The 72,089-nt window shown below is 34.5% G+C and overlaps 5 protein-coding genes across 5 annotated transcripts; all 5 read left to right on the forward strand.

Moving 5' to 3' along the window:
* Positions 1–30,033: 30,033 nt before the first annotated feature.
* On the forward strand, positions 30,034–34,525 carry LOC143589473 (proline-rich receptor-like protein kinase PERK8). Its single transcript, XM_077070225.1, has 4 exons — positions 30,034–30,394; positions 31,756–32,016; positions 32,585–33,409; positions 33,966–34,525. Exons 1-4 carry the CDS (start codon positions 30,058–30,060, stop codon positions 34,439–34,441), a joined length of 1,899 nt encoding a protein of 632 aa, XP_076926340.1. The 5' UTR covers positions 30,034–30,057; the 3' UTR covers positions 34,442–34,525.
* Positions 34,526–40,220: 5,695 nt separating this feature from the next.
* Positions 40,221–43,229, forward strand: LOC143589481 (receptor-like protein EIX2). The gene has a single exon (XM_077070232.1). It carries the CDS (start codon positions 40,221–40,223, stop codon positions 43,227–43,229), a length of 3,009 nt encoding a protein of 1,002 aa, XP_076926347.1.
* Positions 43,230–44,339: 1,110 nt separating this feature from the next.
* Positions 44,340–47,278, forward strand: LOC143589474 (cold-responsive protein kinase 1-like). The gene is made up of 3 exons (XM_077070226.1): positions 44,340–44,784; positions 45,353–46,150; positions 46,719–47,278. The coding sequence occupies exons 1-3, from the start codon at positions 44,511–44,513 to the stop codon at positions 47,192–47,194; spliced, it is 1,548 nt and encodes a 515-aa protein (XP_076926341.1). The 5' UTR covers positions 44,340–44,510; the 3' UTR covers positions 47,195–47,278.
* A 5,607-nt stretch (positions 47,279–52,885) lies between these two features.
* Positions 52,886–55,798, forward strand: LOC143589465 (receptor-like protein EIX2). The gene has a single exon (XM_077070219.1). The coding sequence runs from the start codon at positions 52,886–52,888 to the stop codon at positions 55,796–55,798; it is 2,913 nt and encodes a 970-aa protein (XP_076926334.1).
* Positions 55,799–58,820: 3,022 nt separating this feature from the next.
* On the forward strand, positions 58,821–61,611 carry LOC143589466 (cold-responsive protein kinase 1-like). Its single transcript, XM_077070220.1, has 3 exons — positions 58,821–59,186; positions 59,755–60,627; positions 61,136–61,611. Exons 1-3 carry the CDS (start codon positions 58,913–58,915, stop codon positions 61,609–61,611), a joined length of 1,623 nt encoding a protein of 540 aa, XP_076926335.1. The 5' UTR covers positions 58,821–58,912.
* The last annotated feature ends 10,478 nt before the right edge of the window (positions 61,612–72,089 follow it).

The raw sequence follows: 72,089 nt of genomic DNA on the forward strand, positions 1-72,089 counted from the left end.
TATATGTGACCCATAGAAAGCATCTGATTTTGATCTCCTACAGTAATTTATTGATCGATATCTGTTTGTACATTGTTAGAAAATGCCGTCGTCGGCCCTTCTATAAACACAAACAAGCTATGAGAATTACTGGGTGGGGTGTCTTTGATTTAACCGAGTTTGTAGGAAGACTTTTTCTTCGCCTTTTAGAGATCACGGACTTAGAAAGCAAAAATGGGAGGATTTTCACACTGCTATCTATTAATTTGCACAAGTAACTGTCACATGACATGAAATTAAGATGTGCCCTAACAATTCTAAACATTCGTTACACAACCGCCACCACCTCGAATTGGACAAAAGCATCAACAGTTGGAAAGTGACCCGTTTCCGCTCGTTAAGTGAAAATGTCTGCTTTGAGAGGCACCCATTTACACTGGTGCTTCTATCATTTTACAAATCTTTGGTTTTATTTTTATAAGTACACATAGAAATCCTAAAAAGGTGTAAAAGAGTACGAAATTTAGGAGTGTGGATCTATAAAACGTAAACATGACACAAAAATAATATGAAATTTATCAATTTTGTTATTATCTAAACTGGCTCATATTGGTTTAGGGTTGAACCCGCGAACACATTTTGACAAAAAAAAAAACGAGTTCGGATTAGCGTACTGTGTCATGGGTGACCTAGTTACTTTTTAAATATGTGTGTGGAACTGTAGATGTCATAACTCAAAAATAATAATGGTCTTATAATAATTTTTTTTAAATCAAAAGAGAAATTAAACATAGAATATAGAAAAGTTAGGTTAATTAAGTAACTTGTCATGTGTGTCATGTTTGATGCTTAGGCTCAAGTATAGGACACTATTTTCAGGTCCGTGTCAGATTTGACTATTCGAGTTGATGTTAATTTTATGAGTTTATAAATATGACCCATTCATCACCCTCTTAATTACTATGATTGATTGTCATATAAAATGATAATAATAAGTAAAAGATAACTAAAACTTATTATACAATATATAATTATGAAAAAATAAAAAATAAAAAGAGGAAAAAAATAGAAAATGGTTCCATGCGTGGAGAAATTAGTAGGCAGTCAATCACGGAGTGGATTGCTCGGTGCTTTAAATAGGAGGACAATTAAAATACACTGCCAACATTAATAACATTTGACTTTTGTCATAACTGTACAAAAGTTTCTATATTTATAATTATGTGTGTCACGTTGAATTTCATATGTGAACTTTAGATACATTCTAGTAAAAGTAATAATGGTTTCTGAAACCGTGTGAATTGACTTTCACAAATTAAAATGGTTGATATATTTATGGGTTAAGTTTCGATGAACATGATAAAGGGAGATATTATACGACTTGTCGTTTTTATAGGTCAAGAATAGAGGTAAATGGTGGAATTAGAATGGGATACATGGTACTCGTTCTCGTTGTGAGATCATTCAATTTGGTGTTTGTTGTAGTCGTTTGGTGTATGTATCCGGCGAGAATATCTACATGCTAGTTTCTGTCTTTAATAAGTGATATTGGATTTTAATAATCGTAACTAAATGCTATGGATCGATAATAATCTCAACTGAATTTATTGTCATTGGTGGTTCTAAATTTAAAAAATAAAAAAATCTGGCTCTCAGTGGTCTCCCGATTAAAAAAATTTAACAGCGTCAATTTTTTTTAGAAATTCAAACAGGTTTTTAAGGCTTTTAATCGGAAGGAGAATACAAGTCGATTGATATAAAACTTAGTTTGAAACGATACTCAAAATGGCTTGATTAGTGTTTCAAATTGGGTGTTTGAACTTCCAATTAGCAAAAATTAAGTCATTTGTAGCATCGTTTCGAGCTAAGTTTTGCATGTGTCTACTTGCATCATCCTTCTAATCAAAACTCCTAAAGAATCAAATTGAAATTCGGAAATAATTTAACACCGTTAAGTTGTTTTTAACAGAGGACCACCGACAGCCAATTTTTTAAAATTTGGGACCTTTAGTGGTGACAAACTCAGTTGGGATTATTAATTTATTATCGACCAATAACCTTTAATTGAGATTATTAAAATTCAATATCATTTTTAATAAAAATCTGGCGATTCAAAAAAATTTAAAACCGTTTTTTTCTTAAATCATCAAAACTGTATTAAAATGTAATGAAAATAAATAACTTGATGCAATATGAAGAATGAAATGTATGAATCGTTTACTAAACAAGCAAACCCACCAACATCAAGTACAAGAATCCTCGTATCATTAGTTGACATAATTTGCTAATCTAGGTAGCAACCTTATTATTTATATAATATAATTACCTTTTATTTTGTTCAAAATCGATTATTATGTTATTTTAGTATCAATAGTAACTCCTCATTTTATTTAATGGAGACACTTATTCTTAAGTTATTAGGATCTCTAGGGTGTTGTCGGAGGGTTGGTTGGTTCGGGTTGCTCGGCAATACCGCTGCCACCATATCCATCTCTGTTTCAGCTTGTAGCTTCAGTCTCATGAAACCGAGTGGAAGAAGGCTTGTTGTGGCACTCGGGTATTATTGTGTATGCCGGAAACCACCTCTAACAATCGGTTTGTTGTGAAACCGAAGGTGAATGCTAATGTGTCACGCTTTTTGCTCAGTTTTCATGTATGTGTTACACTCCTACCACCCTTATATAGAAATTTGTATCTATAAGGCATTATGGAGTATTGGAGTTGGACACTTATTTCGTGACAAACAAAAATAATAAGGTGTTACAACAATCGTTCGTAAGGTCTTTGGCATAGTGATATCTGATAGTTGTAATGGTTATGAGACACTCTCTTTAAACAAGATGTACAAAAGTGAGACACAACTCACAAGAGAGAATAATTGCATGATTAGAAACATGTCTAGTAAAAAGATGTAAACTCTTGTTTCTTACTTTTTACCAAAGAAAACATATACTTTTTACATCGATAGTAGCCAAAGTGAGTTTAACATTGTTTGAATGTGTTTTATGTGTGACAATAGATAAAACAAAAAACTATTAAAATGTGTGAGAAATACAAGTTTAGTCCTAAAGACTTTGTCATATCAAACCCTGAAAAGATACTACGTCTTATGTATACGTTTTGAGTAATCCAATAAAGTAGAGGTGAGCAAATAATCGAACTAAACAAACCCAGGCGATTTAATCGAGTTAAATGAACCACACTATTAATCGATGGTTTGTCGGGCCATTATCGATTAACCTAAGATATGATTCGGTTTCGGTTTTTGACATAACCTGTAACCGAACTTATATGGCAATGAAACACTATTATCCACTTCAACTTTAACAGCTTTTGACTACACTTTATATAATGTGTTTGCATCTTTATTGGCAGCTATACATGAAACAAGAACAAGACACTGGCGACTCCGACAAGGATTGATATTGGTACCGAAAATATTGGTATTGAATCTGAACAAAAGTGGGTACCGAGTACGGTACCGAATATATTGGTACGGGACCGATATCAGTACTGATTTTTTGTTTGGTATCGCTTTTGTTTTTCTCTCTCTTTAAATCTCTGTATATTGAGCTTGGTAAAAGAAAAGAGTCGTGGGTTGTGTTTTCGAACAAAATATCATGTTTTTGATCCAATTATTCAAGAAACCATACATCCTTGAAAATCGAATAGAAGAGTGATCGATTAAAACTCTTAAATTCTGAAAATATTAATTGGTACTCAGAAAATAGAAGGAAATTTCACATTTAAATTCAATACCAATACTGCTTTTTACCCAAAAAAGCAACAGTACTTTTGTACTGAATAGACTAATCGCTACAAGTATGGGTACCGGTATTGATATGGATGCAGATGCAGATAAAGCACCGATATTCTGGGGAAAATAATCACATCTGTAACCCGTACCAATGCAAGACAAAAATCGGCTCCGTCCAAAACTGTGGCAAATATTAACAATGTATTCACGTTTAACAAAAGCAAACTTATCATAATAAAACATAAAAGTATGAGAAATAGATTAAAGTGTTTTATTCCATCAACTCTATGATTATCAAATATTCAGCTGCTTACTACAATGCTCTCCAAAGAGGAGGAATACACAAATTTAGACTTCAACAGTTAACCAATTTTAACCGAACCATATACCATCAATTAAACAAGTAACCGAAATCAAATTAATCGAACCCAATCTGTATTAGAAAATTTTGGTTTCAGTTTGATTGGGGGCTCAAAACGGAACAGGGCACACTTGTAGTCCAAATATATTAGTTTCAATATTTATTTACAAGATTGTAACATACCAAATAAGTTTATATCAGATGGCAAATTCCAATTTTGCATGTTTTTGAAGTTACATGCTAGTGACACGCAAATATTTGAAAATAATATTTATTCGGAAATGTGTCTAAATACTTGGGTTCATGTTGTATAGCCTTGCATGGTCATAGGAAACATATATATGATAAAAGTTCACATAATGTGTCAAAAGGAAGTGAATAATATGTTAATGTTGTGTAAATTCGATATTTAGGGGTGAGCATGAACTTACCAGTCAAACCAAACCAATCATACCCGCTTAGTATACAATAGGGTCGGTTGCGGAGTCCCACAAGTACCAAAAAATTGGGTTCGTATTGGGCTTGGGTCGGGTCTAGATTTGCAAGAATGAGTTAGAAACTGCAAAAATGATTCTAACACTAATAAAGTAATAATTGGTTTTAGGATCCGAGTGACCTACCTAAGAGCCAAACCTAGGGTCGGTTCTCGAATATAATCGTTACCATCAATCAGGTATGGGTCGGTTGTGATTAGGGGTGCAAACGAGAGCTCCAGCTTAAGCACGGCCCGTTTTGATCTTTATTTCTAAAACTCGAACTTAGCTCGTGATTAGTTTTTGAAGCTTGAGCTTGGCTCGTTTACTATTCCTAATTACTTTTTATATGCTTATATTCATTTTCACATATGTTTTTTTCAATTGTAATTTTTATGTATGACATGATGTATATTATTTAGTTATTTTTTATAATATTATATAGATTAATTCATAGTTATTAGATATATATATATATATATATTAAAAAAAATTATATTATTGACAGACTTGTTTAGGCTTGCGAGTCAGTTTGAGCTCGATAAGTGAAGTTTGGGCTCGGACTCATTTATTAAGCGAGCTTAGTTTAGGCCCATGCTCGTTTAATCACGTCTCGATCAAGCTTTTTTACAAACCCATGACACAATATGGTAATAAAAAGTGACAGTCACGCGCTGTCCTGACACAGTAGTGATGGATGAAACAAGTTGCGGGAATATTGGGGTCCATGGTGTACCAATTTCCAAACAGGTTACGGCGCGTGGATATCACCTTCCGAGCTAAATGACACCAACACTACGGAGCAGGTATTTACTGGGCCCAACTAACCTTTTCCGTGGGAGATATTATTATTATTATTATAAAAGGACAGGCCCATGGGCCCACTTCATGTGGGCCATAAATCACACCTACACTGGATTGACTCCTTGTCAAATTTCGTCCCCTTATATTTTTATAAAACTTATCTTAAAGTTATTAAAAAAATCAGTCAATGTATATATGTTGAAGATGGTAGGTTGTATATTGTTGACTTCTTTTTAGTTAGATATAGTTTTATAAATGTTTTTAAAGCTGTAAACTATGTATTCATTTAAAAAAATATTGTTTTTAAAGCATTTTGCAAGTTAGTCAAAGAAAGTCTCAAAAGTGAAAGGTAAAAGATTCTACTTTAACATGTCACTTATTGTCTATTAACTTTTTCTTTATCCTTATTTATCTAATTTATTTGTCTTTTTAACTATAATAATAATAATAATAATACAGTTGTTACTCTTAACATTATTTAGACATAAAAATTATTCAACCAAGGGTAAGAAGAGACGCTATTATGTTATTAAGATGCAAATTATGATTTTCATAACTTGATGATTAAAGTAAAAGGTAAATGTAATAATCATCTCCAACATCCAAAATTTTAAATTATCCTGAATAATAACGGACTAACATCATCTTTATAATTTCTAAATTTCAATCAGAACGTTAAACCATGATTATTTCCCAAATATGAAGTCAATGAAGCATGTTTAGCTACATTTTTTTATATTAACCATCCTTGCTTGATTTAAACAAAACATTTTATAAAAATAATAGAATCATGAAAAACATAGGCAAAACATAGTTCAAAAGACCCATGAAAAATACATTATCAACAATGTCATGCTTCATTATCCATTTTACAAATCAAGACATAGTCTTCACTTTTTGTCTCATGATGCACATGACGTATCCAACAAACGTATAGTAATTCAATGTTGGTTATAACTTATAAGTACACATGTTTGAAACCAAGAACAGCTGACAAAAATTTGGTGGAATCATGTTTAAAACAATTATATAACAAATTAGAAAGTTATAAGACCACTTTATGCCTGTGATAAACCGACCGAAGATTATATGGTCGCCACAGAACATACAAGTGTTGCATGTTATTATAGACCAATAACGAACCGCTGCCATTTTGAGATGAACTCACAAAATCTATGTACAACTCCTTCGCGATGCCCATAAACCAATTTCTAAATTCTTTAAATTTCACTTCATATTCATTTTCATGTGCATTTGTATAATAGTATGTAATGGTATAAACTATCATGTAAATATTTAATGTAATGCACTTATTCCACATATTAACCATAAATTTCACAAATACATTACCTTTATTATATCTTTTAATAGCCTTAACTCCCTTAAGTCTTATGTTACTACATTGTTTCTCAATAACACAATCCACAATGTTCCTATTACCACAATGGGTTCCCGAACCAAAACGGCTTTAAGAGAGGCATGTTTGAAACCGAAATCGAACCGCCAGTTTTATAACAATTTGAGAACCTCTCCGTTGAAACCAGGTTTTAAACCGGATCAAGTTTCAAACAAAACCAATCCCTTGTAACTTCGGGGCCGGTTTTAAAATCCAGCTGGTATGGGCTAAAAAAGGGTTGGTGTGCCTCTAGGCTTATACTTAGAGGTGCACAGACCGGGTATTTTCATAATCAGAACCGAGTAGTAACCAGTTCCGGTATGGTCAACAAAAATCAAACCCGGGTCGGGTAGGAACCGGTTCCAAGTATAGTCGGGTATTTGATATGGTCTTTTTGGGGATTTTTTGGGTTTTGGGTAGGTTCCGGTCGGGTTGGGTTTTTACCGGGTAAAGTTGGAACCGGTTCCGGCGGACTCGGGTCGGGTTTTTACCGGGTAAAGTTGGAACCGGTTCCGGGGGACTCGGGTCGCGTCCAGTTCCGGGTACATGTCCGCGGAAAAATCTAGTACCAGGTCGTGCCCGCGAGTCAGATACTGATAGAAACCGATTCGGGTCCGAAATCGGGTATTCTGTGCACCTCAATAATACTAAATCTCAATCAGTAAATAGGTGGCGTTTTTTCACCTTTTTTTGTTTTACCAAAATAGTAAATTTGGGCTTTTGTTGGGCCCAAAGATTAAAAGCAGCGAATTTACATGATGGGTAAAAGGACATAAAAGCTAAACCTCAATTATATCAACTCATGATGAAGTTGATATTTATAGGCATCAATGATGGGGGTAATTCACATTTATTTCAACTGGATATGTCTCATAATAGTTTTTATCTTTTTGTTTTTTTGTTTGTTTGGACTGCAAAAATCCCTATTTATTAGGGTTATTTACATATTTCTCCTTCCTAAACTTTGAAATTACATATTTTCTCAAATCATGTTTAAAGAGCATTGTACATTTTGTATTAAAAACTTGTATTTTTGGGAAATATGTAATTTTCCTTGTTTAGGAAGGAGAAATATGCAAAAATCCCTATTTATAAAAGCCACAAACAAGGTGCTATTAGCAAACAGCCAAAATACATGAACACCAATAACACCAATTTACATCTTAACATAGGAGGAAAAATGGAAAAATGGAAAAATAAAATCAATCTTGTGACTTAAGTTTGATTAGGGATAAAAGTTTTGGGCTGTTAAAAGGCCAAGCCCAATGGGATTCATATCGGGCCCAAGATGATATCGTTAGTAGCTAAGTAGCTTTGGGACTTTGTCCGTTATACACCATCACAAATACTTATTGTGTCGGGTAGGGTTGTAAACGAGCTGAGCTGAGCCAGATCTCGACTAGGATTGAGCTCGAGCTCTGGTTACAAGTCGCTTTTTCAAGCTAGAGCTTGATTCGGGCTAGGTTCGTTTATTAGTTATTAATTAATTTATATACGTTTTCAATTATTTTTACATCTTTTGAGGAAAACATTAACAGGACTAAGCTTGGCGCAAGCTCATGTGCAATATCTTCAACCAGTCAAAGCTCGGCTCGAGCTTATTGAAAGGTTAAATATGGTTAAAACTTAAAAGGCACTAGGCTTGTGAAGGCTTGACGAACCTAAACGATCTTGTCATGCAACGTTTGAGCTTGGGTTCAATGACTAAACAACCTCTATTTGAGGCTTGGAGTCAGTAAGGCTTGGCTCATTTCGAGCCTTTTATTATTTCATGGAAGAGATTTGATCCGTGTTGAGATCGGCCACCGTTGTTGATGGTGGTTGGAAATTGTTTGGTGTTTGGTTTGGCTTAGCTTGTGTAGTTGTGTGGTTTGGTGATGTCTGTTGGTGGTGTTTAACGTGATTAACACTTAACATTGCCGTTTAATGGGTTTTAAGTACAATGTTTTTGGCCCATTAGTAAGAGTCCATAGCCCAAAGAGAACCACATCGGGCATTCGGGCCCAAGCTGATATTGTTAATTGTTAATGTTAGTAGCTTGGTATTATAGAGTATAGACTATAGACCATAGCTAGGTTTCTCGTTGATCCCTCAACTGCATCGGCCAGGGGTGTAAACGAGACGAGCCCAAGCCCAAGCTCAACTCGTTTTGACTTACGGGAGCTCTAGCTCGGCTCGTGACTCGTGAGTCATTTTTTCAAGCTCGAGTTCGACCGGGGCTCAGCTTGTTTGTTAGTTATTAATTAGTTTATAAACATTTTTAATTATTTTATAAATGTTTTGTGAAAACTTAGCTTGCCTAAGCTTGGCTTAAGATCGTGTGTAATACCTTAAACGAGTCAAAGCTCTGCTTGAGCTCATTAAAAGGTTAACATTGTTAAAACTTAAAAGGCATAGGCATGTGAAGGCTCGACGAACCTAAACGATATTATCTTACAACATTCGAGCTTGGGCTCCATAACTAACAAGCTTTATTTGAAGCTCAGGCTCGATAAGGCTCACCTCGTTTCAAGATTTTCATCGTTCCAATCTTGAGTGGTTCGCAAGGGGCTCAACTTGTTTACACCCGTAGTTTTTCGAGTTAGTGTGTTCATAGTTTCAGTTTCTTGGGTTGGTTTATTGATTTGAACATGATCTATACAGTTATGCGTGTAAAGATGTCAATCTTAATTGTACATGTAACTCAAACACAACCCGTAAAAGTAATCAAGATGTAAGCTGGTAAAATCATTCACAATTGAATGAAAATGCGATAGTGTTGATTCAATACTACTTGGGTTGCCTAGCCACAAACCGACACCCTCAACTGTCTTAAACAACTACAAAGTTCGTGTTATTAGGGATCGTTCTATTAGGAATCTGGTTTTGATACACTAACGGGAAAAAGAAAAGTAAAAATGCGTTGTAAATCGACGTTTAACAATGTATAACATTGCACTTATTACTTGTAGGTCATCATGTTACGTATGAAACCACTTAACCACGACCCCTTGTATTATTCCCGCACAACGTTCACGTTATGATGAGTTGTATTATAGTTTTCACGTGTTATACTTTGTATGTGTGAATGAAATAAACGGTATAGAAAGCATCTTCTCAAATAGACACTTAATATTATGTATTTTTAGCATCACTATACCTATATCAATCTTTAAAATATGTTATATCAATGTTTAAACTATGCTTACATAGTGATTAATGTTATTAAATTCATTGTATACAAAGTTAAAAAAGAGAATGTGAGTTACTTTTTCAGTGGTGCCTACTGCCTTTTGTGTTCTTGTGATACCCACTCATGCTTTGTCCTGCTTTATCAAACTTTCAAAATTCCTTTTCATTACAAAGCAAAGATGCCAACTGTGGGGCTGCTTGTCTTATCTTATTACTTAATAAAAAGTTTCAGTATAAAAACTATACATAAATTAATAGTCATTAGAAGCTTACATAAATAACACTTGTATAAGATATAAGTAGTCTAAGTAACGTCGTTGATTTTTATTTTGAAGTATTTGTTTCCTTACAACTTACATAAATAATATGTGTTACATTATAGTTTGTATTCCATTGTGTAATAAAATGGAGATATTAAGAAAACACAAATGTAAAATCGGGGTCAAGTTATTTTACAATTGGGACAAAAATGAGAATGATGAAAAGGATTTGTAACAAAACAAAACTCCTCAAAAAAATAATGATAAATTAATAAAAAAATCATAACTCAAACTTTAATACAAAAACGAAAAATGTAAAAACATAAAAATGTTTCTACCGTATTTCTCGTTCTTAAAAAAAACCTTGAAAAAGACACAATTTTGAGTGAAAAAAATCATTATGTCTTTTTGTTTATAAATGTGGTTTGTTTAATTTCGTCATTGATCGTGTCTTTTTTTCTTGATATTGTATTATATTACTCAAAATTGTGTCATATTTTGTTCGGCATTTATTATATTTTGTGATCTATTGTGTCTCTTTTTGTTTATCGTTGTGTTGTTTGTTCATTTTTGGCATTGTGTCATTTTTCTCAACATTGTGTTTGTTTGTCGTTTTTTTTGGAACGGGAATGATAAGGGAAACATTTGGTTTTTTAATTTTTTTCGTTTTTTATTTATATATTGAGTTATGATATTATTATTTTTGTTTTTTAATTTTTTTCGTTTTTTATATAGTTTTTTGTGTGATCACAAATTTTTCTCACACTTTTTATTTTTGTTTCCCTTTTTATTTTAACTTTACCCTGTAAAATCGGCTTGCTAATCAAATTGAAAGAATCAAATTTCATTAAAACAAAAAAATAATATTTGTTTTTAACATATGAGGTAAAACAATAAAACAAAGTTTTAATTTTGAATTAACCATAAGTCATACTTCTTTATTGTTATTAAAATTACCCATCTCCTTACCGTATTACATCATCGATATATATAATCAAGTAAAATGACGATGAGTATAGGACCACGAAGTTAGGGTCTTAGGGACAAGGGCATGGTTGATTTGAACGCATTAAACATATTAGACTTTTGTAATGTCTTTTTAACAAGTCGTGAGCTTGATATTAAAAGTAAATAAGAAATCAAAGAAAATGAGATTGTTACTCCCACACAATCAACAATATCACTCACCGGTTATATGATATCTCAACTTACTAAGAAAATCAGTGTTAATTAACAAACGGGAAAATTAATATATAAAGGAAGTAAGCATTTTTTTTTCTTTAGATAAAGAAGCAAAGATAAGTGGTGGTACCATAAAATAGCGAAATGCAAAGGTGTCCATGTGAAACCTTTTATATGTGATAAAAGATAACTTTTATGTTATTATTTCTAACTTTTTATTCATAAGATTAGGTTTCAAAAGTTAGCAACTTTGCGAATTTCTTTTATATTTTGTTATGGTATTTTAAGAGCGATCTAAAAATCCTTTTGATCATTTTCTTATTTATACACATGCATATTAAGATAACAAGCAAGTTCGGTTTTAATGGCGGTATTAATTTTCATTTTTGTTGTTAAAGGTAATCCCAAACTAACCGGAGAAAAAACTCCGTACAACCCTAATGATTAATTGGCAGACTTTATCATAATCAGATAGTTGTAAACTATTCTAAAACAAAATAAATGTAAGTTTAAGATAGATAAAATTATTTATATATTAGAGTATCATTATCATCGTCTACGAAAGTAAAAGTTAAGAGTGTTTTTAGTACAACTGCTTCAATCATGTACCAAGACCCTTTAATCGACTTTTTTTTATTTAAGATTATTAAAAATTTTAAATCCTGTTGGTAAATAAGACAATTGCCTTTGGTAAAATTATTATTATGAAAATAGAAGTATTATCAAAGCCAGATATGCAACACTTTATTTTAGGGGATTTTTGGAACGTATGCAACAAATTTTTATTCTAGTTTTTTTTTTATTTTTTTTATTTTTTAGATAAAAAAGCGTGTGATCATTTATATTGTTATCCTAAAATCTAAAAAGCACACATAATTATGAAACTATTATTCACAAACAGATCAATAAAGAAAAATCTATGTTTCAGTTGTTAAACATGTGTTTTAAAAGCAACAATCTATAAACAATTCACAACAAAACTTCTCTTTTTTATTGGTATAAGTTTTTTAATCTTACAACATCGTTTCACGTGTAAAGCAAATCCACATTCGATAAATAGCTTTCTAGCTATTGTATTCATGTATTTCTTTGGTATTATTAACTATTGTATTAGTTTTCATAAATAAAAACTTAACTCATATACCTTATGAGGCCTGCTAATTACATATTTAACATAGTGTATGGAAGATAAATTGCATGTCACGTGGGAGAGAAAAGGAAAGAAACAAACGTATATATTATACAACTAGATTTTATCCCCCGTATTACGGGGGTTGTTTTATATTATTCGTTATTAATATTTATATATGTATATTTGAATTTTAATTTTATTTATTGTAAGAAAGTTATTAATTAATATACTTGAGTTTTGATTATGAAATAGTTTCACAAATAAATGATATGTTATAATCCGGTTTAAAAGCTATCTGGGTTTGGTGATTTTCTTTATTATAATACCCATTACCCGTTTATTTTCTTCATTATAAAATTGTTTCTTAATTATAAATAATATCTTTTTTTAAAATAAAATAGGATATTTATTTTTAGTATATTCCTATTTTATAGGATTTTCATATCAAATATTTGATGAGATTATTTTTTAATATAATGAGATGTTATAACCTGTTTAAGAGCTATCTGGGTTTGGTGAGACCTTTACCCGTGAATTCGGGTCAAATGCGTGAGAAGCCTTCATTTACAAATAAAGTAATCTGATGGCTTGAGAGAGTGGTTGTTTTACATTTTTCGTTTTTTAATATTTATTTTTTGGATTTTAATTTTCTTTATTGTAAGAAAGTTAATAATATACTTAAGGTTTGATGATGAAAGGGTTTCATAAATAAATGATATGTTATAACCCGTCTAAAAGCTATATGAAGTTGGCGACTAATGACCCACTTATGTTTTTTACTATAAAATTGTTTATTAATTATAAATAATATATTTTTCTTTTTAAATTGGATATTAAATTTTAGTATATTCCTATTTTGTAGGATTTTTATATCAAATAATTGGTAAGATTAATTTTTAATTTAATGAGATGTTATAATCCATTTAAAAGCTATCTGCTTTTGGTAACACCCATACCCATGAATTTGGGTTAAATAAATGAGAGGCCTCCATTTAAAAATCAAGAAATCTGGTGGCTTCCATAAAAGGGAGAAACGACCACATCTCGACACATAGGATTTTTGGGTTTTCGTTTATATATATTATAAATAGATAAGCATGTCATGATACAAAATCTAAATAAGATTACTAAAAAGAAAAATAAACTTGCAATAAGGCCACTACAGAATTCTTTATTTGCTAACACCAAGAGGCAACATATTAACTGTCCAAGTGACTTCTTCTACAATCTTGGCATACTTAGGCTGAGGGGTGTGGGGGGCTCTAACGGGGGGCGCGAGTGGGGGCTCCAGCCAATAATATTGTAACGTGTGGCAGAGAGAGAAACTGGATAAGATGGGTGTTGGAGCCCCCGCTGGAGCCCCTGGCCCTGGTGTGGAGGGGCTCCAGCATGGGCTCCAGCGGATTTTTTTTTTATTTTTTTATAAATATATTCAAAAAACGTATTATTAAAAAAACTCATAAATTATTAAAAAAAACACACATTAAAAAAAACACATTAATATCTTAAAATAAAATAAAAATTAAAGTACTAAAAAAACATTATTCTTCGGCTTGGTCTTCTTCGATCAACCTCTTTCGGATACGTTCCTTTTGCTTTTCCATCAGCATTTGATCGACCGGATTTAGGTTACTGAAGTCTCTTGTAAGGAAGTCCAAATCTCTCATTCGACTTTTTTCCTTTTTGTCATTAGAGACCACATCCATGGTTTTGTTGAATTTATTGAGGGATTCAACAAGATCGACGATGTTTACGGCTCCCCCCTCAGCCGGTTTTTTCCCCTTGGCGTCCCGTCCCAATGGCCGCCTCCTCGGCGGTGAAGACGTTTCCTCCCCCGCAATGTTTAGGTCGAATCCAACGCGGCAATCCGACCCGGCAGAAGTGCTATACGCTCCAGACGAACTAGTTTTAGTCCGTTTCGGCCCTACTTCCGCATCATGGTCCGGCGCCACAAGCTCAACCCACTTGGAACACCTTTTCAACCTCTCCCACAACTTTAAATCGTCCCACGTCTTCACCGTCCCATACCTCCGCAAACACTCCTGCCTCCACTCTTCGACAGTGAAATTGTAAACCGCCAAATCATCACTGCCACTTGGTCTCATACGACCGGCGTTCCTGTTGAAAAGATTAGTAAACAAGCCGACAAATTTTCTGATTTCGGACCACCGACCCGAAATCATATCGGCGTTTCGCTCTGTACTCTCAACGAGCGTATAGAACGTCTCCCTAACCTTTGTCCAAAAAACCTTCCTTTTTTGGTAGTCGGCTGCAAAATGAATAATTAAAATAGATTTCCAGTTAACTTTTTTATTTAAAATCATTTTTAAAAACGTTAAAACAATTACCGCAACGCCGATCCTCAGAAATGACTATCCAAGCCCGACACAAGGCTTCCTTCTCATCCGATGACCACGGAGTGGTTTTCCGTTTCATCCTCGGAGTCGAAGCCGGTCCCGGCCCGTCCGTTGCAAGTTGTTTTTTCCGGTGAACGCGTCTTCTTGCTCCCGTAGCATCACCGTGTGATTCTTGTGTCTCTGGAACAACAAAGTTAGGAGACGGTTGTATGTTGGATGGTTGAAAGCCGGATGTTTCTTGCGGCCCCGTATAAAACATCGATTGGTCTGGTGACGACCATAAATCGTCGTAACTATAATCTGAATCTAGGTTTGGGTACCAATTTCCAGACATTTTTGGGTATTATATAGGAGATTGGGATATTATATATGAGTTTGGAGATTGAAGTTGTGTTTGATATGGTTGAAATGGGTTGATTTTGGGGTATTATATAGGAGTTTTTAAAGGTTTTTTAAAAAAAAAACCGAGCTCAACGGCTCTTTTGGGCGGGCCCACCAGCTTTTCCTCTCTCTTCTCCCGCGACCACACTCACGCCTGCCTGGATTTCCGCGCTCGCGCCCCGCTCGCGCCCGCGCTCGCGCCCCGGTGGTGTGGGGTTAGCGCCTGGGGGCGCGAGCGGAGGGGCTCACGCGCCCAGGTTAGCGCCCCACACCCCTCAGCCTTATGTTCACAATATATATTTAGCAAATATAAACCTATGCTCCACATATATGACTTGTCTCAGCCTGGTATAACCCGTACGAAATCCGTAATCAATTGAAACTGTCCAAGACTGTTTGAACCCATATGTTAAAACCCTAGGAGAAGAGAATGTAATATCAGTTATTGATTTTAAAAATTAATCATTACAAACCCTATGATCAAATAGATATTCATTACCTGACGACCACTTTCATTCTTCCCACGAGTGAGTTTTAACAGAAATTGCCCTCAAAACATCTTCTTATTGGTATGGTGTCTTTAGGCCACACACCATTCACGTGCCATGGTTGGTGGATGTTTTCTCTTTGTTTGGATTCAGTAGCCATAAAATCTTGAATCTTGAAGGTGTTAAAGAAGCCTGGATTTTATGGTATTTGAGAAATGGGTGATCAAAACAAAAGTAGGTTAGTGAGAGATGTGTACGCACTACACCATGTTACCCTTCTTTCTTTTTTCCATCCATTTGATTCCAACTGAAGGTATATCTGTTTCAATAACAAAATAATTGAACCCGGAACCGATAAAATCAACTCTCCTGGCCACTACCCGAATTAGTCATTCAGAGTAAGAACCCCTCAATAATCTTCTACTCTTCGTTTTGCAGATGCAAGCTCCTCCTTAAAGTTTGCATAATCACAAAAATACGTTGTTAAATTTTAGGATATTGAGCAATCAAACAAAAATTATAAACCCTAACAGATTAGAATTAAAAGATTTGGTCTGAAACCCTAACACGAGACGGAGAGATATCCGAGAAGAGAATAAAAAGAGAGAACATACAAAGCAAGATCCATTTAAAGAATATGGATCAGACCCGTTTCCGAGGAATGACCCGGTTCAAATGGGCGGGATTTTGTAGCTGAGAGGCTTTCTCCAGCCGCCACATGTCCAAAACATTTTATTTTATTTATTAGAATACTAGTTTTAGAGCCCGTGTAGCACACGGGATGATCTAAATTATAAAATTACAAGTAAAGCAAATAATTATAGAACGTTTATGAAAAAAATGTATTACATCTATACTTATATTTATACTATGTGTACATAAATTGATTAATGATTTTTAAATAAACTTAATAAAAAAATGCAGGTGCAAATACTTACTCGAGAACGCTCCTTCTATTGAAAATCTCATTCTCAACTTCATATATGTATAACTGAAAGAATTTTGGTTATGAACCAATTTCGGGAAAAAGACTTATCATATAATAGTAGTTCTGACTACTCAGTCTAAATATATATGTATCGTTACATTTATTCATTATATATTTATCAGTTTACCTGTGACATTTGAGCCAAAACAAGGTACACCTCAGTACGTATTTACCGATTAAGTAAATAAACGCCTTTTGCGTAACAAACGAACGATTAATCGAACGGGTCGGGTTATGACCCAGATATCTCGGGGGGGGGCATCTATAAGTGATATACGATCTATACAAGCCAAAATATTAGTAATATAGCCTTAGTTTGATAGCAAACAAGTTAAACGAAAACATGCTCGTTTAACTACGAGCTATAGATTTAAACGCGAAAGATAGTTACAAACCAAGCATTGTATCATCCGTTAAGCCGAAAAAGACTTACCAAACACTTACTTGAAATGTTTTTAAGCGATCCGTGAAAATATTTTTGATTTTTACAAACATATAGTATGTTTTTATAATTTTACACAAAACTAGCCGAAAAACACTCGTTTTCGAGTTGTTTAACGCACCCGGTAAGTTTTTCGCGCCAAAAACCGAACCCGAACTAAATTTGGACTGGGCTTTTCGTATTTGGGCTTGAGAAATCAGAAACTTGGGCCAAAATGGGCCCATGGATTTCCGGCCGCAGCCGCCACCCCACCCCTTTTTTTTTCCCTTTCACATATAAACTAGATTTGAGATATTTTTACACATATTTTCAAACACAACTTCTGGAACTCTTCTTCTACAGCCGAAACCAGCAAGAAACTAGGTAAAAACCTTATGATCAATCGATTTTTGATTCGTTTAAACTCGTTTAACAACATATAAACATGTCTTGATTGTTAAAAATCATAGTTAACAATGTAAAACTCTCAAAAATCATTCAAAAACATAATTTGATGTTAAACCTAGTTTCAAATCAGAAACATTATCTTTTTGGCCATAAACACGGATTAAAAGGTTGAAACAACGTTTTTACGGTTCAAAAGTTCGTTTTTGTGCACTAGCCGAAACCCTAAGTTAAAGGGCTGTTCTATTGATGAAACCTGCTTGGTTTGTGATATAGGACTTTTATATAGCTTTCATAGAAGCACAAGAACCTGAAAACTTGATTAGAAAGTCGGAAACGAGCCAAACCCGCTAAGGTAATGCCGAAACACTCGCTTACGGGATGTTTAGGTTAAGGTTGTGATGTGCATATTTTTAGGCCTTGAAAATTTTCAGGAACGTCAGGGACCATGTCAATAATTCCCTGTTTAAATTTGGTAATTTTTCGACCATCCGAGAATATTTGGCGAATTTATTACCGAATTGGGACGTTTATTTGGGAAAAATAGCTAAAATACTTCAAAAATTATGAAATTTTTCTGGGAACTCATATTTGATGTCTTTTAATCACATGTGAATTTTGGGATCATTTGGAGAAGTTTAAAGGTGTTTTGTGTATATGCGTTCGTGTGAATTTTTATAGCCGAATTTGGGTCGAAAAGAATATCGAACAAGCTTTTTACATTCTGGAATTGATACAGGTTGATTTGGGACATGATTTGAGCATTCAGAAATTTTTGTGAAATTTTTGGAAATTTTTTGGGGTAAACGGACGATTTTCAGGCGAAATATAACTGATAAAATGAATTTTTATAAATTAATAAATCAGTAAATAAATTCCAGAAATATTTTTATTAAAATCTACATATTTTAATTGATAAGTGGTTAAATTTTCATAATTTAATGATTAACGGTTAATTAATTATGCTAATTTGAATATTAAACAAATTCAGTTTTTATAAAAACCGACAAGTTTGCGACTAGCGAATCTGCGGGAATATCAAAACACCAAGAGTGATCAAAAATCATATTTTTGGACTAATTAAGTGAAAACGAAATTTTCTATGAGAAACCTGGACAATCCGGGTGAATTGTGCGCGTTTCTTCTCAAATCAAACTGAATAAACGGAAACGGGCCCCGTGGCTAATCCGGGACCCAAGTATGTGATCCTTCTTTATAACTTAATCATGTTATTAACCAATACAGTTACCCAAGCTTATTTCCCCATAACTGTTTTCTGAACGCGTAAACGAACAACTTGGCCCAGCTGGAAAAACGGGAATCTGAGCCAAGTTCAATTTTAAGTATTAGACATCGAACAACATCACAACCTAAGCCTATTGCCACTTTTTGGGCATTCCAGCTACACCCAGATTAGTTATACAGCCCAGTTTAGTATTGAGATTATAATAATATTAAAATATTAATATTATTATAATATTAATTATAGGAACTACTGATAGCGGACCGAACAAACCACGAGCTGATACAGTACTGATTATCTACTAAACCGTGAGTTTCATGACCCCACTCTTTAAAAAGTTTTACGAACTTTTGGGGTGAAAAACATGTTTGATTACATATACATACCTGAAACATGTATTGATGTGAATTATCTAAGTGCTAACACACGAAAGTCCCCACTAACACAGTGATTAACTTCGAGCCGGTGGCTTGTGAATAGTACTATTGGTTTGACAAACCCAGACGGAGCCGGCATGTATTGCTGAGACTTTACCCCGTTTGCACAAGACCATAATTATACAACACGCTATGTAGTGTTAGACATAGCTACTTGGGGCATGTTGTGGGCGGAAAGGGGCCACAGTGGTTGATTGAGCGTGGGAAATGGATGCACGCAGCACATACAGTCAAGGCTTCACTGTAGCTTAGCATAATTACATCATATACATACATATATACACACATACATACATACATACTTATTTCGTGATTACAAGTGTTGACTTGTGAATACTCATTACTGTTTTCTTGAAACTCGTGAAACTCACCAACTCTAGTAGTTGACCCGTTTTAAACTGCTTTTCAGGTGTACCTAAATCGGAATGATTTGGTGATCTGTTACTTGCCCAAAGGTTTGTGGTTGATGCTATGTGAATAGAAGCAAGGATACTAGTAATAAGATCGTATAGTTAACGAACTAATTTGGTTTGTATCACCTAGACTGTAAAACAATGATAGAAAAATGAATTGTAATATATTGTAAATTAGTTTGTGATGTTTCTTTATAACCAATGTGTTGATACCAGAGGTGTCTGTTACATTCCCGTTTTACGCTTCCGCATTGTGCTATTCGGGGTGTGACACTACCACCCATAGAAGTAAAGGAGAACATTAAATTGTAACAGCGGATGTTCTTCAAAACCTATGTTTTTCTGAGCTACACTATGAAAGATTTTGATAAGTTTCAGGAGAAAGTGATTGGATCCTTACATTTTAACATATATATAGCTTACTAAACTAACCAAAGAAAACAAATGATAGATTTAAAGCATATATTTATAATTTATAAAATTATATGTCAATTTACAATTAAAAAAATGGATTGAATTTTAAGCATATGTTTATAATTTAATCAGGGCCGGCTTAACGTATTCAGAGGCTTAAAATTAACTAAAATGTCCAGCATATCACTTAGTTATTAATTCTAAATAAACTACTTTTAAAAACCTATAATACAAGCCTATATTTCATATTGAGGCCCTATAAAACTGGATGCCTAAAACCTTAGCCATATTTTCTTTACCTACGCGAAGGCCTTTAATTTAGTGATTAAAAAAATGCTTTGTAAAATGAAAGCATATTCGAGTTTCGTTTTTCTTTACAATTTTCAACAATATACATAGTATAACATGTTAATAATAACATTTGAAATTATATTCTTTTCAATCTTTAACAAACATGGGTTTTTGAATTTTGGATTTCACCAAGTAATTTTGAAATATATAGTAAAGTAATTTGCTAATATTTATTTTTATAAAAATGCATAGATATAATATAAATAGAGTGTAAAAGAAAAATGAATAATTATTAATCTAATGACGTATATTAGGTTAATTAAGATATTAGTTTTGGAGGGAAAAGAGTTGTGAAGTTTAACCACAAAGCGACACATGTCACAGTTATTTTCTTTTATTAAAATAGGTAGACTGGTTTTAGAACCCGTATCACACACGGGATAATTCAAATTATAAAATTATAAGTAAAAAAATAATTACATAGCGTATATGAAAAAAAATGTATTACATCTATGCTTCTATCTGTACAATGTGTACATAGATTGATTTTATTTATATCACAAAATGATTTTTTTAAATGAACTTAACAAAAAAAAAATGCTCGTGCAAAAACGTACCCGAGAATGCTTCTTTCTATTGAAAAATTCATTCTCGGTGCCATATATGTATAATTGAAGACTTTTGGTTTTGAACTAATTTCGAAAATAAAGCTTATCATACGATAGTAGTTCTAACCACTCAGCCTAAATACAAAGGGAGCGTTACCTTTATTGATATATTTATCAATTTACCACCCATCAAAGGAAAGTAGAACATTAAATTGTAACAATGGATGTTCTTCAAGAGCTATGTTTTTCTGAGCTACACCATGAAAAAGATTTTGATTAGTTTCAGAAGGCTTATCAACTTTGTCATAATGACAACATAAAAAATAACATGTTAACCGATTCAATTTTGTGAATATTCATTTGAGCATAGTTTTGTATGACATGCTTCCATACAACGTTCTGATCACCATTGAAGGAAAAATTAATGTTGACATAAATATTTCAAATCTGATAAAAGTTAGAAGCATTGATAGGCATGGGGGTGGCACGTCGAAAGTGTTCGCAATCTTTTCTTATATTTTAATAGTTGAGGGAAAAATAGTTAGTTTGCCAAATCCCGAACCTTTTGATTATTTCAAAAAATGCCCTTAAAAATAAATTTGAAACCCGAATAATGTTTAAACTTCTAATTTTCATACTTTTAACATTTTAAAGTCAACACTTTGAACTCATAACAAATTTGACGATAAATCTATTTTGCATTCGCATTCTCAAACTTTAAAAAATACTCAAAAATTTCATTTTTGACCCGTTACAAATTTTAACCTAAATGCAGTTAACTTGTACCAAACAATCTATTTACCAACCTTTAACCCATAAAATCAAATTTAAGTTCCACAAAAAACCCGAAACAATTTTCATTTGAGAAACATGATTTGTTGTTGATTTTTGAAATGCACCAAGTATTTTGAAATATAGTAAAATAATATGTTAATATTTATACTTATAAAAATATATAGATATTATATAAATATAGTGTAAAAGAAAAGTGAATCATTATTGATTTATTACATATATTAGGGTATATTAGTTTTGGATGGAAAAAAATTATGAGAATTAACCAAAACATGACAAGTGTCCACATTTATTTTACTTTATTAGAATAGGTGGATTCCTATTTAGGGCATGTACTGTTAACAGCCACTTCACATCGTAAAAAGACGCCCCTGCGTCAAAGCTAGAGCTGACAATTAGTTACATGTTTAATACACGATAAAACCTGTTTAACCAAAAAGAAAAAACGCTATACAATTTTATACTTTTTAAAAATAATTAAAGGTTAGGGTTCATCATTTATTCTTGATACATAAAACATGTAACTATAACGCCCAAACCACCAAAGCAATGTCGTTTACATGTTTGATACTTGTATTAATTGTGTTGTTTCTAACCTATTAAGCACGCTAAGACACGATTTCCAGCCATATCTAAAACGTATGGGGCGTTATTGAGGTGTGATGGGTATGGGCATGAAGCTAGCGAAAACATGCCATGGGCGGAAATATATTATTTATGGATTGATTTCATATATAACCTTGTAAACATTATAAATATTGTATACCCAAACAAAGCTAAAAATATCATATATATCCTTATAAAACAATTAGAGTATCATACCCTTATTCATTAATAATAATTTAATAAATGACCATATTACCATTATTTATCAAAAAATTTAACGTTCATATATGCGCATTTTTTAACAAATAGACCATTCTACCCTTTTCATTACATAATGTGTGTATACCTTATGTTATTATTTTAATTTTAATCGATGTTTCTCACCTTTAACGACAACCAAATTGTCTCTCGTCACTTTCTTCAAAATTACAAATCATTCCAAGGTTTATCGCATCGAATGGTCTACATTGTAAACATTTTATTGCATCTAATCAACTATATTAATACGGTCATTTTTTAATTTTTAAAATGAATTGGACATATATGATATATTAAGAAATAATAACTTTGTAAGGGCATATATGATTTTTTTAGTTTTGCATGGATGTATATGATATTTTCAATATTTGTAAGAGTATATACGAAATTACCTCATTATTTATTTATATTTTCAATAAACTTGATTTTTTAAACTTATTTTTATCACCAAAAGTTGTTTTTTAAATTTAGTTTTGTTTTGAATCTTGAGAAGAATATAGGTTTTTGTTTGGGGTTGGGAGAAAAGAGAGTTTGGAAGGTGGCATGTGTGGTGTGGCATGCAAATGAGTTGCTTTTTCTAAGCATTTGGCATCGTATGCCTTTCGGTATCTCCAATTCCTCGACTGTAGACGGTTTTTTTTATTTCGATATTAGGTCCAGTTTATTAAACAAAAAGAAAAGCTTGATCAAATTATAATATTTGTTTAGCAAAATAACAAAACAAAAGTGTAATGAAAAGATGGCCGTGGTAGGGATGTGTGAGTTCTTCTGATAAGACCTAACTTCAATTCCCACTAACGTTACTTTTGGTAGATTATGGCAATGCAAAATATGAGTTAATACTTGTGAGGTTGTTAGTTCGAATCATGAGCCCACTTGAGTTTTCGTCTTACCGTGTGTTACGACAGTGAGTTATGCTCTTATGGCGGCATAACGACTGTAAGTGACAGCCGGCGATTTAGTTTCCCGAGGGAACGCTAAAGCCAAACTCCCAGTTAAAACAGCACAGTCTGATCAGAATAAAACAATAATACTATTCAATTTGAAAAGTACGGTAGCATAATAAACACAAGAAAGTTATCGTTTTAGAAAATATTGAAAATATTAATGGGTAAAGTGAAAGTTGATTATATGTCAATATGTACATTTTATAAATAGGTTTGACTAAATGTACTTTGGTTTTTTGTTAAATTTTTTTTTTGTCTAAACTTTCAATTCTTTTAACATGTTTACGCCCTTAATATATCAAAACTATTAAGTTTTATTTTATTTTTTTTTATTATTTTCATTATGTTGAATTCGGTGGTGCATAAAAAAAATGTCACCTAGAACAAAAACGACAAGGTTATATTATAGCAAGTAAAGGCAAAATTTGATGCATGAACTTTCATCAACTTGTATGTGGTACTCTCGCCTACATCCCGGTATCAGGTTTTGGGATGGTTTCGGTTTAAAGGTTCGAGCAAAGTGGGTTAGAAGAAGATAGAGAATCAAAATGGGCCATAAAGCAGATTAAAATGTTTGGTGAATTGAAGAAGGATTGCTAAACCGATAGAAGAACAAAGAGATAAATGAGATTTATCTTGAGTTTTGAATTGTTTGGTTTAGGTCCGTAAACGAATTGAAAAAGCACGAACAAGGTATGTTCGTCTGTATAAATTGTTAACGAACGGTTCACGAACATAGACACATAACTGAACAAATATAAACAAACATATATGAATAAATGTAAATAAACAGAAAAAAAAACATAAATGAACACACTTAAATAACATAAATGAATAAATATAAAACCATTAAGTGGATGGTTCTTCAAGATAATATTTAATTTAATTATTCTATATTAATATGTAAACGAACATAAATAAACAGACATAAATGACCATAAATAAACGGACATTCATGAATATAAATGAACGGATGAAACATGTGTTCATGTTTGTTCATTTAACTAAATGAACACAATTTTTTTATTCATGTTCGTTCGTTTATTAAACAAACGAACATAAACAAACTTTCCGTCGAACGGTTCATAAATACTTCACCTAGCGTTCAGTTAATTTACAGGCCTAGTTTAGTTTAAACAGGGTTAAAGATTGTTTAGTTTATAAACAATGGAGGTTTTAAGACTATTATTGTATACTTTGTGTGTATATACATAACATGTGTAAAGCTTATGGGGCATATATGGAAAGTTAAGAAAGAACAAGGGTGTATATTGCCACAGCATATAAGCTGGTGTACTTAGGTCAACAATATGATGGCAGTAGGACTGTCAGAAGGGTTCTGACACCACCACTGATATTTTTAATTTATGAAATTTGTTTGAATTCTAAATAAAAATTGAGGGATGCACCTTTTTTAGGCTTTTTCGGCAGTAGATATGGATTTTATACGAACAGAATAAATTCGGATTGGATCTTACGAATATAACAGATTCTCATTCGGCATAAATGTGGTGGTGATTTATACGACCGTTTATTGTAGATTAGATAAAGTGGAAATTAGAAACATTTTGCGACCGGTCTTGATACAAATTTAAATCGAGGAAGGAAATAAAATCCAGCTGTTAGGTTGTGTGTTGTAGAATAACTAGCAAAAGTTATTTATTTCGTCATGTCACCGGGACAATAACTTGCCACCCGCTAATTTAAGCGTTGTGGGTTAACTTGGTTAACTAATGATTAAAATAAAAGAAAAGGTAATAATAAGTAAATATATGTGTGTGTGTTTTTCCACATAATTGGTGAGTTTGAAGTGGACCTCACTCACCAAAAAGAGATGGTGCTGCCATAGGAATGGCGCAGGAAGGTTAAAAATGGATGGCGCTGGCAATATCTAGGTGGTGGTGTGGCTTTGCGCCTTTTTTGGTTGCTAACTTTGCCTATGGAGATTGATAAACGGCTCCACAACGAGCAGCCTTAGCGAACATATAGTGAGTTCTTCAGTTCCAAACTCATTCATGGTGTGTCCCGGCAATAAATTTAAATAGTAAGCATATATAATGTATGCAATAACATTGTGGCTGGTGTAAGTTTCCTCCTTTATCGGGTAACAAGGTGGAAGACCTATTGACGACTACAAAACCCATTAAAAATTAAGAAAAAACAAAAAACATAGCTGCAAACATGGCATTTCCTTTTTACCATATTATGGTTTTTTTTGGAGAACTCGTAACAACAAGATCATTTTTTAACAACAAAATGTTAGCCCTTTCAAAAGTCACCAAATGAATTAAGTCAAATGCAGATTTATTAAAATTAGGACAAAATTTCCATCGAGTATAAGGATTGGTGTAATTTTCATAGTGCAAACTTTCCTGTGTAATGTTTTCTAGCTTTTTACTAGTCGTTTGTTTGTTCTTAATAAAATTTACTATTATTCAAAAAAGAAGTATGCAATGAAAGTAAAATTTGTAAAAATAATATGTAAGTATTTTAACATTTCAATCTAGTGTTCTGATGTGGGCTTAAGATTAAGTTTCTCGTAACGAGCATCCCAAATTTCCAATAAGCCCGCAAACAAGTATACCTACAAAACTAACTGGCCATGTGTAACGAGTACTTGAAGGGTATGAGACTTGAAAATTCGTACGATTTTATAATCAAGTATGATACCAGGCTTACCAATACTCGTAATATACCCGACCATTGCCGTCCCGTACTCACATGTGGCAATGCAAATCTTATAACTACTGTAGGACTAAAGGAAGGACTAAGGAACACTTTCCATCATGAGATTGTGGTACCTCACAATTAAAAGAAAATCACGAGACATACATTAATGCCTACATTTAACCCAACATACTTCACTATCATAAGCTCTCAATTTACCACCAAATAAACAGAATAGTGAAATTTTCAGTTATGTATGAGTAAATTTTAAATTTTGAAAATATCATAAATGTTTGTGGGACACCAAATGAATTAATGCAATTTCTTTGGGACAAGGAGCAGTATAATAATTAATTGGCGTAAGAAAAAAAAATGATTTTATTTTGTTCTTTACTTCCTGTTTTCTTTTTGAAATGAATCAATTTCCAGTATTTGGTAGGGAAGTGTAAATTGTGGGTCGATTCGGTTTACCTTTAATCATAATAATAATCGTAATCGTTAACTTCGGTTATGAGATTTCTTTAACCATAACTATAACCAAATTTTGGTTTCGGTTAGCTGCTTATGATTCGGTTTTTGTTAATTTTGATTAATTAACCAAGCCAAATTTGAACTAAATGAACGTGTAAAGGGAATCGATGACATCAAACGAAAATTGCACTAATGTCGAGATGGATACATATTCTCAAAGTTTTCGTTACAACATTAACAGATATACTCAATACACACATATCCATCTCAACCTAAGCATGTCTTAAAATAAATTCAAACATGATTTAACATCTACCACCGTCCATCACTACCACCATTCACCACCTACCACCATCGTCTACCACCAATCATTCACCATCACCATCGTCCACTACCGCTATCACTGTCCACCACATCCACCACCCACCATCACAGTTTGTACACCATCGTAAATTATTTTAGCAGTCTACAGACGTTAAAAAACAAATACAGACGTTAAAAAAACAAACATCTTAAATTACTCTAAAAACAGTTTCTATGAAAAATATTTTATAAAGGAATATAAAATAAACACTAACTCACATATTTCAAAAAGTAAATAAATTATTTATAATAACACCAACAAAACAATGGCCACACAATTTTCTATTATTTTTCCTACAGTACAAAAAATGAAATTCACAAATTGATATAAAACTAGTTTAAAATAATAATAATAATAATAATAATAATATTCCTTGTCTTTTCCTTTTACTTCCCTTTTTGAAGTTCTTCACACTCTTTACAGTCCAATCACTGTCTAAGCAGTCGTTATCAAACCTGAACAGTAGGACTACTATACAACCGTGATGGGTTCTTACCATATACTCCTTGATCAAACTCGACTGATCAGACGGACACGATTTAAACTCTTCCTCCATTTAATTCTCTTTCATTATTCACTTGTCAGCTGGCTTTAAAGACCATTTTGAAACATAACCTGAGATCGAACCTTTAGCCGAAAAAAATTACCCAGCAAAACCGACGGTTATGATAAGTAAAATTTAATTAATTGATCATTCAGTTTTTATTCCGGTTAATATGTGTTCGTTAATTTTGTAACATAACTTGAAACACCATAACTAAGGTTGGAACCTACTTACTTAAGCTTCAAAACTTCATTAAGTTTGGACAGTGGCGGATCAAAGACCATAATCTCAAGGGTAACGTTAAAAAAAAAAAAATCGTTATCGTATTTCATACAATGTAAACGATTTTTTTTACTGTATTTCATACAATAACCGAATTTTTTTTACGATATTTCATACAATAGTTTTTTGTTTTTTTAACTTGCATTTGGACCGATATCATCATTTTCTTGTAATTTTCGTTTAAAATGATTGCTAATAAGACTTTGTTGTTTCATCTTCCAAGTTCCCTAATTTTAGAAGGGATAAAATTTAAACCATAAATCTATAATCACAATTTACACATAAACCCTAAATCCCTGATCAATTACAATTTTCAATTTATATTATTCGAATATCCAACAAACCATAATCAAACATTCAATTGCTACCAATGGGGTGATACTCTATTGCCAAATGCAAAACCTTTAAAACACCTAGGTTTGAAGGGGTGGCATTGGGTTCAAATCCTATAGACAACAAAAATTAAAAGTTCACTGCTAAAAAAATTTCATTTAATTGCTCATAAATAATTCCAAATTAACAATTTATATAAACAAATAAACAATTTTAAGTAAAAGTAAAAGAATACCTAAATTGAACGAGTAGAATTCAAACCGTGGACGAAGGAGTGAGGGACTTAAGGAGCACCGACCGTTGGCTACTCGGTTGCAGCATGCAGGGGGGGTTGGGGCAGTGTGGGGTGGAAGCCACGACTGAATGAAACTTTGTTTTATTGAATGTTGATGTCCGACCTAAACCAAACGTTTAAGCACAAAGGAAAAACAAACAAATGGTTTAATTAGTTTTTGCTTAAATTTGGTTGGGCTTTAAACAAACAGGGGTAACGTAATATATTTTTTCATGGGTAACGAAATACGAAAACCGACCAAAATGTATAAACTTTGTAATACCGGCGAAAAGTTGAGGGTAGCGGAGGCTACCCCTAGTAATATACTAGGTCCGCCATTGAGTTTGGAACATAATACATGAGCCATCTTTAATTGGAACAAAGAAAATAAAAATGCACTAGATAATTAACCGAAGTTAACTGAATCCGACCCATAATCGACGGTTAATCGACCCATGATTATATGATCAAAACCGAACCAGACCCAAACCTAACTAGGGCTATTCACGAGCCGAGCCGAACCGAGTGAAAGCTTGCTCGTTGCTTGGCTCGTTTACAACCGAACCGAACAGCTAAAATTCAAACCGAGCGAAAAACGAAACAAGCCAAAATCGAATCAAGCATTTTTCGATCGAACATCGAACGATATCGAGCATTATTTATTTTTTTTCAGTCTAAAAATTTTCAATAAGAAACAAGTTTAAATGTTGTAAATAGTATATTTTGTAAACAAATTAGTAGTTTTTAGACAAACAATTTTTATGAGAAATAAATTTGAATTGAGATATAATAAACAAATAAACAAACTTATGGTATTCTGAAAAATTGAAGCGAACAAATAAAACTATAAAATTGACGGAATTAGAAAAATTTTAATGGATTTAAAAATTGTAGACTTATATTTATGCATGTTGTCAATATATTTATATATTTGTTAATATATAACTATATATAAAATAAATTAAAAATATTCGAGCCAAAGCCGAATCGAACAGACCTTTGCTTGTTGCTTGGATCATTTACAAACCAAACCGAGCAGAGCGGCTCGTTTACAATCGAGCGAGTATTTTACGAGCCATTTCCTAGCGAGTTCGAGCGGTGAGCAGTTTGTATGACTCTATCGATTATCAGTAATTAAACGGAGTTAAAGAAATCATCTCGACACAATACCTTACACCGATCACTCAAAAAATACTCGACCACGTTTGTTTTAGCCAAAAACACCCCTAAATCTAAATCCTCCAAGTGTGTAAGGTGTGTGTGTGTGTGAGAGAGAGAACAAAACACATTCAAAAACAAAATTCCAAATTAACCCAGTAGCTCGTGCTTCACCACACTCCAAGGAAGAAAGAGAAACCTCTTCACTTCAATTCACACATGTTCTAGAGAAACATCCAACAAAACCAAAACCAAAACCTTAACCTTAACCAACATCTCTTCAATCTCAAAACACTCCATCAAACAAAACATGACTCTCTTTCTTTCCATTTCATCGTTTCTCTTGTTAGTCTTCACCACCACAGTAGTGTCCGCCAACACCGAGTTAAGAGCACTAATGTCCATCAAAGCCAGCCTAGACCCCACCAACACACACCTGAGCTCATGGACTGTGGTTGGCCACCAATGCGACGGCTCATTCGATGGTGTGGTGTGCAATGACAATGGCCAGGTGGCTAACATATCTTTACAAGGCAAAGGTCTGTCTGGGAAGCTGTCACCTGCTTTGTCGTTGCTCACAGGGTTGACCGGGTTGTACCTGCATTACAACTCGTTGACCGGTGGGATACCGAAAGAGATAGCTAATTTGACTGGTCTTGTGGATTTGTATCTTAATGTGAATAATTTGTCTGGGAGTGTTCCGGTTGAGATTGGGAATATGGAGAGTTTACAAGGTAATAATATACACCAACCCCATATGGTGTTTTGACTAAAAATAGTCAAACTCTAAAATTATTTGCCAGAACGGCCGTTTTAATAATATTTGATGGCCGCTTGGCTTTAAAGTGTGCACGGTTCAGGTTGGGTCGGTTTTGGGTTAAAAGTTAAAAACCGAACCAAAAACCGAAACTTTGGTTTTTGAATTTTTGAAATCGTTTGGTTTTGCTTTCAGTTTGGTTCGGGCTCGGTTATTTCGGTTTAGTTATTCGAGCTTAAAAATTTTGGGGCGAAAAATAAAAAAGAACTGAAATAATAAATTTGAGCATAAATTATTTTGTTAGTTTTGTTAATTAGTAACTAATTGATTTCTTTACATTTGGTTTAATTGATTTGAGTTATTAACGTAAAAAAAAGTCAAACTTTAAAATTATTGGCCAGAACGGCCGTTTTAACAGTATTTGGTGGTTCAGTTTTGGTTAAAATTGAACAAAAAAAGTAAAGCTTTGGTTTTTGAATTTTTGAAACCGTTTGGTTTTGGTTTAGTTCGGGTTTGGTTATTTTGGTTTAGTTATTTGAGCTTGGAAAATTTTGGGGCAAAAAATAAAAAAGACCCGAAATAATAAATTTGAGCCTAAAGTATTTGTTAGTTTTGTTAATTTTAATAACTAATTGATTTGTATACATTTGGTTTAATTTATTTGAGTTACATATTAAGATACAAAAAAGTCAAACTTTAAAATTATTTACTGGTTTTTGGTTTGGTTTAGGTTTGGTTACTACGGTTTAGTTATTTGAGCTTAGAAAGTTTTGGGGCGAAAAACAAAAAGACTCAAAATAATAAATTCGAGCCTAAATTATTTTGCTAGCTTTGTTAATCAATAAGTAATTGATTTGTATACATCTGGTTTAATTTATTTGAGTTACATATTTATCAAATTCTCATAAATTATTTATAACAAGATTTAAAAAGCGAAAATCTTTAAATTGGGTTTGGTTTGAATTTTTCTGTTTTAATTAAATGCAAAACCACGACCAAAACGATAATTCAGTTTCTAAAAAACATAAAACCAAACCGCCGGTTTTTGTTTTGGTTCGGTTTTTTTGGTTTTGGAGAAGTTTTTTCGGTTTAAAGCACACCCCTTGTTTGGCCTGGTTTGAAAATTATTGGTCAGAACTCAGAAGCAGCCACTTGGCCTATAGCCAGACGACCGTTTTGACCATAAACGATTAAACATTGTAATTTTTTTGTCAAAACGGCTGTCCGACCTCTATCCAGACAACCATTTGAAACTATGATGGCTGCTTAAATCTTTATCTTGAATAATAATATTAATGGAATAATGGATATTATCTAATTCGTATATGTTTTATGTAGTGTTGCAGCTTTGCTACAACCAGTTAAGTGGAAGCATACCAACTCAACTCGGGTCCATGAAAAAGCTGAGTGTTCTTTCTTTGCAATCTAACCAGCTCAGTGGTGCATTGCCTGCAAGTTTGGGTGATTTAGGGATGCTAAAAAGGCTAGATTTGAGTTTTAATCGGCTTTTTGGTTCAATACCGACAAGACTGGCTGATGCACCTATGCTTCGAGTTTTAGATGTGCGAAATAATACTCTCTCCGGCAATGTGCCTATAGGTATTGTCATGGTTATTATTATTCTTGGCTATGTGCTTATGTGCTTCCTCGTTGCTTTTCGAACGCAAAGATCGAATCTTTGATGTTAAACACCATCGTTTATTCGTAATATAAAGTTAGTTTTATATTATATACACGACCGGTATTTATCGTCTTATAAAATTTAATACAAAATTATTCTTTTGGAAAAATAATCTTTTTGTTTGAAATTGCTAAACTGTCAAAACCGAACCATCAAACTGTGAAAACCGGTCAGTCCAACGACCGAACCTGGCCAGTTCGGTTTGTATTTTTTTTCTTTAAAAAATATAAACGGTTCAGCCCAAAATAGTTGTTAAAACCGACCGAACCAGACTGTGAACACCCTTAATTCAGACTTCACTTTCAAAACAGATATCCAAACATCCCTAAAGTTTGTATATGCTAGAAATAAAACTTGTAATCACCACAAAAGACACTGGTGCTAAACTAACTATATTGATTTGTGTTTTTTGAAATACAAAAATACGAACTTTTTTAGTTTTCTTGTCACATCTAATTAATATGCATTTTTATTTTCAAATAAAAGGTTTGAAGAGATTAGCTGAAGGCTTTCAATATGGAAACAATTTGGGACTATGTGGCGTTGAATTTGCAACCCTGAGAGCTTGCAGTTCTTTAGATCAACTACCGACAAAGAACCTTCCGGAAACAGCCGACTTAAAGCTTAACTGCAGCGACACACATTGCTCAAAGTCATCAAAAACTCCACAAGCTTCCATTATTGTTGGAGTAGTTGTAGCAATAGTGGGACTATCAGTCATAGCTTTCTTAGCCGTTTCATATTTTCTAAACCGCGTTCGTAAGCCCGGAAACACGTTTGCCCCGTCTCACGATTCCATTGACCGGTTAAAGTCAAAGGAAGTATGCAGGAAAAACGGGTCGCCTCTAATCAACCTCGAGTATCCAAACGGGTGGGACCCGTTAGCCGAGGGTCGTCGGTTTGGTGGGGTGTCGCAAGAAATCATGAGGAGTTTTCGGTTTAATTTGGAGGAAATCGAGTCCGCGACACAATATTTTGCTCCCGGGAATTTGTTAGGAAAAAGTGTGTTTTCGGCTATTCATAAAGGAATGCTGAGAGACGGGACGGTTGTGGCTATAAAAAGTATTATTAAGAGTAGCTGCAAGTCTGAAGAAGCCGAGTTTTTGAAGGGTTTGAATGTTTTAACGTCTTTGAGGCACGAGAATTTAGTGAGATTAAGAGGCTTTTGTTGTTCAAAAGGGCGTGGCGAGTGTTTTCTTATTTATGATTTTGTGCCTAATGGGAATTTGTTACGGTATCTTGACATGAAGGATGGTGATCATGTTCTTGATTGGTCGACTCGGGCTTCCATCATTAACGGTATTGCTAAAGGTGAGATCTTTTTTCCTAATAACATTTATAAATTTTGGTTGATAATACGTTTGACTATGAATTTTCATGTATAAAGTGCATATTTGACCTCAAAAGTCAAACCGAACCTCCGTTTTCATCATTAGAGGTTGCAAAACGAGCGGTTCACGAGTGATTAACACGGGTTTTGGCCGACTTGATGTCACCTTTTATTTTTATTTTATTTTTAATAATGATTACAAAAAATTTACTATTAAAATTGTAAATTAATCTTGTGAATAGTTAATTGTGATTTGTAAGCACTTTGGGTGACTTTTGTACTATTCGGCCTGCCGAGTTTTTAAACCCAGTTGACCCATTTCAAAACGGGCTGCTCAAAATGGTTAAACGGGCCTGGTTGGGTTGATGTGTTGAACTTTTTCTTTTTTAAATATGAATACAAAAGTTGTAATATTAAAATTATTAGGTAATCTTGTGAATAGTTTGGTTGACTTTTACCCATTTGATCCATTTCAAAACGGGTCAGACTAGTCGGGTTTGGTTAACTACGAGACTGACTAGTTGTTATCCTGTGCAGGTATAGAGTATTTACACGGGAGCAAAGTAAACAAACCGGCTCTGGTTCATCAAAACATATCAGTCAAAAACGTGCAACTCGACCAACGATTCAAACCACTACTCTCTGACTCGGGCCTGCATCAGCTTCTTACAAAAGACACCGTCTTCTCATCACTTAAAGCCAGTGCTGCCATGGGCTACCTAGCTCCCGAGTACGCCACCACGGGCCGGTTCACCCAAAAAAGCGACATTTACGCATTTGGAGTTCTCGTTTTCCAGATAATTTCTGGTAAACGGAAATTTGCTAGCGCAGCCCGGTTTGCTGCCGAGTCGTGCACGTTCATTGACTTTATTGACCCGAATTTACACGAAAGGTTCTGTGAGCTAGAAGCTGCAAAGTTTGCGAAAGTCGCATTGATGTGCACCCATGAAAGCCCTGACCAGAGGCCATCTATTGAAGAAGTTGTACAAGAGCTATGTAGTCCATTGTGCTAACTGATTTTTCGTTTTTTTAACCGCTTTGTTGCTTGTTAGTTGAATGGATTTTAGAAGGTATTTGTAGGAAAGTAGATGTTGTGGTTTACTAACTTGTTACTTTTAATGTTGTAGTGGTTACTAATGTTGTTGTTTTTAATTTAAGATGAGTTTTGAATTGCTGTTGTTGCTTCTATAATTAACATATGTTGTATGCAATGTTGAGAGAATTTTGTATGTTTAAACTTAAATCAACCCTTTTATTTTAAAGTTTAAATCACAGCTCAAAATAATAAATATCAAACGCAAAAGATGGCATGTTTTGCCCCATAATCTAGCTAACATGTCTATGTTTGACTCGTTAAGTCGTTATCCAGTTAACCTATCGATTTTGACCCGTTATCCAACAAATGTGTCCATGTTTCGACTTGTTATCCCACCGTATTCTGGTTCTTCTTCATGTCTTGACCCGTTATCCAACTAACTTGTCTAGTACACAATAGATTCCAGGATAATGGAATCTATGGAATCTATCTAGTACACAATATCCAACTAACTTCTCTCGGTTACCAAAACAAAATTTGAAATTCAATGACAACATTAAAACATTGTTACCTGTTCCTAAACAATACTTGCATCTTTTGTGCTCCTGCTGTTTTACATTGTTTATTTCAACCACCATCAAGGCTGAGATCACGCCAACTGCTCCTCCAAAGAAGGATGCCACTACGGGATCAACATCACTAAATTTATGCATCAAAAGAAAACCATAATGAGCCCAAAAGAGAAGCTAATTGCCAACTAATTTGATGAACATCAAAGAAGCTTAGCATATTAGTATCATGTTATATACTTCTCATTTCCATCCTGATAAGTTATATGCATGACTACTGATCCAATGTTCACTTAATTAAAACAAACAAGAGAACAAGATACTGTGTTCTGATAAAATTAGCAAGCACTGTATATTGAAAGTAAAAGTAGGAGAAAGTCACACTTTGCTTATGTATACCTCAGCTGCATTGGAAGATGCATGCTCGAAATAAAATCCGCATATGATGTCCCTCCTATTCCCAATTTCAGCTCCAACTGGGATCAGATTTCACAATACAAATAAGATTAAAAAGCTAAAACAAGCACAGATTTATTGCTTGAGATTTGTTTAAGACTGCAAAACAGAGGTTATATATATCGCAAAAAAAGATACAAATAATACTGCCACCAACATGAAGAGTCAATTAACTTGCTCACCTCCTCCATATGCAAAATATCTTATTCCGCCGACTCGGGATATTATCCTGAATTTCCTGTTTATCCATTTTATCAAAGTCCTGAACTGTTTCCGGTCCTTTGATTATACAAAACCTGTACCAACAAATTACTTCATATTAATAATCACAACTAGTGGTGCACAAAAAAACCGGTTTCACGAACTGTAACCAGTTCTGGTTATTACCCAATAAGACAAAAAGCAAGTTTCAAACCGATACAACCCGACCGTTAAAAATTGGTTTCGAGTTCTGGAGCATCCAACTGGTTTTTTAGAGTGGTTAAAAATTGGTTAACCGGTTATATCCATCTGAAAAAAAAACAATATAACCGTTCTAAAATGGTTTTAATTTACCATTTTACCCCTCTACTAGTATAAATAGGCATTTGTTGGGTTAAATTCTTTTGACCTTTTTTTATTAAAAAAAACGTTATTTTAACCGATTAAGCAGTTAACCTGTTTCGGTTTCATAGGTCAGGGTTATTGACTTACAAAAACCCGTTATTAACCTTACCGGTTATTGATCAAACCAGCTTGACCACATTGACCTATAGCTGCTTTGGTTACTAACCGATACAACAAAAAACCGGTTAACCAACTTGTGCAGCAGTAATCACAACAATTGAGCAAAAAAAATGTTCCATAATTACATCTCTGAAGTGATGAATTAACAAGTGGGGTGCGAGCAATAACCAAAATGAACCAAAATTAACTGAAAAATCGATAATCATTTTTTTGTACCCACAGTTAACCAAAATTAACCGAACCAAACCAACCACGGTTGCGTACATTTCTAGTTTATATACCTCCATTTCATGTATTTTTTAAGCAAAAACTTAACCCAAGTTTGGTTTTGGTTATCAACCGAACCAAAAACCTACAAACTAACCGAATAAAACGAGCCAATTAATGAAAACCGATCAGTTAATTGAAATAGATTAACCGACAACTTTGATGTCAGTTTCGGTTTACCCTAATAACTTAAAAATCGATTATCATTTTTTTTGGTACCCACGGCTAACCGAAATGAACCAAACCAAACCAAACCAACCATGTTTGCATACATTTCTAGTTTTTAAACCTCCATTTCATGTATTTTAAAGCAAAAACTTAACCCAATAAACAGAACCAAGCAACTGAAAACCAATTGATTATCAAAAATGGATTAACCGATGACTTCGATTAACCGAAACGAACCAAAATTAACTGAAAAATGGATGAACAAGCCAACAACAACAGCAGCAAATATATAAACTCAGCAATTAATTACCCAGTGGCGTTCTTCGCCGCTGAGTCAGCATCAATTGAAGCATACATAGACGCATCCGGATCCGATGGCATCATCGACCCGAACTTATCATCTTTAATTACGGTGTGTAGCGTTAACGGATACGAAGCATCAAAAGTATTCGACCCGAACATATCACCTCTGATTAATTACGGTAGATCCTTTTCTTACCAACCAATCAAGACTCTCATTTCACGTGTTTAATAAATAAATAAGCAATTAATTAAAAATAATTCTTTCTTTAAAAAAAAAAAACGTTACGTTATTTGAGGAAAAGTTAATGAATACCCGTCCGCCTACATGACCATACTACTTCACCAGTATCCGAGTGCGGGTTCACGGGAACCCACTGAGTTTCAGATTTATATACAATACCTATATAAAATATGATAATGAACTCACATATAAATTATGAATGAATCCATACACAAACTAAAATCATGGTTTGATGGTAAACACTCTCCCTTGTTACCCTAAAAATCAGGGTTTGATTCCCTCTTTAATTATATTGTTGTTAACTTTTTTTTAACCGGTCATTAGAAGGGTGACCATCTATTTTATATTACAATGTAAATCGGTTTAGTTATTATGGATGAATTAAATTGGTTGAATTTGATACCTGGTCCTGACCCGAACCATCTAGCCGGCCCAATGGTTTTTTTTTTTATTTCAGCCTTATTAAACTAGAGCGCTTAAAAATAGTTTAGTAATGGGCCTGAAGATATAAAAACCTTTTAACTAGTGGTCTTATTATTTCGATGTAAAACAAATTGGCAAATTGCAACATGACTACGTGAGTATAAGTTTGACCAACACATGACACTATCAAATCAACTTATCATGCCTACATAAGTTGGGCCTTTTCTTCAAATAGGGCCCACCAATCCAATATTTCTGAACCAAAACCCATGTTATATACTTGTATGGATCAAATCTATGGGCATGTCCAATTAATACAAGCTTTTTTAGGGAATATATAAGTTAGAGCATGGGCCTACACAACTTTATAAAAGTTAGGCTAAAACACACACACTGGCACACAAATCCAACCAAAAAAAATGAAACAAGAGCTTCTCGGTAATTTGATTTATATAAAAAAAAAGGTTCTCTTTTTATGCTACTTCAAGCATCTTTTGTTTTAAGAAAAAAGAAATCCAATGAGAGGTTGTTTTGAAAATTACAAAAGTTATATGTTCGTATAACTCTAGTAATCAAGCATACCCTTAGATGTTTGATTGATGAATAATGATCACAAAATCGATTTACCTTGACTTGACTTGCTTTAAATTTGTTTAGTTTCTTCGTGAACCCGATATTTTTGTCATGTTAACTTCAATTGCTTTCCAACTTGTCATGCAACTTAAGATGTATGGACTTTTTTGAGTTTACTTGACTTATGTGTGGTTCTCAATTTTAATATATAGCATTATTATAGACAGTGAAATTTTTGGATCAAACAATAATTGAGCATTCGAGTTTGACAGTATTTGCATGATGCCCACCCATTTTTTTCACGGAATGATCCAATTTGTATCAACACATTGATTTTCTAACGTGTCGTGAAAGTGGAGTTGGCGAGTTTGTTTTATCTGTTTACTTGAGTTTTCATAGTTTAAATATAATCGTTACGGACAAATAAAAGCTGCTGTTGAAAGAGAAAGAGAAAAATTTGGGTTTGAACTTAAACATGTGGTCATCTCGTAAGCCTACAATCCATAGAATATAGAATAAATAGATTAAATAATATTTTAACTTTAATATTGAGGACAAATATAAATCATTAATAATACATTAATAGACCTATATAATTTAACATATACTAACATAGAGTTTAAATATTGGGTTTTGACAGGGTACAATTTTGACTATTTGTGGTTAGTGCTAGGCAAGTTTTCTCTTGTAATGATTAGACCATGTTTAATCAGAACCCTTCCTTTGGGGCGCTCTGCGACACGTGTCGGCGTCAACAAGGGGGTTTGACAAAAAATGGTGTAATGGTATATCCATTCATTGCAACCATTACCCAATAATTAAGTCTTACAATTTAAATTATATATAAACAGCATAAACAATTTGTTGGTTGCCCTCCAAATAACACCCCGGGGTAGTGTTTGCACACGGCCAGTTCAATGTTTTTGAAAATCTAAAGCTAACTAAAATAAAATATTTAGGCCTTTTTAACAAATTATTTGTTAAAGCATCACGTTTTAGTTTTTATTTTGTCTTTTTGAATGATCATATTCCTACTTTTGAATTCGAATTGATATTGTATGAATGATTATTTCTAAATCAATTATCAATCAACAAATCAAGAACATAATACAAGTAATCACTTTATTACCTAAAGCCTAAAATATAACTCAGTTCACAAATGGACTAACTTAAGCGATAAAAGATTGAAGCAAAGTATCAACCTATGTTGTTTTAACCGGGCTCACACTAGCTTCAGAATTTGAATTTGGCTTGGGCGTTCCCCGGGAAACCATATAGCCGGTTGTCATAAGAGCCGAACTCTCTGGCGTAACACACATTGGGACAAAAACCCGGGTGGGCTCGGGATCCGAAATGACAACCTTGCCTGGTATGCCTCCCAACTTCACAATACTTCTTTTAAATTAAAACTATTTTGTTATTGTGAATCTACAAGTAGTGCTTATATATGTAACAAATACATATCAGATGAAACACCACAAGTTGACTAATTTCATGTTATAGAACTTTTAATGACCAAAAGGATAATAACAAAGAGCTTTTATATTAATTAACACGCATAAATTATTTTACTTATTAGGCTAGTTATCTACAGTTACTTTACAGGGATGTATTGTAAAGTTGTGTTGCATGGGAACATGGTGTCTTTTATATAGACAAGTTCTATTAAATAAAAGATTAATCGTTTGGTTGATTTATTCCTCTTTAATATATACAAGTTTCTGCATCAGAAGAAAAGCAAACTGCATATTTTCTGAATTACAACAGTTTTAACTTTTAAAACGAATGTAACCACATAAAATTTGGGCCAGTGATATTGACTTGTTCATTGACTGTTTCAACGATAGAGTCTATATATTGCTAGCTCTTTACTTGCTTTTTCAGAACTTGAGTTCAGTGATCAATTAAGAATACAAGTTACCATTATTGTTCTCATCAATATGAGTGCTGGTTTTTTATTTTCCATTCTTCTTTTTATGGCCTTGTTTCATTTCTGTTTGTCTAATACAAATTCAAATGCTATGCTATGCATGGATGATGAAAGACAAGCACTTCTCCAGTTCAAGCATGGACTCATAGATGATGCTGGTCGACTTGCATCTTGGGTCATAGAGGAGAATAGTGATTGCTGCAAATGGGCTGGAATTGCTTGTGATAACGTAACAGGTCATGTTCACAAGATTCATCTTCAAGGTAAATATTGTTATTTTGTTGATTATTCCACTGCAGAGAAAGCATATGAAGAATGCTGGAAGCAAAGACTAAGAGGAGATTTAAGCCCATCTCTGCTAAATCTGAAGCAACTAAAGCATTTAGACTTGAGCCTCAATGATTTTGGTGAAAAGCAAATTCCCAGGTTTGTGGGTTCTCTTAGAAACCTGAGATATCTTAACCTCTCACTTTCTGGATTTGGTGGAACAGTCCCACCTCAGCTGGGGAATCTGTCGGAATTGCGCACCCTCGGTCTTGGAAGCTTTTATGTAAGTGTTGAATCAACTAGCATAATGAATATGCAATGGCTGTCGGGTCTTCGTTTCTTGCATCACCTGGATATGAGTGGTCTAGATCTTAGCAAAGCAATTGATTGGTTTCAGGTTATCAACACCCTTCCTTCTTTGGTTGAACTTCATTTGTCTTATTGTCAACTCATGCATAGACACCCACATGTTGCTAGTCTTAATCTTACATCCCTTTCCGTGCTTGACCTTTCTAGTAACGATTTCAGTAACAGTTTAGTGCCACAATGGATTTTCAGTTTGACTAGTCTAGTTTCATTAGATTTAAGTTTGTGTGATTTTCACGGACCTATTCCTAGTAGTAGTGAGGGCTTCCATAACATGACTTCTCTCAGGTTGCTTCATGTGCCTGGGAGCAGTTTCATGAATTCTTCGTTTGTATTAAAAGGGCTGTCTGGTAGTAATCTCGTATCATTAGATATTAGTTTCTGTGGTGTCTCCAGTTTGGCTCTTGATTCCCTTCACAACCTCACAACTCTTCATAGCCTTGACCTATCATTTAATCAACTTACAAGGGCAATACCTAAATCATTGGGTAACCTTTGTAATTTGAGAGAGATTGATTTGTCAGCTAACAATTTTGGTAATATTAGTTTAACATTCCTTCTAGAAAGTTTTTTCGAGTGCAAATCACCTATCGTGGAGTCAATATTCATTGATGACTCAGGAGTTTCTGGTCATCTACCAGATCAACTTGGACAATTGATAAATCTGAAGTGTTTAATTCTTGATAAGAATCTTATTTCTGGTCAAATTCCATTATCAGTTGGAGGATTATCTTCGTTGGAGGAATTAAGTGTTTCGAATAACCGACTGAATGGCACCCTTCCAGATAGTCTCGGTCTACTTTCAAATTTGGTATATTTAGATATTTCCAATAATTTGTTGATGGGTGTGGTTACAGATGCTCCGTTCGCCAACCTAAAAAGATTGAAATTCCTAAGTGGATCAGGCAATAACTTGATCCTCAGACCGCGCCTAGCAAATTGGAATCCCCATTTCCGACTGGAAAGATTGTTTTTAAAATCTTGGGATATAGGGCCTCAATTTCCATTGTGGCTATTACAACAGAGCGATTTAAGAGAGTTAGAGATAAGTAACACCAGTATATCATCAACCATGCCTCTTTCATTTTGGGGATCATTCCCCAATCTAGAATATCTACATATGTCACAAAATCATATTCAAGGAAGGTTGCTTGGCATCCCTAGTAAACTGCTTATACTCGACTTGAGTCATAACAAGTTTATTGGACAGTTACCAGAACTCTCAAATAGTTCTTTGATACATGTCTTGGATTTATCATATAATTCATTTGAGGGAATGTTACATAAATTGATATGCTCTGATGGTGGAAAGCAGCTCAGAGCTCTTAATCTTGCAAATAATCATCTATCAGGTGGCATTCCTAATCAGTGCTGGGAGAGGTACCAGAATTTGGAATTCTTAAGCTTGGAGAACAACAATCTATCAGGTGGGATTCCAAGAACTATGGGATCTTTATATTCATTAATTTCATTGAACATGTGTAACAACAAGCTTTCTGGAAGATTGCCATCTTCATTGAAGAACTTGACAGAATTATGGATCCTTCAACTTGCTGGAAACAAATTTGTTGGCAGAATTCCAACATGGCTGGGAACAAAAATCATGTTTTTGAGCATTCTCAATCTCAGATCAAACAATTTTCGCAGATTTATACCTCGTGAGCTTTGTTATCTTACACGTATTCATATATTGGACCTTGCTCATAATAACCTATCTGGAAATATACCAAGATGCTTCAAAAATTTCACTATCCTTGCTGGAAAAGGATATATTTCAGATGATAGATTTTTCTTAATGTCAATTAGTCGTATATATGTATCTGGAAATATACCAAGTGCTTCATTAGTAATGAAAGGAAGAGAAGACACATATAGCACTATCCTCAGGCTTGTGCTAATTGTGGACCTTTCAAGTAACAACTTAACTGGGCACATCCCAAGTGAGCTAATGGCACTTCATTCATTACTGTCTTTGAACTTATCAAGAAATCAACTGACTGGGAGCATCCCGAAGAACATTGGAGATATGAATTTACTTGAATCATTTGATGTGTCTCTTAATCAGCTTTCTGGTGAACTTCCCGTAAGTTTATCAAGCTTGAATTTTTTGAGCAGCTTCAATGTGTCCTACAACAATTTTACAGGAAGAGTACCAACAAGCACACAACTGCAGAGTTTCACCGAGTCCAGCTTCTGTGGCAACAAACTGTGTGGAGATCCGCTGCCTGAAAGTTGTGCAGTTGCAGTACCAGATGCCCACCATGAAGATGAAGATGAAGAGGAAAAAGGCGGAGCACACGTAGCAGATTTGGGACTAATTACCAGCAGTGTTTTTGGGCTCATTGCTGGTTTTTGGGTGGTTATAGTTCCTTTGATTGTTAGCACCAGGTGGAGAATTAAATATTTTGGTTTCTTGAAGTATATGATATGTGATGTCATTTGTAAGTACTGGTGTAACGTGTTTCATAAGTGTTGAAGAATGTTGTGATATGTTCAGTTTCACTTTGAAAAGATAGACATATTGTATTTGTAATAAAGTTACAACTTTAGTTTTTTCTTGTATGATCACCCATATTGAACTTTGGTTTTTGAATTTTTGAAATCGTTTGGTTTTGCTTTCAGTTTGGTTCGGGCTCGGTTATTTCGGTTTAGTTATTCGAGCTTAAAAATTTTGGGGCGAAAAATAAAAAAGAACTGAAATAATAAATTTGAGCATAAATTATTTTGTTAGTTTTGTTAATTAGTAACTAATTGATTTCTTTACATTTGGTTTAATTGATTTGAGTTACATATTTACGTAAAAAAAAGTCAAACTTTAAAATTATTGGCCAGAACGGCCGTTTTAACAGTATTTGGTGGTTCAGTTTGGGTTAAAATTGAACAAAAAAAGTAAAGCTTTGGTTTTTGAATTTTTGAAACCGTTTGGTTTTGGTTTAGTTCGGGTTTGGTTATTTTGGTTTAGTTATTTGAGCTTGGAAAATTTTGGGGCAAAAAATAAAAAAGACCCGAAATAATAAATTTGAGCCTAAAGTATTTGTTAGTTTTGTTAATTTTAATAACTAATTGATTTGTATACATTTGGTTTAATTTATTTGAGTTACATATTAAGATACAAAAAGTCAAACTTTAAAATTATTTACTGGTTTTTGGTTTGGTTTAGGTTCGGTTATTACGGTTTAGTTATTTGAGCTTAGAAAGTTTTGGGGCGAAAAACAAAAAAGACTCAAAATAATAAATTCGAGCCTAAATTATTTTGCTAGCTTTGTTAATCAATAAGTAATTGATTTGTATACATCTGGTTTAATTTATTTGAGTTACATATTTATCAAATTCTCATAAATTATTTATAACAAGATTTAAAAAGCGAAAACCTTTAAATTGGGTTTGGTTTGAATTTTTCTGTTTTAATTAAATGCAAAACCACGACCAAAACGATAATTCAGTTTCTAAAAAACATAAAACCAAACCGCCGGTTTTTGTTTTGGTTCGGTTTTTTTTGGTTTTGGAGAAGTTTTTTCGGTTTAAAGCACACCCCTTGTTTGGCCTGGTTTGAAAATTATTGGTCAGAACTCAGAAGCAGCCACTTGGCCTATAGCCAGACGACCGTTTTGACCATAAACGATTAAACATTGTAATTTTTTTGTCAAAACGGCTGTCCGACCTCTATCCAGACAACCATTTGAAACTATGATGGCTGCTTAAATCTTTATCTTGAATAATAATATTAATGGAATAATGGATATTATCTAATTTGTATATGTTTTATGTAGTGTTGCAGCTTTGCTACAACCAGTTAAGTGGAAGCATACCAACTCAACTCGGGTCCATGAAAAAGCTGAGTGTTCTTTCTTTGCAATCTAACCAGCTCAGTGGTGCATTGCCTGCAAGTTTGGGTGATTTAGGGATGCTAAAAAGGCTAGATTTGAGTTTTAATCGGCTTTTTGGTTCAATACCGACAAGACTGGCTGATGCACCTATGCTTCGAGTTTTAGATGTGCGAAATAATACTCTCTCCGGCAATGTGCCTATAGGTATTGTCATGGTTATTATTATTCTTGGCTATGTGCTTATGTGCTTCCTCGTTGCTTTTCGAACGCAAAGATCGAATCTTTGATGTTAAACACCATCGTTTATTCGTAATATAAAGTTAGTTTTATATTATATACACGACCGGTATTTATCGTCTTATAAAATTTAATACAAAATTATTCTTTTGGAAAAATAATCTTTTTGTTTGAAATTGCTAAACTGTCAAAACCGAACCATCAAACTGTGAAAACCGGTCAGTCCAACGACCGAACCTGGCCAGTTCGGTTTGTATTTTTTTTCTTTAAAAAATATAAACGGTTCAGCCCAAAATATTTGTTAAAACCGACCGAACCAGACTGTGAACACCCTTAATTCAGACCTCACTTTCAAAACAGATATCCAAACATCCCTAAAGTTTGTATATGCTAGAAATAAAACTTGTAATCACCACAAAAGACACTGGTGCTAAACTAACTATATTGATTTGTGTTTTTTGAAATACAAAAATACGAACTTTTTTAGTTTTCTTGTCACATCTAATTAATATGCATTTTTATTTTCAAATAAAAGGTTTGAAGAGATTAGCTGAAGGCTTTCAATATGGAAACAATTTGGGACTATGTGGCGTTGAATTTGCAACCCTGAGAGCTTGCAGTTCTTTAGATCAACTACCGACAAAGAACCTTCCGGAAACAGCCGACTTAAAGCTTAACTGCAGCGACACACATTGCTCAAAGTCATCAAAAACTCCACAAGCTTCCATTATTGTTGGAGTAGTTGTAGCAATAGTGGGACTATCAGTCATAGCTTTCTTAGCCGTTTCATATTTTCTAAACCGCGTTCGTAAGCCCGGAAACACGTTTGCCCCGTCTCACGAAGTATGCAGGAAAAACGGGTCGCCTCTAATCAACCTCGAGTATCCAAACGGGTGGGACCCGTTAGCCGAGGGTCGTCGGTTTGGTGGGGTGTCGCAAGAAATCATGAGGAGTTTTCGGTTTAATTTGGAGGAAATCGAGTCCGCGACACAATATTTTGCTCCCGGGAATTTGTTAGGAAAAAGTGTGTTTTCGGCTATTCATAAAGGAATGCTGAGAGACGGGACGGTTGTGGCTATAAAAAGTATTATTAAGAGTAGCTGCAAGTCTGAAGAAGCCGAGTTTTTGAAGGGTTTGAATGTTTTAACGTCTTTGAGGCACGAGAATTTAGTGAGATTAAGAGGCTTTTGTTGTTCAAAAGGGCGCGGCGAGTGTTTTCTTATTTATGATTTTGTGCCTAATGGGAATTTGTTACGGTATCTTGACATGAAGGATGGTGATCATGTTCTTGATTGGTCGACTCGGGCTTCCATCATTAACGGTATTGCTAAAGGTGAGATCTTTTTTCCTAATAACATTTATAAATTTTGGTTGATAATACGTTTGACTATGAATTTTCATGTATAAAGTGCATATTTGACCTCAAAAGTCAAACCGAACCTCCGTTTTCATCATTAGAGGTTGCAAAACGAGCGGTTCACGAGTGGTTAACACGGGTTTTGGCCGACTTGATGTCACCTTTTATTTTTATTTTATTTTTAATAATGATTACAAAAAATTTACTATTAAAATTGTAAATTAATCTTGTGAATAGTTAATTGTGATTTGTAAGCACTTTGGGTGACTTTTGTACTATTCGGCCTGCCGAGTTTTTAAACCCAGTTGACCCATTTCAAAACGGGCTGCTCAAAATGGTTAAACGGGCCTGGTTGGGTTGATGTGTTGAACTTTTTTCTTTTTTAAAATATTTTTAAATATGAATACAAAAGTTGTAATATTAAAATTATTAGGTAATCTTGTGAATAGTTTGGTTGACTTTTACCCATTTGACCCATTTCAAAACGGGTCAGACTAGTCGGGTTTGGTTAACTACGAGACTGACTAGTTGTTATCCTGTGCAGGTATAGAGTATTTACACGGGAGCAAAATAAACAAACCGGCTCTGGTTCATCAAAACATATCAGTCAAAAACGTGCAACTCGACCAACGATTCAAACCACTACTCTCTGACTCGGGCCTGCATCAGCTTCTTACAAAAGACACCGTCTTCTCATCACTTAAAGCCAGTGCTGCCATGGGCTACCTAGCTCCCGAGTACGCCACCACGGGCCGGTTCACCCAAAAAAGCGACATTTACGCATTTGGAGTTCTCGTTTTCCAGATAATTTCTGGTAAACGGAAATTTGCTAGCGCAGCCCGGTTTGCTGCCGAGTCGTGCACGTTCATTGACTTTATTGACCCGAATTTACACGAAAGGTTCTGTGAGCTAGAAGCTGCAAAGTTTGCGAAAGTCGCATTGATGTGCACCCATGAAAGCCCTGACCAGAGGCCATCTATTGAAGAAGTTGTACAAGAGCTATGTAGTCCATTGTGCTAACTGATTTTTCGTTTTTTTAACCGCTTTGTTGCTTGTTAGTTGAATGGATTTTAGAAGGTATTTGTAGGAAAGTAGATGTTGTGGTTTACTAACTTGTTACTTTTAATGTTGTAGTGGTTACTAATGTTGTTGTTTTTAATTTAAGATGAGTTTTGAATTGCTGTTGTTGCTTCTATAATTAACATATGTTGTATGCAATGTTGAGAAAATTTTGTATGTTTAAACTTAAATCAACCCTTTTATTTTAAAGTTTAAATCACAGCTCAAAATAATAAATATCAAACGCAAAAGATGGCATGTTTTGCCCCATAATCTAGCTAACATGTCTATGTTTGACTCGTTAAGTCGTTATCCAGTTAACCTATCGATTTTGACCCGTTATCCAACAAATGTGTCCATGTTTCGACTTGTTATCCCACCGTATTCTGGTTCTTCTTCATGTCTTGACCCGTTATCCAACTAACTTGTCTAGTACACAATAGATTCCAGGATAATGGAATCTATGGAATCTATCTAGTACACAATATCCAACTAACTTGTCTCGGTTACCAAAACAAAATTTGAAATTCAATGACAACATTAAAACATTGTTACCTGTTCCTAAACAATACTTGCATCTTTTGTGCTCCTGCTGTTTTACATTGTTTATTTCAACCACCATCATGGCTGAGATCACGCCAACTGCTCCTCCAAAGAAGGATGCCACTACGGGATCAACATCACTAAATTTATGCATCAAAAGAAAACCATAATGAGCCCAAAAGAGAAGCTAATTGCCAACTAATTTGATGAACATCAAAGAAGCTTAGCATATTAGTATCATGTTATATATTTCTCATTTCCATCCTGATAAGTTATATGCATGACTACTGATCCAATGTTCACTTAATTAAAACAAACAAGAGAACAAGATACTGTGTTCTGATAAAATTAGCAAGCACTGTATATTGAAAGTAAAAGTAGGAGAAAGTCACACTTTGCTTATGATACCTCAGCTGCATTGGAAGATGAATGCTCGAAATAAAATCCGCATATGATGTCCCTCCTATTCCCAATTTCAGCTCCAACTGGGATCAGATTTCACAATACAAATAAGATTAAAAAGCTAAAACAAGCACAGATTTATTGCTTGAGATTTGTTTAAGACTGCAAAACAGAGGTTATATATATCGCAAAAAAAGATACAAATAATACTGCCACCAACATGAAGAGTCAATTAACTTGCTCACCTCCTCCATATGCAAAATATCTTATTCCGCCGACTCGGGATATTATCCTGAATTTCCTGTTTATCCATTTTATCAAAGTCCTGAACTGTTTCCGGTCCTTTGATTATACAAAACCTGTACCAACAAATTACTTCATATTAATAATCACAACTAGTGGTGCACAAAAAAACCGGTTTCACGAACTGTAACCAGTTCTGGTTATTACCCAATAAGACAAAAAGCAAGTTTCAAACCGATACAACCCGACCGTTAAAAATTGGTTTCGAGTTCTGGAGCATCCAACTGGTTTTTTAGAGTGGTTAAAAATTGGTTAACCGGTTATATCCATCTGAAAAAAAAACAATATAACCGTTCTAAAATGGTTTTAATTTACCATTTTACCCCTCTACTAGTATAAATAGGCATTTGTTGGGTTAAATTCTTTTGACCTTTTTTTATTAAAAAAACGTTATTTTAACCGATTAAGCAGTTAACCTGTTTCGGTTTCATAGGTCAGGGTTATTGACTTACAAAAACCCGTTATTAACCTTACCGGTTATTGATCAAACCAGCTTGACCACATTGACCTATAGCTGCTTTGGTTACTAACCGATACAACAAAAAACCGGTTAACCAACTTGTGCAGCAGTAATCACAACAATTGAGCAAAAAGAATGTTTCATAATTACATCTCTGAAGCGATGAATTAACAAGTGGGGTGTGAGCAATAACCAAAATGAACCAAAATTAACTGAAAAATCGATAATCATTTTTTTGTACCCACAGTTAACCAAAATTAACCAAACCAAACCAACCACGGTTGCGTACATTTCTAGTTTATATACCTCCATTTCATGTATTTTTAAGCAAAAACTTAACCCAAGTTTGGTTTTGGTTATTAACCGAACCAAAAACCTACAAACTAACCGAATAAAACGAGCCAATTAACGAAAACCGATCAGTTAATTGAAATAGATTAACCGACAACTTTGATGTCAGTTTCGGTTTACCCTAATAACTTAAAAATCGATTATCATTTTTTTTGGTACCCACGGCTAACCGAAATGAACCAAACCAAACCAACCATGTTTGCATACATTTCTAGTTTTTAAACCTCCATTTCATGTATTTTTAAGCAAAAACTTAACCCAATAAACAGAACCAAGCAACTGAAAACCAATTGATTATCAAAAATGGATTAACCGATGACTTCGATTAACCGAAACGAACCAAAATTAACTGAAAAATGGATGAACAAGCCAACAACAACAGCAGCAAATATATAAACTCAGCAATTAATTACCCAGTGGCGTTCTTCGCCGCTGAGTCAGCATCAATTGAAGCATACATGGACGCATCCGGATCCGATGGCATCATCGACCCGAACTTATCATCTTTAATTACGGTGTGTAGCGTTAACGGATACGAAGCATCAAAAATAGTTTAGTAAATAAATAAGTAATTAATTAAAAATAATTCTTTCTTTAAAAAAAAAACGTTACGTTATTTGAGGAAAAGTTAATGAATACCCGTCCGCCTACATGACCATACTACTTCACCGGTATCCGAGTGCGGGTTCACGGGAACCCACTGAGTTTCAGATTTATATACAATACCTATATAAAATATGATAATGAACCCACATGTAAATTATGAATGAATCCATACACAAACTAAAATCATGGTTTGATGGTGAACACTCTCCCTTGTTACCCTAAAAATCAGGGTTTGATTCCCTCTTTAATTATATTGTTGTTAACTTTTTTTTAACCGTTCATTAGAAGGGTGACCATCTATTTTATATTACAATGTAAATCGGTTTAGTTATTATGGATGAATTAAATTGGTTGAATTTGATACCTGGTCCTGACCCGAACCATCTAGCCGGCCCAAGGGTTTTTTTTTTTATTTCAGCCTTATTAAACTAGAGCGCTTACTAAATAGTTTAGTAATGGGCCTGAAGATATAAAAACCTTTTAACTAGTGGTCTTATTATTTCGATGTAAAACAAATTGGCAAATTGCAACATGACTACGTGAGTATAAGTTTGACCAACACATGACACTATCAAATCAACTTATCATGCCTACATAAGTTGGGCCTTTTCTTCAAATAGGGCCCACCAATCCAATATTTCTGAACCAAAACCCATGTTATATACTTGTATGGATCAAATCTATGGGCATGTCCAATTAATACAAGCTTTTTTAGGGAATATATAAGTTAGAGCATGGGCCTACACAACTTTATAAAAGTTAGGCTAAAACACACACACTGGCACACAAATCCAACCAAAAAAAATGAAACAAGAGCTTCTCGGTAATTTGATTTATATAAAAAAAAAGGTTCTCTTTTTATGCTACTTCAAGCATCTTTTGTTTTAAGAAAAAAGAAATCCAATGAGAGGTTGTTTTGAAAATTACAAAAGTTATATGTTCGTATAACTCTAGTAATCAAGCATACCCTTAGATGTTTGATTGATGAATAATGATCACAAAATCGATTTACCTTGACTTGACTTGCTTTAAATTTGTTTAGTTTCTTCGTGAACCCGATATTTTTGTCATGTTAACTTCAATTGCTTTCCAACTTGTCATGCAACTTAAGATGTATGGACTTTTTTGAGTTTACTTGACTTATGTGTGGTTCTCAATTTTAATATATAGCATTATTATAGACAGTGAAATTTTTGGATCAAACAATAATTGAGCATTCGAGTTTGACAGTATTTGCATGATGCCCACCCATTTTTTCACGGAATGATCCAATTTGTATCAACACATTGATTTTCTAACGTGTCGTGAAAGTGGAGTTGGCGAGTTTGTTTTATCTGTTTACTTGAGTTTTCATAGTTTAAATATAATCGTTACGGACAAATAAAAGCTGCTGTTGAAAGAGAAAGAGAAAAATTTGGGTTTGAACTTAAACATGTGGTCATCTCGTAAGCCTACAATCCATAGAATATAGAATAAATAGATTAAATAATATTTTAACTTTAATATTGATGACAAATATAAATCATTAATAATACATTAATAGACCTATATAATTTAACATATACTGACATAGAGTTTAAATATTGGGTTTTGACAGGGTACAATTTTGACTATTTGTGGTTAGTGCTAGGCAAGTTTTCTCTTGTAATGATTAGACCATGTTTAATCAGAACCCTTCCTTTGGGGCGCTCTGCGACTCGTGTCGGCGTCAGCAAGGGGGTTTGACAAAAAATGGTGTAATGGTATATCCATTCATTGCAACCATTACCCAATAATTAAGTCTTACAATTTAAGTTATATATAAACAGCATAAACATTTTGTTGGTTGCCCTCCAAATAACACCCCGGGGTAGTGTTTGCACACGGCCAGTTCAATGTTTTTGAAAACTTAAAGCTAACTAAAATAAAATATTTAGGCCTTTTTAACAAATTATTTGTTAAAGCATCACATTTTAGTTTTTATTTTGTCTTTTTGAATGATCATATTCCTACTTTCGAATTCGAATTGATATTGTATGAATGATTATTTCTAAATCAATTATCAATCAACAAATCAAGAACATAATACAAGTAATCACTTTATTACCTAAAGCCTAAAATATAACTCAGTTCACAAATGGACTAACTTAAGCGATAAAAGATTGAAGCAAAGTACCAACCTATGTTGTTTTAACCGGGCTCACACTAGCTTCAGAATTTGAATTTGGCTTGGGCGTTCCCCGGGAAACCATATAGCCGGTTGTCATAAGAGCCGAACTCTCTGGCGTAACACACATTGGGACAAAAACCCGGGTGGGCTCGGGATCCGAAATGACAACCTTGCCTGGTATGCCTCCCAACTTCACAATACTTCTTTTAAATTAAAACTATTTTGTTATTGTGAATCTACAAGTAGTGCTTATATATGTAACAAATACATATCAGATGAAACACCACAAGTTGACTAATTTCATGTTATAGAACTTTTAATGACCAAAAGGATAATAACAAAGAGCTTTTATATTAATTAACAAGCATAAATTATTTTACTTATTAGGCTAGTTATCTACAGTTACTTTACAGGGATGTATTGTAAAGTTGTGTTGCATGGGAACATGGTGTCTTTTATATAGACAAGTTCTATTAAATAAAAGATTAATCGTTTGGTTGATTTATTCCTCTTTAATATATACAAGTTTCTGCATCAGAAGAAAAGCAAACTGCATATTTTCTGAATTACAACAGTTTTAACTTTTAAAACGAATGTAACCACATAAAATTTGGGCCAGTGATATTGACTTGTTCATTGACTGTTTCAACGATAGAGTCTATATATTGCTAGCTCTTTACTTGCTTTTTCAGAACTTGAGTTCAGTGATCAATTAAGAATACAAGTTACCATTATTGTTCTCATCAATATGAGTGCTGGTTTTTTATTTTCCATTCTTCTTTTTATGGCCTTGTTTCATTTCTGTTTGTCTAATACAAATTCAAATGCTATGCTATGCATGGATGATGAAAGACAAGCACTTCTCCAGTTCAAGCATGGACTCATAGATGATGCTGGTCGACTTGCATCTTGGGTCACAGAGGAGAATAGTGATTGCTGCAAATGGGCTGGAATTGCTTGTGATAACGTAACAGGTCATGTTCACAAGATTCATCTTCCAGGTAAAGATTGTTATTTTGCTGATGATTACACTTCAGAGAAAGCATATGAAGAATGCAGGAAGCAAAGACTAAGAGGAGATTTAAGCCCATCTCTGCTAAATCTGAAGCAACTAAAGCATTTAGACTTGAGCCTCAATGATTTTGGTGAAAAGCAAATTCCCAGGTTTGTGGGTTCTCTTAGAAACCTGAGATATCTTAACCTCTCACTTTCTGGATTTGGTGGAACAGTCCCTCCTCAGCTGGGGAATCTGTCGGAATTGCGCACCCTCGGTCTTGGAAGCTTTTATGAAAGTGATGAATCAACTAGCATGCAATGGTTATCTGGTCTTCGTTTCTTGAATCATCTGGATATGAGTGGCCTAAACCTTAGCAAAGCAATTGATTGGTTTCAGGTTATCAACACCCTTCCTTCTTTGGTTGAACTTCATTTGTCTAATTGTCAACTCATGCATATACACCCACATGTTGCTAGTCTTAATCTTACATCCCTTTCCGTGCTTGACCTTTCTATTAACTATTTCAGTAACAGTTTAGTGCTACAATGGATTTTCAGTTTGACTAGTCTAGTTTCATTAGATTTAACTGGGTGTGATTTTCACGGACCTATTCCTAGTAGTAGTGAGGGCTTCCATAACATGACTTCTCTCAGGTTGCTTCATGTGCCTGGGAGCAGTTTCATGAATTCTTCGTTTGTATTAAAAGGGCTGTCTGGTAGTAATCTCGTATCATTAGATATTAGTTTCTGTGGTGTCTCCAGTTTGGCTCTTGATTCCCTTCACAACCTCACAACTCTTCATAGCCTTGACCTATCATTTAATCAACTTACAAGGGCAATACCTAAATCATTGGGTAACCTTTGTAATTTGAGAGAGATTGATTTGTCAGCTAACAATTTTGGTAATATTAGTTTAACATTCCTTCTAGAAAGTTTTTTCGAGTGCAAATCACCTATCGTGGAGTCAATATTCATTGATGACTCAGGAGTTTCTGGTCAAATTCCATTATCAGTTGGAGGATTATCTTCGTTGGAGAAATTAAGTGTTTCGAATAACCGGCTGAATGGCACCCTTCCAGATAGTCTCGGTCTACTTTCAAATTTGGTACATTTAGATATTTCCAATAATTTGTTGATGGGTGTTGTGACAGATGCTCCCTTCTCCAATCTAAACAATTTGAAAGTCCTAAACGGAAGAGGCAATAACTTGATCCTCAGACCGCACCTAGAAAATTGGAATCCCCATTTCCGACTGGAAATATTGTTTTTAAATTCTTGGGATATAGGGCCTCAATTTCCATTGTGGCTATTACAACAGAGCGATTTAATAGACTTAGAGATAAGTAACACCAGTATATCATCAACCATGCCTCTTTCATTTTGGGGATCATTCCCCAATCTAGAATATCTAGATATGTCACAAAATCATATTCAAGGAAGGTTGCTTGGCATCCCTAGTACACTGTTTATACTCGACTTGAGTCATAACAAGTTTATTGGACAGTTACCAGAACTCTCAAATAGTTCATTGATATATATCTTGGATTTATCATATAATTCATTTGAGGGAATGTTACATAAATTGATATGCTCTGATGGTAGAAAGCAGCTCGGACTCGGAGCTCTTAATCTTGCAAATAATCATCTATCAGGTGGCATTCCTAATCAGTGCTGGGAGAGGTACGAGTGGTTGGAATTCTTAAGCTTGGAGAACAACAATCTATCAGGTGGGATTCCAAGAACTATGGGATCTTTATATTCATTAATTTCATTGAACATGTGTAACAACAAGCTTTCTGGAAGATTGCCATCTTCATTGAAGAACTTGACAGAATTATGGATCCTTCAACTTGCTGGAAACAAATTTGTTGGCAGAATTCCAACATGGCTGGGAACAAAAATCACGTTTTTGAGCATTCTCAATCTCAGATCAAACAATTTTCGCAGATTTATACCTCGTGAGCTTTGTTATCTTACACGTATTCATATATTGGACCTTGCTCATAATAACCTATCTGGAAATATACCAAGATGCTTCAAAAATTTCACTATCCTTGCTGGAAAAGGATATATTTCAGATGATAGAAATTTTTTCATCTCAGTTGGTCGTATATATGTATCTGGTAGTGCTTCATTAGTAATGAAAGGAAGAGAAGACACATATAGCACTATCCTCAGGCTTGTGCTAATTGTGGACCTTTCAAGTAACAACTTAACTGGGCACATCCCAAGTGAGCTAATGGCACTTCATTCATTACTGTCTTTGAACTTATCAAGAAATCAACTGACTGGGAGCATCCCGAAGAACATTGGAGATATGAAATCACTTGAATCATTTGATGTGTCTCTTAATCAGCTTTCTGGTGAACTTCCCGTAAGTTTATCAAGCTTGAATTTTTTGAGCAGCTTCAATGTGTCCTACAACAATTTTACTGGAAGAGTTCCAACAAGCACACAACTGCAGAGTTTCAACGAGTCCAGCTTCTGTGGCAACAAACTGTGTGGAGATCCGCTGCCTGAAAGTTGTGCAGTTGCAGTACCAGATGCCCACCATGAAGATGAAGATGAAGATGAAGAGGAAAAAGGCGGAGCACACGTAGCAGATTTGGGACTAATTACCAGCACAGTTTTTGGGCTCATTGCTGGTTTTTTGGTGGTTGTAGTTCCTTTGATTGTTAGCACCAGGTGGAGAATTGAATATTTTGGTTTCTTGAGAGAATTGAAGTATATGATATGTGATGCCATTCATAAGTAGTTAAGTACTAGTGTAACATCTTTCATAAGTGATTTATAATAAAGTTACAGACTTAAATCTTTCATAAGTGAATTTTATGTTCAGTTTTTGTTTGTTTCATATTTTTTTCCCCTAAGTTTATATTGATGTGCAGCGATTTTTTATAGTAAGCAGTTCTAAATTGCCAGTCTTCAAATATTTCACAATAGAATTACTTACATTTTTCATGTACAGTAATGATATTTTAAATTATTGTTATACAAAAACTAAACCTATTTTAAATTGTTTGATATTATGTTCTGGAATTGTTAACTTGATGTTCTCCAAAATGTGTGCTGACGTTATACAAATTAAAGAAAAAAAAAAGATGTTTTTCTTTTATAAAATGAATATTTTGCTATAGAAAAGATGTCGAAAATGTAAGTCGGCCATTTGAGTAATCAATTAGTCACTCATCATGTAAGGCCCCGTTACCGGTAACCCTACTTTCGTGTTGGATTTACTCATAAACACAGTTCTAAATATCAGAGTTAATTAAAACATTTATGCGGAATATAAAACTTTCATTAAACATTACATAATTCATAACTTGTCTCAAAACATCCTTTGTCTTTCACATTAAAGCATTAAAATTAGAACATCATAAGTCTTCAGATGCCAGACTCTTGTTCAGTGCCATGTGTCCTCAAGCGAGCTGCCTCATCCTACTCACCTGCGTGCATACTAAAAGTCAGCTACGCTGAGTGAGTTCTAGATAATCACATAATCATATCATTCACATAACATTATATTCTTTCATTCATACTTTCTTACTTTCATACTTTCATACTTTCTTACTTTCTTTTGTATTAACTTACCTTCATATCTTACGTTATAAAGAGCATTACGCCTACATTCCTCGAGTATTATTAGGGCTCGGTACCCTTTTTCCTCGAGTATTATTAGGGCTCGGTACCCTCTTTCCTCGAGTATTATTAGGGCTCGGTACCCTCCTTCCTCGAGTATTATTAGGGCTCGGTACCCTCTTTCCTCGAATATTAGTAGGGTTCGGTTCCCTAGTTCTCGAATATTAGTAGGGTTCGATTCCCTCTTCGTTACCATACAACCATACATTATCATTTCTTTCTTTTATTAACTCTATCACGTTCATACACATAAACATACATAACATACTTACCTTATACATAGCGTTACAACCTGACAGTACGTGCAATATCCGAAGATCGTTCACGTATCATCAAGCAATCATTCGTACATTTCACATTATCCACATAAGCATACACTTATCTCTTAGGATAAGCGTATTAACAAACATATTGAGTATGCACACAGCCCCGAAAACATAACACATAAATGGGGCTAGAAACTCACCTGAACACGGTTACGTTCTCCGTTGATCGTAATCCCTTTCTTCAGTTGTGCACGGCTGACTGTATAACAAGCATACATATCAATTTAACTATCACTACTTATAACTTCTTTCTAGTCTTAATTACTACCCACAACGAACGGGGGTCCGGGGGCAGCGCCCCTGGCAGCGGGGTCTAGGGGCGGCAGCCCCTAGCAGGGTCCAAGGGGCAGAGCCCCTGGCTGGGGTCGAGCTTAGCTTTACAGCGAAGTTGCCAGCTAGGCGAAGTTACCAGCTAGGCGAACTTAGCTTTAGGCGAAGTTACCAGCTAGGCGAACTTGGCTTCAGGCGAAGTTAAACTTAGGCGAACTTAGCTTTAGGCGAAGTTACCAGCTAGGCGAACTTAGCTTTACAGCGAAGTTGCCATCAGGCGAACTTGGCTTCAGGCGAAGTTAAACTTAGGCGAACTTAGCTTTAGGCGAAGTTACCAGCTAGGCGAACTTAGCTTTACAGCGAAGTTGCCATCAGGCGAACTTGGCCTCAGGCGAAGTTATCATCAGGCGAACTTAGCCTCAGGCGAAGTTATCATCAGGCGAACTTAGCTTGCAGGCGAAGTTCATCAGGCGAACTTAGCTTGCAGGCGAAGTTCATCGCTTTGAAGGCGAAGTTGCCCAGATGAAGGCGAAGTTGCCCAGACAGCCGCTGTTCGGCTTCTGATCGGCATTTCGAGCGATTTTAACACCCTTGCTATGGTTCAATATCACCCACTACGCTTCCCGACCATTTTCGGTTGTTTATACACTAAAAAGCTCGGATCTTTAAACTTCAAAGATCAAGAACCATACCTTTTTGGGCTTGTTTGGATCTCGTTTACTCGTTAGTACACTAATCGCTCTCTCTCGGACCTGCCCGACTCTTCCCTTGGTTCGACCGGCCGGCGGCGGTAGGTGTGTGGTGTGTGGTGTGTGTATGTGTTTTTTTTGGGGTGTTGGGGAGTTTGGTGAAAATGAAGATATTTTGGGATTTTGGGGGTATTTATATCCCTAAAATCCCATTCTCATTTAACCCCTCTCAATTAATCCAAGTCCAAGACCCGCTCCTTACCCGATATTAATTAATTACGCGAAATCACTAAACATAAATTCCTTTATTCATCATTAAAATTTTAGGATGTTACACATCAGACTTTAGGTTCGGTTATTACGGTTTAGTTATTTGAGCTTAGAAAGTTTTGGGGCGAAAAACAAAAAAGACTCAAAATAATAAATTCGAGCCTAAATTATTTTGCTAGCTTTGTTAATCAATAAGTAATTGATTTGTATACATCTGGTTTAATTTATTTGAGTTACATATTTATCAAATTCTCATAAATTATTTATAACAAGATTTAAAAAGCGAAAATCTTTAAATTGGGTTTGGTTTGAATTTTTCTGTTTTAATTAAATGCAAAACCACGACCAAAACGATAATTCAGTTTCTAAAAAACATAAAACCAAACCGCCGGTTTTTGTTTTGGTTCGGTTTTTTTGGTTTTGGAGAAGTTTTTTCGGTTTAAAGCACACCCCTTGTTTGGCCTGGTTTGAAAATTATTGGTCAGAACTCAGAAGCAGCCACTTGGCCTATAGCCAGACGACCGTTTTGACCATAAACGATTAAACATTGTAATTTTTTTGTCAAAACGGCTGTCCGACCTCTATCCAGACAACCATTTGAAACTATGATGGCTGCTTAAATCTTTATCTTGAATAATAATATTAATGGAATAATGGATATTATCTAATTTGTATATGTTTTATGTAGTGTTGCAGCTTTGCTACAACCAGTTAAGTGGAAGCATACCAACTCAACTCGGGTCCATGAAAAAGCTGAGTGTTCTTTCTTTGCAATCTAACGAGCTCAGTGGTGCATTGCCTGCAAGTTTGGGTGATTTAGGGATGCTAAAAAGGCTAGATTTGAGTTTTAATCGGCTTTTTGGTTCAATACCGACAAGACTGGCTGATGCACCTATGCTTCGAGTTTTAGATGTGCGAAATAATACTCTCTCCGGCAATGTGCCTATAGGTATTGTCATGGTTATTATTATTCTTGGCTATGTGCTTATGTGCTTCCTCGTTGCTTTTCGAACGCAAAGATCGAATCTTTGATGTTAAACACCATCGTTTATTCGTAATATAAAGTTAGTTTTATATTATATACACGACCGGTATTTATCGTCTTATAAAATTTAATACAAAATTATTCTTTTGGAAAAATAATCTTTTTGTTTGAAATTGCTAAACTGTCAAAACCGAACCATCAAACTGTGAAAACCGGTCAGTCCAACGACCGAACCTGGCCAGTTCGGTTTGTATTTTTTTTCTTTAAAAAATATAAACGGTTCAGCCCAAAATATTTGTTAAAACCGACCGAACCAGACTGTGAACACCCTTAATTCAGACTTCACTTTCAAAACAGATATCCAAACATCCCTAAAGTTTGTATATGCTAGAAATAAAACTTGTAATCACCACAAAAGACACTGGTGCTAAACTAACTATATTGATTTGTGTTTTTTGAAATACAAAAATACGAACTTTTTTAGTTTTCTTGTCACATCTAATTAATATGCATTTTTATTTTCAAATAAAAGGTTTGAAGAGATTAGCTGAAGGCTTTCAATATGGAAACAATTTGGGACTATGTGGCGTTGAATTTGCAACCCTGAGAGCTTGCAGTTCTTTAGATCAACTACCGACAAAGAACCTTCCGGAAACAGCCGACTTAAAGCTTAACTGCAGCGACACACATTGCTCAAAGTCATCAAAAACTCCACAAGCTTCCATTATTGTTGGAGTAGTTGTAGCAATAGTGGGACTATCAGTCATAGCTTTCTTAGCCGTTTCATATTTTCTAAACCGCGTTCGTAAGCCCGGAAACACGTTTGCCCCGTCTCACGATTCCATTGACCGGTTAAAGTCAAAGGAAGTATGCAGGAAAAACGGGTCGCCTCTAATCAACCTCGAGTATCCAAACGGGTGGGACCCGTTAGCCGAGGGTCGTCGGTTTGGTGGGGTGTCGCAAGAAATCATGAGGAGTTTTCGGTTTAATTTGGAGGAAATCGAGTCCGCGACACAATATTTTGCTCCCGGGAATTTGTTAGGAAAAAGTGTGTTTTCGGCTATTCATAAAGGAATGCTGAGAGACGGGACGGTTGTGGCTATAAAAAGTATTATTAAGAGTAGCTGCAAGTCTGAAGAAGCCGAGTTTTTGAAGGGTTTGAATGTTTTAACGTCTTTGAGGCACGAGAATTTAGTGAGATTAAGAGGCTTTTGTTGTTCAAAAGGGCGTGGCGAGTGTTTTCTTATTTATGATTTTGTGCCTAATGGGAATTTGTTACGGTATCTTGACATGAAGGATGGTGATCATGTTCTTGATTGGTCGACTCGGGCTTCCATCATTAACGGTATTGCTAAAGGTGAGATCTTTTTTCCTAATAACATTTATAAATTTTGGTTGATAATACGTTTGACTATGAATTTTCATGTATAAAGTGCATATTTGACCTCAAAAGTCAAACCGAACCTCCGTTTTCATCATTAGAGGTTGCAAAACGAGCGGTTCACGAGTGATTAACACGGGTTTTGGCCGACTTGATGTCACCTTTTATTTTTATTTTATTTTTAATAATGATTACAAAAAATTTACTATTAAAATTGTAAATTAATCTTGTGAATAGTTAATTGTGATTTGTAAGCACTTTGGGTGACTTTTGTACTATTCGGCCTGCCGAGTTTTTAAACCCAGTTGACCCATTTCAAAACGGGCTGCTCAAAATGGTTAAACGGGCCTGGTTGGGTTGATGTGTTGAACTTTTTCTTTTTTAAATATGAATACAAAAGTTGTAATATTAAAATTATTAGGTAATCTTGTGAATAGTTTGGTTGACTTTTACCCATTTGACCCATTTCAAAACGGGTCAGACTAGTCGGGTTTGGTTAACTACGAGACTGACTAGTTGTTATCCTGTGCAGGTATAGAGTATTTACACGGGAGCAAAGTAAACAAACCGGCTCTGGTTCATCAAAACATATCAGTCAAAAACGTGCAACTCGACCAACGATTCAAACCACTACTCTCTGACTCGGGCCTGCATCAGCTTCTTACAAAAGACACCGTCTTCTCATCACTTAAAGCCAGTGCTGCCATGGGCTACCTAGCTCCCGAGTACGCCACCACGGGCCGGTTCACCCAAAAAAGCGACATTTACGCATTTGGAGTTCTCGTTTTCCAGATAATTTCTGGTAAACGGAAATTTGCTAGCGCAGCCCGGTTTGCTGCCGAGTCGTGCACGTTCATTGACTTTATTGACCCGAATTTACACGAAAGGTTCTGTGAGCTAGAAGCTGCAAAGTTTGCGAAAGTCGCATTGATGTGCACCCATGAAAGCCCTGACCAGAGGCCATCTATTGAAGAAGTTGTACAAGAGCTATGTAGTCCATTGTGCTAACTGATTTTTCGTTTTTTTAACCGCTTTGTTGCTTGTTAGTTGAATGGATTTTAGAAGGTATTTGTAGGAAAGTAGATGTTGTGGTTTACTAACTTGTTACTTTTAATGTTGTAGTGGTTACTAATGTTGTTGTTTTTAATTTAAGATGAGTTTTGAATTGCTGTTGTTGCTTCTATAATTAACATATGTTGTATGCAATGTTGAGAGAATTTTGTATGTTTAAACTTAAATCAACCCTTTTATTTTAAAGTTTAAATCACAGCTCAAAATAATAAATATCAAACGCAAAAGATGGCATGTTTTGCCCCATAATCTAGCTAACATGTCTATGTTTGACTCGTTAAGTCGTTATCCAGTTAACCTATCGATTTTGACCCGTTATCCAACAAATGTGTCCATGTTTCGACTTGTTATCCCACCGTATTCTGGTTCTTCTTCATGTCTTGACCCGTTATCCAACTAACTTGTCTAGTACACAATAGATTCCAGGATAATGGAATCTATGGAATCTATCTAGTACACAATATCCAACTAACTTCTCTCGGTTACCAAAACAAAATTTGAAATTCAATGACAACATTAAAACATTGTTACCTGTTCCTAAACAATACTTGCATCTTTTGTGCTCCTGCTGTTTTACATTGTTTATTTCAACCACCATCAAGGCTGAGATCACGCCAACTGCTCCTCCAAAGAAGGATGCCACTACGGGATCAACATCACTAAATTTATGCATCAAAAGAAAACCATAATGAGCCCAAAAGAGAAGCTAATTGCCAACTAATTTGATGAACATCAAAGAAGCTTAGCATATTAGTATCATGTTATATACTTCTCATTTCCATCCTGATAAGTTATATGCATGACTACTGATCCAATGTTCACTTAATTAAAACAAACAAGAGAACAAGATACTGTGTTCTGATAAAATTAGCAAGCACTGTATATTGAAAGTAAAAGTAGGAGAAAGTCACACTTTGCTTATGTATACCTCAGCTGCATTGGAAGATGCATGCTCGAAATAAAATCCGCATATGATGTCCCTCCTATTCCCAATTTCAGCTCCAACTGGGATCAGATTTCACAATACAAATAAGATTAAAAAGCTAAAACAAGCACAGATTTATTGCTTGAGATTTGTTTAAGACTGCAAAACAGAGGTTATATATATCGCAAAAAAAGATACAAATAATACTGCCACCAACATGAAGAGTCAATTAACTTGCTCACCTCCTCCATATGCAAAATATCTTATTCCGCCGACTCGGGATATTATCCTGAATTTCCTGTTTATCCATTTTATCAAAGTCCTGAACTGTTTCCGGTCCTTTGATTATACAAAACCTGTACCAACAAATTACTTCATATTAATAATCACAACTAGTGGTGCACAAAAAAACCGGTTTCACGAACTGTAACCAGTTCTGGTTATTACCCAATAAGACAAAAAGCAAGTTTCAAACCGATACAACCCGACCGTTAAAAATTGGTTTCGAGTTCTGGAGCATCCAACTGGTTTTTTAGAGTGGTTAAAAATTGGTTAACCGGTTATATCCATCTGAAAAAAAAACAATATAACCGTTCTAAAATGGTTTTAATTTACCATTTTACCCCTCTACTAGTATAAATAGGCATTTGTTGGGTTAAATTCTTTTGACCTTTTTTTATTAAAAAAAACGTTATTTTAACCGATTAAGCAGTTAACCTGTTTCGGTTTCATAGGTCAGGGTTATTGACTTACAAAAACCCGTTATTAACCTTACCGGTTATTGATCAAACCAGCTTGACCACATTGACCTATAGCTGCTTTGGTTACTAACCGATACAACAAAAAACCGGTTAACCAACTTGTGCAGCAGTAATCACAACAATTGAGCAAAAAAAATGTTCCATAATTACATCTCTGAAGTGATGAATTAACAAGTGGGGTGCGAGCAATAACCAAAATGAACCAAAATTAACTGAAAAATCGATAATCATTTTTTTGTACCCACAGTTAACCAAAATTAACCGAACCAAACCAACCACGGTTGCGTACATTTCTAGTTTATATACCTCCATTTCATGTATTTTTTAAGCAAAAACTTAACCCAAGTTTGGTTTTGGTTATCAACCGAACCAAAAACCTACAAACTAACCGAATAAAACGAGCCAATTAATGAAAACCGATCAGTTAATTGAAATAGATTAACCGACAACTTTGATGTCAGTTTCGGTTTACCCTAATAACTTAAAAATCGATTATCATTTTTTTTGGTACCCACGGCTAACCGAAATGAACCAAACCAAACCAAACCAACCATGTTTGCATACATTTCTAGTTTTTAAACCTCCATTTCATGTATTTTAAAGCAAAAACTTAACCCAATAAACAGAACCAAGCAACTGAAAACCAATTGATTATCAAAAATGGATTAACCGATGACTTCGATTAACCGAAACGAACCAAAATTAACTGAAAAATGGATGAACAAGCCAACAACAACAGCAGCAAATATATAAACTCAGCAATTAATTACCCAGTGGCGTTCTTCGCCGCTGAGTCAGCATCAATTGAAGCATACATAGACGCATCCGGATCCGATGGCATCATCGACCCGAACTTATCATCTTTAATTACGGTGTGTAGCGTTAACGGATACGAAGCATCAAAAGTATTCGACCCGAACATATCACCTCTGATTAATTACGGTAGATCCTTTTCTTACCAACCAATCAAGACTCTCATTTCACGTGTTTAATAAATAAATAAGCAATTAATTAAAAATAATTCTTTCTTTAAAAAAAAAAAACGTTACGTTATTTGAGGAAAAGTTAATGAATACCCGTCCGCCTACATGACCATACTACTTCACCAGTATCCGAGTGCGGGTTCACGGGAACCCACTGAGTTTCAGATTTATATACAATACCTATATAAAATATGATAATGAACTCACATATAAATTATGAATGAATCCATACACAAACTAAAATCATGGTTTGATGGTAAACACTCTCCCTTGTTACCCTAAAAATCAGGGTTTGATTCCCTCTTTAATTATATTGTTGTTAACTTTTTTTTAACCGGTCATTAGAAGGGTGACCATCTATTTTATATTACAATGTAAATCGGTTTAGTTATTATGGATGAATTAAATTGGTTGAATTTGATACCTGGTCCTGACCCGAACCATCTAGCCGGCCCAATGGTTTTTTTTTTTATTTCAGCCTTATTAAACTAGAGCGCTTAAAAATAGTTTAGTAATGGGCCTGAAGATATAAAAACCTTTTAACTAGTGGTCTTATTATTTCGATGTAAAACAAATTGGCAAATTGCAACATGACTACGTGAGTATAAGTTTGACCAACACATGACACTATCAAATCAACTTATCATGCCTACATAAGTTGGGCCTTTTCTTCAAATAGGGCCCACCAATCCAATATTTCTGAACCAAAACCCATGTTATATACTTGTATGGATCAAATCTATGGGCATGTCCAATTAATACAAGCTTTTTTAGGGAATATATAAGTTAGAGCATGGGCCTACACAACTTTATAAAAGTTAGGCTAAAACACACACACTGGCACACAAATCCAACCAAAAAAAATGAAACAAGAGCTTCTCGGTAATTTGATTTATATAAAAAAAAAGGTTCTCTTTTTATGCTACTTCAAGCATCTTTTGTTTTAAGAAAAAAGAAATCCAATGAGAGGTTGTTTTGAAAATTACAAAAGTTATATGTTCGTATAACTCTAGTAATCAAGCATACCCTTAGATGTTTGATTGATGAATAATGATCACAAAATCGATTTACCTTGACTTGACTTGCTTTAAATTTGTTTAGTTTCTTCGTGAACCCGATATTTTTGTCATGTTAACTTCAATTGCTTTCCAACTTGTCATGCAACTTAAGATGTATGGACTTTTTTGAGTTTACTTGACTTATGTGTGGTTCTCAATTTTAATATATAGCATTATTATAGACAGTGAAATTTTTGGATCAAACAATAATTGAGCATTCGAGTTTGACAGTATTTGCATGATGCCCACCCATTTTTTTCACGGAATGATCCAATTTGTATCAACACATTGATTTTCTAACGTGTCGTGAAAGTGGAGTTGGCGAGTTTGTTTTATCTGTTTACTTGAGTTTTCATAGTTTAAATATAATCGTTACGGACAAATAAAAGCTGCTGTTGAAAGAGAAAGAGAAAAATTTGGGTTTGAACTTAAACATGTGGTCATCTCGTAAGCCTACAATCCATAGAATATAGAATAAATAGATTAAATAATATTTTAACTTTAATATTGAGGACAAATATAAATCATTAATAATACATTAATAGACCTATATAATTTAACATATACTAACATAGAGTTTAAATATTGGGTTTTGACAGGGTACAATTTTGACTATTTGTGGTTAGTGCTAGGCAAGTTTTCTCTTGTAATGATTAGACCATGTTTAATCAGAACCCTTCCTTTGGGGCGCTCTGCGACACGTGTCGGCGTCAACAAGGGGGTTTGACAAAAAATGGTGTAATGGTATATCCATTCATTGCAACCATTACCCAATAATTAAGTCTTACAATTTAAATTATATATAAACAGCATAAACAATTTGTTGGTTGCCCTCCAAATAACACCCCGGGGTAGTGTTTGCACACGGCCAGTTCAATGTTTTTGAAAATCTAAAGCTAACTAAAATAAAATATTTAGGCCTTTTTAACAAATTATTTGTTAAAGCATCACGTTTTAGTTTTTATTTTGTCTTTTTGAATGATCATATTCCTACTTTTGAATTCGAATTGATATTGTATGAATGATTATTTCTAAATCAATTATCAATCAACAAATCAAGAACATAATACAAGTAATCACTTTATTACCTAAAGCCTAAAATATAACTCAGTTCACAAATGGACTAACTTAAGCGATAAAAGATTGAAGCAAAGTATCAACCTATGTTGTTTTAACCGGGCTCACACTAGCTTCAGAATTTGAATTTGGCTTGGGCGTTCCCCGGGAAACCATATAGCCGGTTGTCATAAGAGCCGAACTCTCTGGCGTAACACACATTGGGACAAAAACCCGGGTGGGCTCGGGATCCGAAATGACAACCTTGCCTGGTATGCCTCCCAACTTCACAATACTTCTTTTAAATTAAAACTATTTTGTTATTGTGAATCTACAAGTAGTGCTTATATATGTAACAAATACATATCAGATGAAACACCACAAGTTGACTAATTTCATGTTATAGAACTTTTAATGACCAAAAGGATAATAACAAAGAGCTTTTATATTAATTAACACGCATAAATTATTTTACTTATTAGGCTAGTTATCTACAGTTACTTTACAGGGATGTATTGTAAAGTTGTGTTGCATGGGAACATGGTGTCTTTTATATAGACAAGTTCTATTAAATAAAAGATTAATCGTTTGGTTGATTTATTCCTCTTTAATATATACAAGTTTCTGCATCAGAAGAAAAGCAAACTGCATATTTTCTGAATTACAACAGTTTTAACTTTTAAAACGAATGTAACCACATAAAATTTGGGCCAGTGATATTGACTTGTTCATTGACTGTTTCAACGATAGAGTCTATATATTGCTAGCTCTTTACTTGCTTTTTCAGAACTTGAGTTCAGTGATCAATTAAGAATACAAGTTACCATTATTGTTCTCATCAATATGAGTGCTGGTTTTTTATTTTCCATTCTTCTTTTTATGGCCTTGTTTCATTTCTGTTTGTCTAATACAAATTCAAATGCTATGCTATGCATGGATGATGAAAGACAAGCACTTCTCCAGTTCAAGCATGGACTCATAGATGATGCTGGTCGACTTGCATCTTGGGTCATAGAGGAGAATAGTGATTGCTGCAAATGGGCTGGAATTGCTTGTGATAACGTAACAGGTCATGTTCACAAGATTCATCTTCAAGGTAAATATTGTTATTTTGTTGATTATTCCACTGCAGAGAAAGCATATGAAGAATGCTGGAAGCAAAGACTAAGAGGAGATTTAAGCCCATCTCTGCTAAATCTGAAGCAACTAAAGCATTTAGACTTGAGCCTCAATGATTTTGGTGAAAAGCAAATTCCCAGGTTTGTGGGTTCTCTTAGAAACCTGAGATATCTTAACCTCTCACTTTCTGGATTTGGTGGAACAGTCCCACCTCAGCTGGGGAATCTGTCGGAATTGCGCACCCTCGGTCTTGGAAGCTTTTATGTAAGTGTTGAATCAACTAGCATAATGAATATGCAATGGCTGTCGGGTCTTCGTTTCTTGCATCACCTGGATATGAGTGGTCTAGATCTTAGCAAAGCAATTGATTGGTTTCAGGTTATCAACACCCTTCCTTCTTTGGTTGAACTTCATTTGTCTTATTGTCAACTCATGCATAGACACCCACATGTTGCTAGTCTTAATCTTACATCCCTTTCCGTGCTTGACCTTTCTAGTAACGATTTCAGTAACAGTTTAGTGCCACAATGGATTTTCAGTTTGACTAGTCTAGTTTCATTAGATTTAAGTTTGTGTGATTTTCACGGACCTATTCAAAAGGGCGCGGCGAGTGTTTTCTTATTTATGATTTTGTGCCTAATGGGAATTTGTTACGGTATCTTGACATGAAGGATGGTGATCATGTTCTTGATTGGTCGACTCGGGCTTCCATCATTAACGGTATTGCTAAAGGTGAGATCTTTTTTCCTAATAACATTTATAAATTTTGGTTGATAATACGTTTGACTATGAATTTTCATGTATAAAGTGCATATTTGACCTCAAAAGTCAAACCGAACCTCCGTTTTCATCATTAGAGGTTGCAAAACGAGCGGTTCACGAGTGGTTAACACGGGTTTTGGCCGACTTGATGTCACCTTTTATTTTTATTTTATTTTTAATAATGATTACAAAAAATTTACTATTAAAATTGTAAATTAATCTTGTGAATAGTTAATTGTGATTTGTAAGCACTTTGGGTGACTTTTGTACTATTCGGCCTGCCGAGTTTTTAAACCCAGTTGACCCATTTCAAAACGGGCTGCTCAAAATGGTTAAACGGGCCTGGTTGGGTTGATGTGTTGAACTTTTTTCTTTTTTAAAATATTTTTAAATATGAATACAAAAGTTGTAATATTAAAATTATTAGGTAATCTTGTGAATAGTTTGGTTGACTTTTACCCATTTGACCCATTTCAAAACGGGTCAGACTAGTCGGGTTTGGTTAACTACGAGACTGACTAGTTGTTATCCTGTGCAGGTATAGAGTATTTACACGGGAGCAAAATAAACAAACCGGCTCTGGTTCATCAAAACATATCAGTCAAAAACGTGCAACTCGACCAACGATTCAAACCACTACTCTCTGACTCGGGCCTGCATCAGCTTCTTACAAAAGACACCGTCTTCTCATCACTTAAAGCCAGTGCTGCCATGGGCTACCTAGCTCCCGAGTACGCCACCACGGGCCGGTTCACCCAAAAAAGCGACATTTACGCATTTGGAGTTCTCGTTTTCCAGATAATTTCTGGTAAACGGAAATTTGCTAGCGCAGCCCGGTTTGCTGCCGAGTCGTGCACGTTCATTGACTTTATTGACCCGAATTTACACGAAAGGTTCTGTGAGCTAGAAGCTGCAAAGTTTGCGAAAGTCGCATTGATGTGCACCCATGAAAGCCCTGACCAGAGGCCATCTATTGAAGAAGTTGTACAAGAGCTATGTAGTCCATTGTGCTAACTGATTTTTCGTTTTTTTAACCGCTTTGTTGCTTGTTAGTTGAATGGATTTTAGAAGGTATTTGTAGGAAAGTAGATGTTGTGGTTTACTAACTTGTTACTTTTAATGTTGTAGTGGTTACTAATGTTGTTGTTTTTAATTTAAGATGAGTTTTGAATTGCTGTTGTTGCTTCTATAATTAACATATGTTGTATGCAATGTTGAGAAAATTTTGTATGTTTAAACTTAAATCAACCCTTTTATTTTAAAGTTTAAATCACAGCTCAAAATAATAAATATCAAACGCAAAAGATGGCATGTTTTGCCCCATAATCTAGCTAACATGTCTATGTTTGACTCGTTAAGTCGTTATCCAGTTAACCTATCGATTTTGACCCGTTATCCAACAAATGTGTCCATGTTTCGACTTGTTATCCCACCGTATTCTGGTTCTTCTTCATGTCTTGACCCGTTATCCAACTAACTTGTCTAGTACACAATAGATTCCAGGATAATGGAATCTATGGAATCTATCTAGTACACAATATCCAACTAACTTGTCTCGGTTACCAAAACAAAATTTGAAATTCAATGACAACATTAAAACATTGTTACCTGTTCCTAAACAATACTTGCATCTTTTGTGCTCCTGCTGTTTTACATTGTTTATTTCAACCACCATCATGGCTGAGATCACGCCAACTGCTCCTCCAAAGAAGGATGCCACTACGGGATCAACATCACTAAATTTATGCATCAAAAGAAAACCATAATGAGCCCAAAAGAGAAGCTAATTGCCAACTAATTTGATGAACATCAAAGAAGCTTAGCATATTAGTATCATGTTATATATTTCTCATTTCCATCCTGATAAGTTATATGCATGACTACTGATCCAATGTTCACTTAATTAAAACAAACAAGAGAACAAGATACTGTGTTCTGATAAAATTAGCAAGCACTGTATATTGAAAGTAAAAGTAGGAGAAAGTCACACTTTGCTTATGTATACCTCAGCTGCATTGGAAGATGAATGCTCGAAATAAAATCCGCATATGATGTCCCTCCTATTCCCAATTTCAGCTCCAACTGGGATCAGATTTCACAATACAAATAAGATTAAAAAGCTAAAACAAGCACAGATTTATTGCTTGAGATTTGTTTAAGACTGCAAAACAGAGGTTATATATATCGCAAAAAAAGATACAAATAATACTGCCACCAACATGAAGAGTCAATTAACTTGCTCACCTCCTCCATATGCAAAATATCTTATTCCGCCGACTCGGGATATTATCCTGAATTTCCTGTTTATCCATTTTATCAAAGTCCTGAACTGTTTCCGGTCCTTTGATTATACAAAACCTGTACCAACAAATTACTTCATATTAATAATCACAACTAGTGGTGCACAAAAAAACCGGTTTCACGAACTGTAACCAGTTCTGGTTATTACCCAATAAGACAAAAAGCAAGTTTCAAACCGATACAACCCGACCGTTAAAAATTGGTTTCGAGTTCTGGAGCATCCAACTGGTTTTTTAGAGTGGTTAAAAATTGGTTAACCGGTTATATCCATCTGAAAAAAAAACAATATAACCGTTCTAAAATGGTTTTAATTTACCATTTTACCCCTCTACTAGTATAAATAGGCATTTGTTGGGTTAAATTCTTTTGACCTTTTTTTATTAAAAAAACGTTATTTTAACCGATTAAGCAGTTAACCTGTTTCGGTTTCATAGGTCAGGGTTATTGACTTACAAAAACCCGTTATTAACCTTACCGGTTATTGATCAAACCAGCTTGACCACATTGACCTATAGGTGCTTTGGTTACTAACCGATACAACAAAAAACCGGTTAACCAACTTGTGCAGCAGTAATCACAACAATTGAGCAAAAAAAATGTTCCATAATTACATCTCTGAAGTGATGAATTAACAAGTGGGGTGTGAGCAATAACCAAAATGAACCAAAATTAACTGAAAAATCGATAATCATTTTTTTGTACCCACAGTTAACCAAAATTAACCGAACCAAACCAACCACGGTTGCGTACATTTCTAGTTTATATACCTCCATTTCATGTATTTTTTAAGCAAAAGCTTAACCCAAGTTTGGTTTTGGTTATTAACCGAACCAAAAACCTACAAACTAACCGAATAAAACGAGCCAATTAACGAAAACCGATCAGTTAATTGAAATAGATTAACCGACAACTTTGATGTCAGTTTCGGTTTACCCTAATAACTTAAAAATCGATTATCATTTTTTTTGGTACCCACGGCTAACCGAAATGAACCAAACCAAACCAACCATGTTTGCATACATTTCTAGTTTTTAAACCTCCATTTCATGTATTTTAAAGCAAAAACTTAACCCAATAAACAGAACCAAGCAACTGAAAACCAATTGATTATCAAAAATGGATTAACCGATGACTTCGATTAACCGAAACGAACCAAAATTAACTGAAAAATGGATGAACAAGCCAACAACAACAGCAGCAAATATATAAACTCAGCAATTAATTACCCATAACAACGTCATCATTGGTTGCCATTTGTTGTCGGTTTAAGGTTATTGTGGTTTGGAGTGTGTTTTATAGTTTTGGGAGTGGTTTAACAAGTACACAAACAAACCTTGCTATTTATAGAAAGAAGATAACCTATTTATAGTTAAAAAACCGGTTCCAACGGTCTAAAACGGTTATATAGCCGTTGGAACCGGTTCCTAACGGCTATAATGTTTAAATTTCA

The sequence above is a fragment of the Bidens hawaiensis genome, unplaced genomic scaffold, assembly GCF_021521415.1.
Source record: "Bidens hawaiensis isolate Kalapana, Puna unplaced genomic scaffold, B.hawaiensis_p1.1 tig00037575_1, whole genome shotgun sequence".
Taxonomy (NCBI): domain Eukaryota; kingdom Viridiplantae; phylum Streptophyta; class Magnoliopsida; order Asterales; family Asteraceae; genus Bidens; species Bidens hawaiensis.

Coding starts and splice junctions, on each gene's coding strand:
- LOC143589466 (XM_077070220.1), top strand. CDS start 58,913: ATGTTTTATGTAGTGTTGCAGCTTTGCTACAACCAGTTAAGTGGAAGC. Junction 59,187..59,754: donor CTCCGGCAATGTGCCTATAG/GTATTGTCATGG, acceptor TTCAAATAAAAG/GTTTGAAGAGATTAGCTGAA. Junction 60,628..61,135: donor TAAATTTTGGTTGATAATAC/GTTTGACTATGA, acceptor TATCCTGTGCAG/GTATAGAGTATTTACACGGG.
- LOC143589473 (XM_077070225.1), top strand. CDS start 30,058: ATGTCCATCAAAGCCAGCCTAGACCCCACCAACACACACCTGAGCTCA. Junction 32,017..32,584: donor CTCCGGCAATGTGCCTATAG/GTATTGTCATGG, acceptor TTCAAATAAAAG/GTTTGAAGAGATTAGCTGAA. Junction 33,410..33,965: donor CATTAACGGTATTGCTAAAG/GTGAGATCTTTT, acceptor TATCCTGTGCAG/GTATAGAGTATTTACACGGG.
- LOC143589465 (XM_077070219.1), top strand. CDS start 52,886: ATGGATGATGAAAGACAAGCACTTCTCCAGTTCAAGCATGGACTCATA.
- LOC143589481 (XM_077070232.1), top strand. CDS start 40,221: ATGGATGATGAAAGACAAGCACTTCTCCAGTTCAAGCATGGACTCATA.
- LOC143589474 (XM_077070226.1), top strand. CDS start 44,511: ATGTTTTATGTAGTGTTGCAGCTTTGCTACAACCAGTTAAGTGGAAGC. Junction 44,785..45,352: donor CTCCGGCAATGTGCCTATAG/GTATTGTCATGG, acceptor TTCAAATAAAAG/GTTTGAAGAGATTAGCTGAA. Junction 46,151..46,718: donor CATTAACGGTATTGCTAAAG/GTGAGATCTTTT, acceptor TATCCTGTGCAG/GTATAGAGTATTTACACGGG.